The following is a 72,089-nucleotide window of genomic DNA, read 5'->3' as shown; positions in this document are numbered from 1 at the left end:
GGTTCTGCTCATCCTGAGTAAGATGACGAACTTCTTCAGAGGCTTCGTCTATCTGCCTTTGCAGTTCATCTAGCCTGGCCATCTTTTCCTTCTTCCTCTGCACCTGTTGATGAAGCATCTCCATGTCTCTGATTTCTTGGTCTAGCTCATCCTCTGGCGGTGTCGGGCTGACAGCCTTCCTCTTCTGGCTTCGGGCCTCCCGAAGGGAGAGAGTCTCCTAATTGGGGTCTAGCGGTTGCAGAGCTGCAGCCCCAGTTGCTGAAGCTTTCTTCGGCGCCATAGCGAAGGTTTATGATCGCCGAAGGTGTTCAAAACTCAAAGAGTGGAAGTGAGTTCACCGGAGGTGGGCGCCAATGTTGGGGACTTGTTCTCAAATGCTATGAATTAAGAACAAGGCAACACAAGAAATGTTAAACGTTAAAGTCCTTCGTCCTTCGAAGCATTATTTCCCTTAGGACATAATGATTTTCGGACGAAGGTTATGAAGGACATACCTTCATAATATCAACATATAATAATGAAGAAGGAATCATATGAGACACAAAAGATAGCATAAACCATTATGTATTATTATCAATTCATTTCTGTATTATTATTATAGAAAAGTAGAAATAATATCAAATTACTAATGTACCTTCGGCTTGAAAGAAGGCGAAAGTACAAGCGTGACGCAAAAGCAAATGCCAAGTCAGCGTGAGCAGTACGGGGGTACTGTTCACCTATTTATAGGCACGGGACACAACCCATATAAAATTACATCCATGCCCTTTACATTTGGTAGTAATTCTATAGTAATCCACCGAGGCCTGAATAGCCTTTTCATCTTTAAGTCGGTTTCCTTTTCTGCTACCACGCCGAAGCTTTCCTGCTCACATCTTCGGCGCTGTATCAACCTTCGTATTATTTGGGCTTCTCCTACTGTGATATCGACTCGAGTCCGAAGATACCTGTTCACACATTATACTCCAGAAACACTGTTAAATCTTGTTTTTGAGGACCTTCGGAAGCCGAAGGCCCCCAACAGTCCCCTTTTCATCTATCCTGATATCCAGGAGTTGTTCTTTGCTACCCTTTTATGCAAGTCCTGTTATCTCGGTGTCCAAGCACTGAGCTTTGCGAATGAGATCTTCCAGTATCGGTTTAACTTTGATACTGTCATTTTCTCCCAAATAAGCATTCAGTTGTGCCGATTGTTTCTTCCAGCCTTCTAGGAAGTTTGTTGCTTTCTTCCCGAAAGGTTTTCGGCTGAGGGCGTCAGCTACTACGTTAGCCTTTCCTAGGTGGTAGTGGATTTCAATGTCATAATCCTTAATTAGCTCTAGCCATCTTCGCTAACGGAAATTGAGATCTGGTTGGGTGAAGATGTACTTCAGACTTGTGATCTATGAATATGTGACATTTGTTCCCAATTAGGTAGTGTCTCCATATCTTAAGAGCATGCAATATGGCTGCTAATTCCAAATCATCGATTGGATAATTCTGTTCATGAGGTTTGAGTAGGCGAGATGCATAGGCGATGACTTTCTCATTCTGCCTAAGCACGCATCCCAAACCTTGTCTTGAAGCATCCCAGAAGATGACAAAGCTTTCGTGGATGTCTAGCAGTGTCAATACTGGTGCGGTTGTGAGTTTCTTCTTTGTGACTTGGAAACTTTCTTCACACTTTGGGGTCCACACAAATTTGTTGTCTTTCTTGATGAGTTCGGTCATGGGTCATGCAATGCTGGAGAATCCTTTGATAAAACGACGGTAATATCCCGCCATTCCCAAGAAGCTTCGAACTTCACTAACGTTGGATGGCTGCTTCCATTTGGATACTGCTTCTACCTTGGACGGATCCACTTCTATCCCTTCTGCAGTCAAGATATGCCCGAGGAAGGCTATCTTTTCTAACCAAAATTCGCATTTGCTGAGCTTGGCATAGAGTTGATGCGCTCTGAGTCTTCCGAGGACAATCCGGAGGTGATGCTCATGATCCTCACGACTTTTGGAGTAGATAAGGATGTCGCCAATAAAGACTATGACAAACTTATCCAACTCTTCCATAAACACCTTATTCATAAGATTCATGAAGAAGGCAGGTGCGTTGGTTAGTCCAAAGGGCATTACTGTAAACTCGTACTGACCATACCGGGTGACAAATGTTGTCTTCTGAATGTCCGCTTCCTTGATTCTCAACTGATGATATCTTGACCTTAGATCAATCTTGGATAAATACTTGGCCCCTTGAAGTTGGTCAAAAAGGTCATCAATCCGAGGTAGTGGATACTTGTTCTTGATTGTAACTTCATTTAAGGATCGGTAATCAATGCACATTCTCATGCTCCCATCCTTCTTGGTGACAAACAATACTGGTGCTCCCCAAGGGGATGAGCTAGGACGAATATACCCTTTTTGTTGAAGTTCTGCGATTTGAAGCTTCAGTTCTACCAATTCTGTGGGGGCCATGCGGTATGGTCTCTTTGCGATTGGTGCGGTGCCTGGGAGGAGATCAATGTAGAATTCTACCTCTCTTTACGGAGGTATTCCTGGCAACTCTTCTGGAAACACATCCATGAATTCTTCTACCACAGATATACTTTCTACTGCTAGGCTGAACACCACTGGATTTTGGGTCGGTGGATGAGCTTTACACGAAACTGATTTTCCTTTGTGGTCAGTGAGAAGAATAGTCCTATCTGTGCAGCTTATGATACCATTGTGCTGGGTCAACCAATCCATTCCTAGGATCACATCAATTTCGTGGGATGGTAGTACGACTTAGTCTGCCAAGAATACTACCCCACTTAAAAGAATTCTAACTTGGGAGCATTTGAGGTGGCATAGAAGGTCTGACCCTGGGGTTCGAGTGACCAAAGGGATATCTAAAGATGCAGTGGGGATGCTGAAAGGGAAATGTGCCTTTGGGCCATTTCTAAGTATTTTGGTGATTGAGTGCAAACACAAGTGCTTAAATGTGAAAATATGCCCAAGGATGATCAAAGTGCAAATCACAAGTTAAGGTATGTTTCTAAGCCTTAGTACATTGGTTTTGTGTACTAATATATTTGTCTAAGTGTTAGAAACAGATAGAAGAAGAGAAGAGAAGACTTGGCTGTGTACAGCCAAGGGGCTGCTTCGGTCTGGGGCACCGGACTGTCCGGTGGTGCACCGGACAGTGTCCGGTGGTGCACCGGACAGTGTCCGGTGCGCCAGGCTGCCTCGGCCGAAGAGGCCGCTCTCGGGTTTTTCTCCGGCGACTTCGGCTAAAATTCACCGGACTGTCCGGTGTGCACCGGACTGTCCGGTGTGCACCGGACTGTCCGGTGTGCACCGGACTGTCCGGTGAGCCAACGGTCGGCCGCGCGATCGGCGCGCGACACGTGGCCGAGCCAACGGTCGGAAGGAAGCACCGGACTGTCCGGTGTGCATCGGACTGTCCGGTGCGCCAGATCTGCAGTGGTCGGCAACGGTCGGCTGCGCCTGTTAAGGAAAGAAATCGGGCACCGGACAGTGTCCGGTGTGCACCGGACTGTCCGGTGCGCCCGACGACAGAAGGCAAGGATAGCCTTCCAGATGTGCTCTCAACGGCTCCTAGCTGCCTTGGGGCTATAAAAGGGACCCCTAGGCGCATGGAGGAGCATACCAAGCATTCCTACAACTCTTCTAAGCACCAAGACATCAATCTCACGCATTCGTTTCATTGTGATAGCATATAGAGCTCTTGTGGAGTTGTGAACTCTTTGTGTTGCGTTGCGAGCTCTTGTTGCGACTTGTGTGCGTGTTGTTGCTCTGATTTTCGAGTCTTGTGTGCGTTGCTCATTCCCACCTTACTCCGTATTTCTTTGTGAACTCAATTGTAAGGGCGAGAGACTCCAAGTTGTGGAGATTCCTCGCAAACAGGAAAAGATCAAAGGAAAGAAAAACACCGTGGTATTCAAGTTGATCATTGGATCACTTGAGAGGAGTTGAGTGCAACTCTCGTCCGTTGGGACGCCACAACGTGGAGTAGGCAAGTTTTGTACTTGGCCGAACCACGGGATAACCACCGTGTCAACTCTGTGATTGCTTTCTTGTGGTTATCTTGTTTTGAGTTCTCTCTAGCCACTTGGTCATACTTGTGCTAACCCTTAACAAGTTTTTGTGGCTTAAGTTTTGAACTTTTACAGGATCACCTATTCACCCCCCCCTCTAGGTGCTCTCAATTGGTATCGGAGCCGTTCTCTTCAAGAAAGGGACTAACCGCCCGAAGAGATGGATCCTAAGGGGAAGGGAATTGTGATCAACGACAAGGAGAAGGAGTCCTTCGTCAACGAGCCAAGGGATGACAAGTCCAATGACTCGGGCTCGGGCCACAAGCGAAGAGATGGGAAGAAGAAGAAGACAAGACGCATCAAGGAGATCGTCTACTACGACAGCGATGAGTCCTCTTCTTCCCAAAAGGACGACGACCACGACAGACAAAGGAAACCGGTTAATTCTAACTTTTCTTTTGACTACTCTCGTATTCCGCAAAGTTCAAATTCACATTTGCTTTCTATTCCACTCGGCAAGCCCCCACACTTTGATGGGGAGGACTACGGATTTTGGAGCCACAAAATGCGTAGTCACCTATTCTCTCTCCATCCTAGCATATGGGAGATTGTAGATAGTGGAATGCACTTTAATAGTTCGGATAGTCCTATATTCATTAATGAGCAAATCCATAAGAATGCACAAGCTACTACTGTTCTTCTAGCCTCATTGTGCAGGGATGAATATAATAAAGTGAGTGGCTTGGATAACGCCAAGCAAATCTGGGATACCCTCAAGATCTCTCATGAGGGAAATGACGCTACCTTGCTCACCAAAATGGAGTTGGTGGAGGGCGAGCTTGGACGGTTCGCGATGATAAGGGGCGAGGAGCCAACTCAGACATACAACCGGCTCAAGACCCTTATCAACAAAATAAGGAGCTACGGAAGCACGCGATGGACGGACCACGACGTCGTCCGACTAATGCTCAGGTCCTTTACCGTTCTTGATCCTCATCTGGTGAATAATATTCGTGAGAATCCCAGGTACACCAAAATGTCGCCCGAAGAAGTCCTAGGAAAATTCGTCAGCGGGCGAATGATGATCAAGGAGGCAAGGTATGTGGACGACGCCTTGAATGGACCGATCAACGAGCCGCAACCTTTTGCTCTCAAAGCCACAGGGAACAAGGAGGCGCTACCCAGCAAGGTGGCGCAAATTGAGGCGGCCGGTCTTAATGAAGAAGAAATGGCCCTCATTATCAAGAGATTCAAGACGGTGCTAAAGGGTCGCAATGGACAGCCGAGCAAGACTAAGACCAAGGGGAAGCGATCATGCTTCAAATGCGGTAAGCTTGGTCATTTTATTGCTAACTGTCCCGATAATGATAGTGACCAGGAAAAGGGAAACAAGAGGGAAAAGAAGAAGCATTACAAGAAGGCAAAGGGCGAGGCGCATCTAGGCAAGGAGTGGGACTCGGATTGCTCCTCGTCCGACTCCGACAATGAAGGACTCGCCGCCACCGCCTTCAACAAATCAACCCTCTTCCCCAACGAGCGTCACACATGCCTTATGGCAAGGGAGAAGAAGGTATGTACTCGCAACTCTACCTATGCTTCTTCAAGTGAGGACGAATCTAGTGATGAGGATGAAGTAGATTATTCATGTTTGTTCAAGGGCTTAGATAGATCTAAGATAGACAAAATTAATGAATTAATTGATGCCTTGAATGAAAAGAATATACTTTTAGAAAAGCAAGAGGATTTGTTGTATGAAGAGCATGATAAATTTGTTGAGGCACAAAAATCCTATACTTTAGAAGTTAAAAGAAATGAAATGCTTTCTTTTGAACTATCTACTTGTCATGAAACCATTTCTACTTTGAAAGGTGTCAACAATGATTTAAATGCTAAATTAGAAGTAGCAAATAAATCCAATTCTTGTGTAGAACATGTTGAAATTTGTACTAGGTGTAAAGATTTTGACATTGATGCTTGTAGTGAACACCTAGTTTCAATTTCCAAGCTTAATGATGAACTGGCTAGTCTTAATGCTCAACTTAAGACTAGCAAGAATGATTTTGATAAGCTAAAATTTGCAAGGGATGCCTACACAATTGGCAGACACCCCTCAATTAAGGATGGACTTGGCTTCAAGAGAGAAGCTAAGAACTTAACAAGCCATAAGGCTCCCATTCTCGCCAAGGAGAAAGGGAAGGCCCCTATGGTTAGTAATGTGCAAAAGAACCATGCTTTTATGTACTATGATAGGAGATATTCTAGAAATGCTTTTAGAGGTCATGATGTGTTTGATTCACATGCTTATGACTCTTATGCTATGACTGCTTCTAGTTCTCATGTTATGCATGGTAGAAATATGTCTAGGAGAAATGCTATTCATCATGTGCCTAGAAAGAATGTTATTCATGCTCCTAGGAAAGTAGTGAATGAACCTTCTACAATTTATTGTGCTTTGAATACTTCATTTGCAATTTGTAGAAAGGATAGAAAAGTAATTGCTAGGAAGTTAGGGGCAAAATGCAAAGGTGATAAAACTTGCATTTGGGTCCCTAAGGAAATTGTGACTAACCTTGTAGGACCCAACAAGAGTTGGGTACCTAAGTCCCAAGCCTAAATTTGCCTTGCAGGTTTATGCATCCGGGGGTTCAAGCTGGATTATCGACAGCGGATGCACAAACCATATGACGGGGGAGAAGAAGATGTTCACCTCCTACGTCAAGAATAAAGATTCCCAAGATTCAATTATATTCGGTGATGGGAATCAAGGCAAGGTAAAAGGTTTAGGTAAAATTGCAATTTCTAATGAGCACTCCATATCTAATGTGTTTTTAGTTGAGTCTCTTGGATATAATCTGCTATCTGTGAGTCAATTATGTCATATGGGGTATAATTGTCTATTTACAAATGTAGATATGTCTGTCTTTAGAAGAAGTGATGGTTCACTAGCTTTTAAGGGTGTATTAGACGGCAAACTTTATTTAGTTGATTTTGCAAAAGAAGAGGCCGGTCTAGATGCATGCTTAATAGCTAAGACTAGCATGGGCTGGCTGTGGCATCGCCGCTTAGCACATGTGGGGATGAAGAACCTTCAAAAGCTTCTAAAGGGAGAACACGTGATAGGTTTGACTAACGTGCATTTCGAAAAAGATAGACCTTGTGCAGCTTGTCAAGCAGGTAAACAAGTGGGAGGAACGCATCACGGCAAGAACGTGATGACCACTTCAAGACCCCTGGAGCTGCTGCATATGGACCTCTTCGGACCCGTCGCCTATCTAAGCATAGGAGGGAGTAAGTATGGTCTAGTTATTGTTGATGACTTTTCCCGCTTCACTTGGGTGTTCTTTTTGCAGGAAAAGTCCGAAACCCAAGGGACCCTCAAACGCTTCCTCAGGAGAGCTCAAAATGAGTTTGAGCTCAAAGTGAAGAAGATAAGGAGCGACAACGGATCTGAGTTCAAGAACCTTCAAGTGGAGGAGTTCCTTGAAGAAGAAGGGATCAAGCACGAGTTCTCCGCTCCCTACACACCACAGCAAAATGGTGTGGTAGAGAGGAAGAACAGGACGCTCATCGATATGGCGAGGACGATGCTAGGAGAGTTCAAGACCCCCGAGCATTTTTGGTCGGAAGCCGTGAACACGGCTTGCCACGCCATCAACAGGGTCTACCTTCATCGCCTCCTCAAGAAGACGTCGTATGAGCTTCTAACCGGTAACAAACCCAATGTATCGTACTTTCGTGTATTTGGGAGTAAATGCTACATTCTAGTGAAGAAGGGTAGAAATTCTAAGTTTGCTCCCAAAGCTGTAGAAGGGTTTTTATTAGGTTATGACTCAAATACAAAGGCGTATAGAGTCTTCAACAAATCATCGGGTTTGGTTGAAGTCTCTAGAGACGTTGTATTTGATGAGACTAATGGCTCTCCAAGAGAGCAAGTTGTTGATTATGATGATGTAGATGAAGAAGATGTTCCGACAGCCGCTATACGAACCATGGCGATTGGAGAAGTACGGCCACAGGAACAAGATAAACGACATCAACCTTCTTCCTCGACCATGGTGCTACCCCCAACTCAAGACGATGAACAGGTTCATCAACAGGAGGCATGTGATCAAGGGGGAGCACAAGATAATCATGTGATGGAGGAAGAAGTGCAACCGGCACCTCCAACCCAAGTTCGAGCGATGATTCAAAGGGATCATCCCGTCGACCAAATTCTGGGTGACATTAGCAAGGGAGTAACTACTCGATCTCGATTAGTTAATTTTTGTGAGCATTACTCCTTTGTCTCTTCTATTGAGCCTTTCAGGGTAGAAGAGGCCTTGCTAGATCCGGACTGGGTGTTGGCCATGCAAGAGGAGTTAAACAACTTCAAACGCAATGAAGTTTGGACACTGGTGCCTCGTCCGAAGCAAAATGTTGTGGGAACCAAGTGGGTGTTCCGCAACAAACAGGACGAGCACGGGGTGGTGACGAGAAACAAGGCTCGACTTGTGGCAAAAGGTTATGCCCAAGTCGCAGGTTTGGATTTCGAGGAGACTTTTGCTCCTGTGGCTAGGCTAGAGTCAATTCGAATCTTGCTAGCATATGCCGCTCACCATTCTTTCAGGTTGTACCAAATGGATGTGAAGAGCGCTTTTCTCAACGGGCCAATCAAGGAGGAAGTGTACGTGGAGCAACCCCCTGGCTTCGAGGATGAACGGTTCCCCGACCATGTGTGTAAGCTCTCTAAGGCGCTCTATGGACTTAAGCAAGCCCCAAGAGCATGGTATGAATGCCTTAGAGACTTTTTACTTGCTAATGCTTTCAAGGTTGGGAAGGCCGATCCAACTCTTTTTACAAAGACATGTGATGGTGATTTGTTTGTGTGCCAAATTTATGTCGATGACATAATATTTGGTTCTACTAACCAAAAGTCTTGTGAAGAGTTTAGCAGGGTGATGACGCAGAAATTCGAAATGTCAATGATGGGCGAGTTGAACTACTTCCTTGGGTTCCAAGTGAAACAACTCAAGGACGGCACCTTCCTCTCCCAAACGAAGTACACGCAAGATCTGCTAAAGCGGTTTGGGATGAAGGACGCCAAGCCCGCCAAGACTCCGATGGGGACCGACGGACACACCGACCTCAACAAAGGAGGTAAGTCCGTTGATCAAAAAGCATACCGGTCAATGATAGGTTCTTTGCTTTATTTATGTGCTAGTAGACCGGATATTATGCTTAGCGTATGCATGTGTGCTAGATTTCAATCCGATCCTAAGGAGTGTCACTTAGTGGCGGTGAAGCGAATTCTTAGATATTTGGTTGCTACGCCTTGCTTCGGGCTCTGGTATCCAAAAGGGTCTACCTTTGACTTAGTTGGATACTCAGACTCCGACTATGCTGGATGTAAGGTCGATAGGAAGAGTACATCGGGGACGTGCCAATTCTTAGGAAGGTCCCTGGTGTCATGGAACTCTAAGAAACAAACATCCGTTGCCCTATCCACCGCTGAGGCCGAGTATGTTGCCGCAGGACAGTGTTGCGCGCAACTACTTTGGATGAGGCAAACCCTCCGGGACTTTGGCTACAATCTGAGCAAAGTCCCACTCCTATGTGACAATGAGAGTGCTATCCGCATGGCGGAGAATCCTGTTGAGCACAGCCGCACAAAGCACATAGACATCCGGCATCACTTTTTGAGAGACCACCAGCAAAAGGGAGATATCGAAGTGTTTCATGTTAGCACCGAGAACCAGCTAGCCGATATCTTCACTAAGCCTCTAGATGAGAAGACCTTTTGCAGGTTGCGTAGTGAGCTAAATGTCATAGATTCGCGGAACCTGGATTGAATTGTAGCATACATGTACTTATGCTTTTGATCATGTTCCTTTTTGCATTTTGTTGCTTATTATGGTGCTCAAGTTGTACAAACACTCCCTGGACCTCACAAGTCCGTTGCAAAGTGATGCACATGTTTAGGGGGAGATGTGTTACAACTTGACCCTTTGAGACTAACCATTTGCTTGAGTTTGCTTGATTGAGTCTCAAAGGAGGATTGAAAGGGAAAAGGTGGACTTGGACTATGAAAGACTTCCACTGCACTCCGATGAGAGGGTAACTAATTCCAAGTTCATCTCATGAAATCTTATTTGAAGACTTTGGTGAGGCAATGAGATTAAAGAGGCCAAGATTGATCCCGTTTTGGTGCTTGATGCCAAAGGGGGAGAAAATAAAGGCCAAAGCGATAAATGGATCAGCTACCACTTGAGAGATTTTGAAAATAGTAGAATAGAGTTTTTGTTGTGTCAAAAGCTTTTATTGTCTCTCTTGTCAAAAGTTGGCTTCTTGTGGGGAGAAGTATTGATTATGGGAAATAGGGGGAGTTTTTGAAATCTTTGATCAATCTCTTTTGGAATGACTCTCTTTATACTTCAACATGTGTGTTTGACTTAGAGATAGAGATTTGAGTTTGATTTGCAAAAACAAACCAAGTGGTGGCAAAGGATGATCCATATATGCCAAAATTGAATAAAACCAATTTGAGTTTTTATTTAAAGTGATTTTGCACTTGTTCTAGTTGCTTTATATTGTGTTGGCATAAATCACCAAAAAGGGGGAGATTGAAAGGGAAATGTGCCTTTGGGCCATTTCTAAGTATTTTGGTGATTGAGTGCAAACACAAGTGCTTAAATGTGAAAATATGCCCAAGGATGATCAAAGTGCAAATCACAAGTTAAGGTATGTTTCTAAGCCTTAGTACATTGGTTTTGTGTACTAATATATTTGTCTAAGTGTTAGAAACAGATAGAAGAAGAGAAGAGAAGACTTGGCTGTGTACAGCCAAGGGGCTGCTTCGGTCTGGGGCACCGGACTGTCCGGTGGTGCACCGGACAGTGTCCGGTGGTGCACCGGACAGTGTCCGGTGCGCCAGGCTGCCTCGGCCGAAGAGGCCGCTCTCGGGTTTTTCTCCGGCGACTTCGGCTAAAATTCACCGGACTGTCCGGTGTGCACCGGACTGTCCGGTGAGCCAACGGTCGGCCGGGCCAACGGTCGGCCGCGCGATCGGCGCGCGACACGTGGCCGAGCCAACGGTCGGAAGGAAGCACCGGACTGTCCGGTGTGCATCGGACTGTCCGGTGCGCCAGATCTGCAGTGGTCGGCAACGGTCGGCTGCGCCTGTTAAGGAAAGAAATCGGGCACCGGACAGTGTCCGGTGTGCACCGGACTGTCCGGTGCGCCCGACGACAGAAGGCAAGGATAGCCTTCCAGATGTGCTCTCAACGGCTCCTAGCTGCCTTGGGGCTATAAAAGGGACCCCTAGGCGCATGGAGGAGCATACCAAGCATTCCTACAACTCTTCTAAGCACCAAGACATCAATCTCACGCATTCGTTTCATTGTGATAGCATATAGAGCTCTTGTGGAGTTGTGAACTCTTTGTGTTGCGTTGCGAGCTCTTGTTGCGACTTGTGTGCGTGTTGTTGCTCTGATTTTCGAGTCTTGTGTGCGTTGCTCATTCCCACCTTACTCCGTATTTCTTTGTGAACTCAATTGTAAGGGCGAGAGACTCCAAGTTGTGGAGATTCCTCGCAAACGGGAAAAGATCAAAGGAAAGAAAAACACCGTGGTATTCAAGTTGATCATTGGATCACTTGAGAGGAGTTGAGTGCAACTCTCGTCCGTTGGGACGCCACAACGTGGAGTAGGCAAGTTTTGTACTTGGCCGAACCACGGGATAACCACCGTGTCAACTCTGTGATTGCTTTCTTGTGGTTATCTTGTTTTGAGTTCTCTCTAGCCACTTGGTCATACTTGTGCTAACCCTTAACAAGTTTTTGTGGCTTAAGTTTTGAACTTTTACAGGATCACCTATTCACCCCCCCCCCCTCTAGGTGCTCTCAGATGCCATGCTTTTCCACAAAACTAGTGGAGATGAAAGAATGGGATGCTGTAGAATCAAAAAGTACAACAGTGGGGGTAAATTCGACTAGGAACTCACCAAGCACTACTCCAGGGGCTTGCTGAGCTTCTTGGGCGTCGACGTGGTTCACTCGAGCCCTGCCGTGAAACTAGGTCTTGCTTAGCTGGCTGTTGGTGGAGGGTGCTTTGGAGGCGGGTGCTGAAACATTCTTGGGGCCATTCACCAAGTTGGAGTAGGCAGGTACAGATGTCTTCAACTGTGGACAATTATTCTTGAAGTGACTGGGGTCTCCACAGTGCCAACAAGCATTGGTTGGAGGTTGGCTACTTGCAACAGATTGGGTGTGGAAGGAATTTTGACCAGGCTGGTTGAGATGTGACGGAGCGGATCCTACTGGTTTGCTAAAGTTCGACCCTTTGGAAGGGAACCCAAAAGATCGAACCCTCTGGTGCCTGTCCTGCTGCTGAGCTCGGAGAACTTGAAACTTTCTCTTGAGGTGACCTTTTTCTTCTTCTCGTGCTCTTTCCACCTGGATGGCCTTGTTCGAGAGGTGCGAGAAACTGAGGAAGTCTTGGCTGGTGAGGTTGGTCTTGAGTTCTGGTCTTAACCCCTTCAAGAAACGGGCCATCTTCTTGGCTTCCGTGCTGACATCATCAGGTGCATAGCGAGCCAATTCTGTGAATTTGTGGATGTATTCACTGACGGATCGCCCTCCTTGAGTTAACTCCTGAAATTCCTCTTCCTTGAGCTGGACGATTCCCAAAGGCATATGGTGCTCTCAGAAAGCGGCTTCAAATTCTACCCAGGTAGCATCCCTTACGGCAGCGCTAAAAGTATCCCACCAGGATAGGGCCATCCCGGAGAGCTAATGAGCAGCTAGGTGAACACGCTGGTTTTCAGGACATCCAATGGTCTCTAACTTCCTCTTTACTGTGCGCAGCCAGTCATCAGCATCGAGCGGGTTGCTAGATCCGGCGAATGTGAGAGGCTTAAGCCTTAGGAACTCTCTCATTCTGTCCTGATGAGAAAATGAAGAACACAATGACAACAATGGTGGAGGCCCACCGGAGAAGACGAAGTTCGCCGGAGCCGAGGAGAAATCCGTCGATTGACGACGGACCGGAGGTCGGATCGACAAATCGAAAGCACCGGGACGAAGCTCTTGACGAGACACACGTAGCGGTACCCTCAGATTCCGCCAATGACGCATGGATCGAAAGTAATTGCTCGCCGGAGTTAGAATCGTCCCGATCTTCGGTGAGCGATTCCGGGGGTTTCGGATCTAGACTGAGGATGGGGTTTCGATTTTCAGAATGGGCTCGACGAGTCGATTCTAGCCATATATATTGCTAGGTTTGAATATATTTTAGTTTTCGTAATTATCCCATTTTTAAAATTAAAAGTAATTTAGGAAAAAACTGAAATCGTTTTTAATATCCGAAAAATATCTCGAAGGCTCCAAAAATTATAGGAAAATTGCTAGACATGATTTGGCACCCAACGAACTCAAAAACATATTTAGAACTTTTGAAAATATTTTTAAGTATCTCAAATAAATAGGTTTTGAATTTCGAAAATTAGAAAAAATATTCAGGAAAATATGAAATTTCGTGGAAGACTTATACAAGATATATTAACATGATTCAAACACTTCTTGCACTTAGAAACATTATGCAACATTATGAATGCAACAATCATGACACTTCTAGAGTTCATGCCAACATAGAACCAAAATAACTATCTAGTGTTTTGATAAAGGGAAAAGAAAAGTGAATAAAGGAAAGGATAACACCTAAATTATGAGTAAAGAGCAAAGAATTTTTTATACTCAAAATTCAGGGTGTTACACCCTAGTTTGGTTTACCGTACACCTTGCTTACCACTAAACTTTTGGGTATCATTTGCTATTGCTCTATCTGGTTTTGTGTGTTATGATACATATTAATCATGATCATGCTATTTATTGTTATTGAATTATTTATTGTTCATGATAAGGCTATTGTGTTAACTAGAACATGGAGAACCACTCGGGAAAACAGTGCTACCACAAGGGTGGTATGGGACATCGTTGGATGACTAATTAGTAAAGGTAGTGGACTACCTTACCCGAAGGGGCAAGGGCGGTAGGGGATTTGTCGGTATAGGGAGGTTCTCTGGTTGATCATGCTGCGATGGCTTATCAGACGGGGGATTCCTATATCGCTCTCCTCAGAAACCGTAGTGGGTTTTCTAAAGCTAGTGGAACTTTGTAAAGGCCTCGTAGTGCTACCATGCCTCGTCTCCTCGGCAGAGATGAATGGGAAGTCGTGATCCCTTGGCAAATGGGTAACACAACTTGTGGGTAAAGATGTGCAACCTCTGCAGAGTGTAAAACTAGTATATCACCCATGCTCACGGTCATGAGCGGCTCGGACCCTCACATGAGTAACTTGTGAAATTAAACTTAATTTGTCATATGCATTGCATTGTGGGTTTTATTATATTAATGATCTTCTATTTTATTGGGTTGGTATACACTAGTACTTAGTAACTGCTAATAAAACTTGACCAACGTATTAAAAGCAATGCTTTGGCTTAACCATTATTTGTTGATCAGCCTGACACTATACATGAGCCCCCACTGAATGGCGAAGTTATAGCAGATACGCAAAGGATACATCAGAGCCTCGACAAGAATTAGAGCTTCTTCTTAAGGTGATCCCGAAGGTTATACAAGAAACTAGATCAACAGTAAAAAGACCCATTTATCCTTGGTATGTATTAGAACAATGTATAGGCATTAGGATCATAATTGTACTTTTATTTGGGCTGCGTCCCATGCCTATAAATAGATGAACAATACCCCCATATTGTTCACGCTTTCATTGAAAGTCATTCTCACATTCTCCCTCTTTTGTGCAAGCCGAAGGTACCAATGTAATGTAACGCTTGAAATGTTTTATTAGCATGTAATCCAGATTACAACATTACTTTAACATGTCAAATAAAATGAATACTTGATATGATATTACATTGTAATATTATCTTTATGAAAGATGAAGACCCGATCTTCATCACCTTCGTCCAAGAAATATTATCTCTAAAAGAAGATAATGCTTTGAAGGACGAAGGTCCTTAATATTTAATATATGTGTTGTCTTGTTTTTTATTCACATCAATCAAGAACAAGTAACCAACATTGGTGCCCACCTCCGGTGAACTCACTTCCATGACTACAACAATGGCTTCGCTAAGTCATCAAGCTTCGTCATCTGCGGCGACGAAGCTCGTTCTTCCCATCATAGGCGGTTCAAGCTTTGAGCTAACCAACAAGAAGCAGAAGGAGGCCCAAAGAAGGGTACAACATGTTGGAGTACAAGGACACTACATCAAATCCAAATGGTCTCATGTCCCAATCACTTTCTCTCAAGATGATCTTCAGCTCAAGGACTATCCTCATAATGATGCCATACTCATATCTTGTGTCATAAAAGGATTTATGGTACACAATGTTCTAGTGGATACAGGCAGTGCAACAGACATCATCTTTGCAAAGGCTTTCAGGCAAATGCAAGAACAAGAGGATCAAATACATGATGCAACACATCCTCTGTGTGGCTTCGGAGGAAAATAGATAGCAGCACTCGGAAAGATAACAATGCCAATTATCTTCGGCTACATACACAACACCAGAACTGAGCAAGTTGTATTTGATATTGTAGACATAGAGTATCCTTACAATGCAATCATTGGAAAAGGAACATTGAATGCCTTCAAAGCAGTGCTACACCCAGCATACTTGTGCATGAAAATATCATCGAACCAGGTCCTAATTGTTGTGCATGGAAGCCAAGAGGCTGCTAGAAGAGCTTAAGGAAATTGGACAGTCTCCAAAGCTATCCACAATATAGACGAAGGTGAAGCCCACTAGCAACACAAGCATATAAGAGATAAAGCAGCTTTAGCAGACCAGCCAAAGTCTATGCTCTTGTGTGAATATATAGCTGAACAAAAGGTGGTGTTTGGATCCCAGTTAACGGAGGAGCAAGAAAAGACTCTAACAAAATTCTTGTTCAACAACAGAGATGTCTTTGCCTGGTTAGCCAATGATCTGTGGTGTCAATAGAGACATTATTGAACATTCTCTCAATGTAGATCCCACTATCAGACCAAGAAAGCAGAAGCTTCGGAAAATGTCAGATGATAAAGTTGAAGGAGCAAGGAACGAAGTTAAAAGGCTTCAAAGTGCTGGAGTAATCAGAGAAGTAACATACCCAAAATGGTTAGCCAATACTGTAATGGTAAAAAAGGCCAACGGGAGATATAGAATGTGTATTGATTTCACATATCTTAACAAGGCATGCCCGAAGTATGAGTTTCCTTTGCCCAGGATAGACTCCCTTATAGATGCGGCAGCCACTTCAAAACTCATGAGCCTGTTGGATTGCTAATCAGCCTATCATCAGATTTGGATGAAGAAGGAAGATGAACCCAAGACAAGGTTCATAACCCTCAGTGGTACATATTGCTATCTTCGGATGCCTGAGGGGCTCAAGAATGCTGGAGGAAGCTTCAGCAGAATGACGACCAAGGTGCTGAGTACTCAAATTGGCAGAAATGTGTTGACATATGTTGATGACATCATAGTCAAGAGTACGAAGCAAGAAAATCACATTGTGGATTTACAAGAAACATTTGCTAACTTCAGGAAAATAGGCCTCAAATTGAATCTAGAAAAATGTATCTTTGGAGTAAAGAAGGGCAAATTCCCTAGATGTCTGGTGTCAACCAAAGGAATCGAAGCTAACCCGAGTAAAATAGAAGCCATACATCGGATGGAGCCGCCAAAGTCAAGAAAGGGTGCTCAGAGATTGACAGAAAGACTTGCATCATTGAATAGATTCATCTCAAGGTCGGCAGAAAGAAAGCTATCGTTCTTTGAAGTGTTAAAATCAGTCGTAGTCTTCCAATGAGGACCAATTCAGCAGAAAGCTTTCGATGACTTGAAGCAGTACCTTATATAGCTGACAACCTTCCCCACCTTCATTATAAGCTCCATTGTTGTTGTATGTAGCTGCCTCACATTATGCTATCAATGCAGCATAGGTCCAAGAAAAGCAAGATGGACAGACAAAGAAACAAGTCCCAGTTTACTTGGCCTCCAAAGTCTTGAGCCCGTTAAAGAGAAATTATACAGAATTGGAGAAGATACTATATGCCGTGTTGATGGCCTCTAGAAAGCTTCGGTATTATTTCCAGTCTCATCATATAATAGTACCTTCATATCAACCCTTAAAAGATATTATAAGAAATAGATAAGGCACAGGAAGGGTTTGAAATGGGTTGCAGAACTCAATGAGTTCACTATCGACTTTGTCCATCGATCCTTGTAGCATCCTAGTTTTTGGTTTGAAGGTTAGAAGCCTTAAACTCCTAACCCCCCCCCTTTTTATTCTTTCTCTTAAAAGCCTAATCTCATAACCATTTCATTTCTCATACGCATAAACCATGATTGCTAGTAGCAGCTCACACATAGCATTTCATTTTGGCACCTAGAAAGTATAAATGAATATTTGTATAAAGGAGAAAAGGGATTAGGGAAAAGAAAAAAAGAAGGAAAAAGGAAAACCTCCCCTCCCCTCTCGGCTGGGCCGACACCGGCCAATGGCCGTGACCCCGCTCTCTCTCGCGCGCATCCGCGCCCCTCCGCTCTCAGCCCACCTCGGTCCATCTCCCCGAGCGCCCGCGCCCACGCCGCGCTCTCCCCTCCCTCGCTGCCCGCTCGGCCCCACTCATCAGTCGCGCCCTGCTCTCGCTCTCTCGCGCCCGCTCCTCCTCTGGCATGTGGGTCCCACCCGTCAACCCCTTCTTCCTCGCATGTGCTCGGCATCGGCGTGATCCCCGTCGGCCACCATCCTCCCTCTCTCTCTGCCATTACTCCTACGCCACTGAAGTTAGGCACCGCTTCGCCCCCTGTCCACTGTGCTCGGACCCTCACACGGCAGCCCGCCCCGAGCCATCTCGTCCTCGACGTTGTGCGCCAATATCGCCGCCGTTGTACACCTCGCCGGTGTTCGCCAGCCCCGCTCCTCCCCTTCCCCGGGTGCATATAAAAGGGCCACCCTGAGCCCCATGTCTCCTCACACCGACCTCGGCCACTCTCCCTCCCCCCTGGATTCAATCGAGCTCGGGCCGCCGCCTTCCTTCGCTCCGGTGAGCTCTTCCTCCCCTCTCCAGTAGCTTAGAGTCAAATTGAAGTGGTTCACAAACATCACCACTTCACCACGAACAAAGCGCACCATTCTTTTTCCCCTATCGTGCCTCGTGGCCTTGCCGGCGACCTTGCCGCCGCGGAATCCTACCACCTCACTGTGAACCGGCCATCCTAAGCTGCCACCGACCAAATTGGCCCCACCGCCATGGTCGCCTAGCTCTAGCCATGCTAGCCCACCTCCCCGGTCCTTGAGAACCGGAGCCACAGCGAAGAACCATCGTGGAACCTCGTCGGCGGTCGGTTCTCCCTGACCCCGATCGGTTCGCCTCCCACCCCCCCATTAGCCGCCCAACGCCATCCACCCTCCCTCTTTCTCTAGCACGTGGTCCCACGCTCACGGTGTCGTCCCTGCGCTCGCCCGCGCTGTCTCCTCACTCGTGGGTTATCTAGGCCGGCTGCCCGTGTGGCCGTGCGCGCCCGCACCAGGCCAAAATCACCCCCGGCCCGTTTAACCGAGAATCCCTTTTCTTTTTCTTCTCTCCTTTTCTTTTTCCCATTTTCATATATATATATATATATATATATATATATATATATATATATATATATATATATATATATATATGTGTGTGTGTGTGTGTGTGTACACATGTTGATATTTTATGCACCCAAAATAGTCCAAACACTCTCTAAGTCACAAAATAATGATGCTTACAAACTTAACACACGTTATTGACAAACAATGTTTGATGTATTGTTTATTGCCTGTTTTTGCAAGGCGCAGAGGGGTCTGACCCTCCAGAAAACGTAGCTCCGTAAGAAGGGCAGGAGCCTGACCTCCCGGAATTAGAGCTTTCGTGCCAAGAGAGCTTCAATGAAGGCAAGTCCATTCTACCCTTGATGCACTAAATTCCTACTCTTTCTACCACTACCTAAGCTGGCATATGGGATGGGTTCTTGCATTGTAAGTCGAGCGATGGCCTGCATTAAAGAATGCCTTTTTGGTACAAAAAATGTGGGATGGGGCAATGGTTTTTCAAAAGAAGAAATGTTTTTAAAAAGTGTGTGAGGAAGGGTTATTACCCTTATAACCAACTGACTGGGATGATCAGGGACTCCCTGGTTTAGGGGAGGGCCTAAGGTGTTGGCTCAACCGAGTTAGGTGTGAGCATGAAGGATTGTCCCCTCGTTTAAGGACCAGTTTATCATCCTTCACTACCTGTACTCATTAATAGTACAACCACTCGAGACTGTATGGACAGTCACTCAATCTGAACTTGCACGGTCCGAACCCCAGGGTTTTGACGGCTAGGGAGCACCGGGAGGATAAGGAAGGGGAATGTTTTGTCCGGTTTGGGCATGGTGGCGGCCTTGTTCCTTCTGGTATAATCTCTAAGGTAAGGACGTGCAAGGGAAGAAAGAGCTTCGGCGTCGGATCTCATGGCAGTGAGATCGCAGAGCCGGACTAGTGGGTAAAGTGTACCCCTGTGCGCAGAGTTCGAAACCTATTCGAATAGTGAGTGTCCACTGGTATGGACGAGTCTGGTGTGGTATGGCAATTAGTGTATTTGTCTTTACAAAAAGGGAAGTTGTGTGTGGGTATTTTTTGGAAATAAAAGCGATGCCACGGGAGCAGGAAGCTCAGTGGTGGTTGAGTGTGAAAATGTGTTACTCCTCTCTTTTGGGTAAAACATCAAAGTATCGTCTTTCTCTGAAAAGAAATGAGTGACTTCAATTCCACCATATCAAGCATGTACTGCATAGGTCTCTCCCTCTTTACGGGTGGGATGGGCTTGCGGAATACGTAATGTATTCACCTAGATTTATTTATGTTTTTCAACTATGGAAGACTTCCTTTCTGCTATGTTCGACTAGAAGGGGGTTGTGTCTGCACCCAGTCTACCTGTGGCTTGGGCTAGATTTTCTTCCACTGTGCTATACTTACAGCCTCGCTAGAGCTTGCATTTTGGTATTTTAATAATAATTATTAAAGACTCTATACTATTTGAAGAAATGAATGTGTTTACTAGCCTCCTGGGACTAGTAATTGTATCACATTTGAGTCCCAAAGGATCGGGACGCTTCAATCCTCAATTCAATCTCAAGCACTAACAGACTTCATTGCTGACTAGATGCCAGGGGCTCACGACGAAGGGCACTCGATAGATGAAGAAGTTTGGATAGTATTCTGTGATGGATCATGGGGGACCTTCGGCGCAGGTGCCGCAACAGTATTAATTTCACCATAAAAAATAAGAACTTGCTATGCGGCTAGGCTGGAATTCTAGTGTACAAACAACATTGCAGAATACGAAGCAGTGTTACTAGGGCTTCAGAAGCTTAAAGCCATGGGAATAAGAAGGGCGATACTGAAATCCGATTCTCAAGTAATCACAAGGCATGTAGACAAAAGCAACAAGGCAAAAGACCATAAATTGATAAAATGTCTTGATACAGTCCGAAGGATATAGGCCTCTTTCGAGGGATTTTCGGTAAAAAATATCCCAAGAGGGGATAATGAGCAAGCAGACCTGCTAGCTAAATCAGCAGCATAGAGGCTCCCACTTCCCCCAGAGGTCTTCTTCGAAACCCTTAGAGCTCCTTTGGTAGAGCTTATGGAAAAGGTTGTACTCAATATATCACATGTACATAGTGAAGATTGGAGAACAGGATTGTATCCTTCCTCTAGGGCAATTACCCTTCGAACGATGAAGTTTACATAAAAAGAATACAGGCCAGAACAAGACCATATGTGATCATAGAAGGCGAATTGTTTAAACAAGGGGTCTGCTCTCCATTGCTAAAATGTTTATCAAGAGCCGAAGGTCAAGAGTTGATGAGAGAAATCCACTCATGGATATGTGGTGCTCATATTGGGTCAAGGCCACTCTTGGGCAAGGTCTTTAGGCAAGGTTTCTACTAGCCGAAGGCTGCTTCAGATGCAGCAAGCCTGGTGCAGAAATGTGATAATTGTCAAGGGTGTGCCAGGGACCAAAAGCAACCTTCATCTCTAACACAGTTAATTCAGCCTACTTGGCCATTGTAGAGATGGGGATTAGACTTATTGGGACCACTAGCACCAGCCCAAGGAAATCTAAGCTATGTTGTGGTAGCAATTGAATATTTCTTAGAATGGATTGAAGCTAAACCACTAGCTACAATAACATCAGCCACAGTTCAAAAAAATTCTGGCAAAATGTTATCTGTCGGTTTGGAGTGCTAAAGGCTATCATAGTGGACAATGGAGCATAGTTTGACATCGAAGCATTCAAAACCTTATGCGATCTGATTGGAACAAAGATACATTTTGCATCAGTAAGGCATCCAGAATCCAATGGCTTGGTGGAGCGAGCAAATAGAATTATCCTCACAAGAATAATGAGGTCAATCTTTAATCTGCCAAAGGGAAATTGGATAGATGAATTAATAAAAGTGGTGTCGAATCATAACACTACAGTTTCAAGATCAACGAGTTTCACTCCATTTAAACTTTTGTTTGGAGATGAAGCAATAACTCCGGAAGAGGCGAGGACGAGATCAATAAGGACTCTAGCTTCGGTAGAGGATGAAGATACATGCAAAGTATCAAAAGACTCAATAGAAGGGGTCAGGATTCAGGCAATTGATCATATTAATAAATACCAGGCTGAAACAACAAAGTGGCGAGACAAAAAAGTCACACTAAAGGATATCAAGCCAGGGCATTTCGTGCTTCGAAGAATAGCTAATCTAGAAACTGTAGGGAAAAGCTATAACTCAAGTGGGAGGGCCCCTTGGTGGTATCTTCGTCAAGACCAGGATCTTAGAGGCTAAGAGACATAGAAGGAAATGACATTCCAAGATCTTGTAATGCAGATGAGCTTCATAGATATTATGCATAACGTGTAACAACCATGTAATTTTTTCTTTTCCTATGGTTCCCTTTTTTTCCTTTCAAGAGGGGAGGAAGGTTTCTAATGGGGCCATAGGTTGTAATTTTCATTTTCTTTTCACATCCCTATTCAATACAAGGGCAAATTTCCCCCACATGTAAAATGTAAAGATCTGAGATTACACCATCAAGTCTAAAACAAGAAGAAGCTCCAAAGTTGTTCCTAAGGGGATGCAGAGCTAAAATACCACCTAGTAAAGGTGAAGAAGCTCCAATGTCGTTTCTAAGGGGATGCAGAGCTAAAATACCACCTAGTAAAGGTGAAGAAGCTCCAAAGTCGTTCCTAAGGGGATGCAGAGCTAAAATACCCTAGTTAAGGTAAAGAGACTTTAAAGTCATTCCTAAGGGGATGTAGAGTCTGTGTGTGGGTGTGTGAATTTTACTACCTTCGGCATACATTTGCATAATGCATCACATCATACTTTGCATTCATACAAGCATTCATTATACATTTTTAGCTTCATCACACCATGGCACTTCGCATGAGAAACTAACGAGAAGTTTAAAATGCTTCGTTGTAAACGAAAAGAAGGGAAGGTGTTTTTCGCCTTTGGCTCAAAAACAATAAGCGTGGTTTCATCCACAACAAAGCAAGCAACACCAGAAGAAGGTAATATTACAAGGTATTTATATACATTTACAAAAAAAATTTGTTACATCCTTCATCAAACTTTCTACCAAATATAATGTTTTTCTTTACAACGAAGAGCTCTAAGAGCATCTTTCAGGACTATCAGAACAGCTACAGAAGCTTCGAATCATCATTCTTCATCGGCATTGCCCTAGAAACAACATTGTATTAGAAACATGCTATGACAAACACGAAGAAGCAGGAAGAAGATAAGCGAGAAAGAATTTTTATACTTCATCAATTAGCGCTCGAGCTTCCTTCCCATCCACTTCTTGACCACCTTTGGTCTAGATCTAGGTAATAAACCTGTTGTCTATGCTTCTGGCTTCAGCCAGGATGTTGTCCAGGTCAGATGGGGAAATGTCGAAGGTTGGTTTGTTGACAGTTTTCAAGTGATTACACCCAACCTTGGAAAAATAGCAGTTGTCCCACAGGCAGCCACTAATGCACAATAGTCACCGTGACCCACAATAACTTCATCAAGATCGTCAATCTCCTTTTCAATCTAGTCGAGCGCCTTCGGAATATCATCAATAGAGTGATTGGCCGCTTTTGAAGCAGCTCCGACAGAGTTAAAAATACTCCTCAACCGTGAAGAGCACTGGGTTGCAAAGCCGAAGCACTTGTCCTGAAGTCTTTTTAGAGTTTCGGAGAGCTTAAAATTCTTCTCAGCTTCGTCTTTGACCTTTAGATTTAAAACTTCGATTTCAAGGTTGAAGCAGCTCATACTATCTTGCAAGGCTGATTTTGTTTTCTCGAGTTCCTTATTCAACTCTTCAATTCTTTTGTTTTGCTCCAAAATCTGAATATTATGTTTCTCACCTTGAAGGCGATCTTCAACAAGAGAATCTTCAGCAGTATTGAGCAAAAAATATTTCCCCTTCAGCGAATTCTCAAGAGTTTCAACCTTTTTCCTCTAAATCACTAATAATGAACTCATTTTTTCTGTCTTCATTTTCTTGTTGCAACTTCAAAGCTTTGCTCAATAAGAAACTATGTTGCAAAGCCAAAGCTACATAAGGTATTCATTCTCGAAACTTTATAGCTAACAAAATGAAGGGAAAGTATTAAAATCCATAACTTAAAATTTGAGTACACTAAACTGCCAGTAATGTGTTGCTTTCTGTAATCACTAAGATCCCTTTCAAGTTTCGGAAATCTGATGCTTCTTGTCAGGGTATTTACGATCTTCGCTCTAGCATGATCGGGGATATAGCCCAGGATCTCTTTATCTACACCACCGAAGAGAACAGATCCAGACTGATAACCATCAGATATAGCAAATTCTCTTATTTTTGAAATGTCCTCTTCGTAAAGCTGCTGGCCACCCAGGTGTCGTAAGTCGAAGTTTTTACTTTTCGAAGAGACTTCTTCAGTATTCTTCACTTTTGACGCTGAAGTTTCGGCAGCAATCACCTCCTCAGCGTTCCTCTCAGGTACCACACCAGTGATAATCCTATCAATTTCTGTAATGGAAGCAGCAATTCTTTTCTATATTACTAGTGGGGGAGTATCGAGGATGACCATCATTACAGTCATCATACACCATTTCTTCTAGACATTCCCCCCTGGGCGCCAAAGGACCCTTTCCAGTTTCCGCTTCATTGACTTTTCTAGCACTTTTCTCCTTTGGGTGTAATAAGCTGGTCAGCTCGGATCCTAGAGGACTTAGCATAGCGAAAGGAAAAGGTTCAGTTATTACCTCTAGGATTTCTGTTATGCCAATAGAAGATGTCGAAGGGGTTTTGGTGATATGCTTCGGCAGGGCAGACTCTTCTTCCTTGGCACGGCTTGATCCCACGGTCTTCTGCTTCTTGAGTTCCGAAGGCTTCGGTTTCAGCTTAGAAATTTTAGTCCCTCCCGAAACCTTCGGTCTTTTTGGTATTTTTTTCTTTTTATCCTCCTCAATGGATCTCATTGCTTGCCTCTTCAGAATACTTACAAGTCTTTTCTTTTTTGCTCCACTAGCTTCGGCTTCTCCATCAAATCGCTCATAGTCTGGGTAATCGAAGCCTAGGTCATCCATTACCCGATTCAACCTTCGTTTTTCTCGACTTCCAAAAGCAGCAGTTATGAGTTGATCTTCTTTTTAGTATAATACCCTAGGATTTCATTGCACATTGTTTCGATCATCTCTAGCCATTCGACGCAAGGGCCACTAAAGGTATCTTGAAATTTGAAGCGATACAGTAGCCTCACTAGATCTAGCTTGTTACCTTCATCCTTTAGCTTCGGCATCCCCCACCCATGCTGTATTGGCAGAACTTTGTTCGCCAAGTATTCTTGAACCAGATCTCGAGTGCTTATTTATTCTGCCACAACGCTGAATTGCACTTCGGCTATCTGGCATGGGGAGCCTATCTTCATAAAACATAATGGCCTTGTCATACCGAAGCTTAACTTTAATGGACTCATCACCATGTTCATGATTTTTTCTCTCTTTTTCTTGTCAGCTTTCACGTAAAACCATTCGCTAGTCCAGCCAGTAGGCCACTTGGTGCGATACCCAATTACTAGAGCCTTCGTATCTTTCCAATAGGCAAAATTGTAGCATCTGAAGTTCTTGTGCAGACCATCTGCTCTTGCTTTTTGATAGTGAAGTTCATGCACTCTACAGAACCCTTCAGCATTGGCACTCATTCGTTGGCTTCGTAACGCCCAAATATATACGCTAAGCCTGACTATGGCATTCGGAGTCAGCTGATGAAGATAAATTTTAAACTTCTTCAAAACTTCGCCAATCATTTCATATAGAGGGAATCAAAGCCCAGCACGGAAGAAACTCTTGAAAACTATTACTTCATCATTCTTCGGTTCCGGGACTATTTCGCCACATGCGAACCTTATCAACTCATCATCATTCTTTCCAAAATAGTCGAGTTTCTTCATTAAAACCAGGTCTTCTAGCTTCACAGTAGATTTGTCAAATTCAATATGGCTAGGCTTACTCGGGTTCAAGATACCATCATTCTCTTCATCATCACCGATAGCTTCGGCATCAATAGTTTTTGCTTTGGCATCAACGGTATCATTCCTTGGCACAGATTCCTCTCCCTTCTGAATAATCATTCCAAAATTCCTCATAATCTCCGAGATCGAAGCTGTCTCAGTAGCTTCAGTTTCTCGGCCCTCATAATCTCCAGTATGCCTAGCAGTAGACCTAATCCTAACCATTTGAGATCTTAAGACGAAGCTAGCTCACAGTTGTTCTAGCACTTGAGTCAAAGAATAGTTAACAGACGAACAGAGCACAGACACTTTCGATCGCAGTAAAAAATTTCAGCAGCACAACGGTGCAATTGCAAGGAATGCTGTAATAAATTCTTATCTTACCAACCAATATGTTTATATAGTACTGCAGGTGAAGAAGGTGAACCGTCGTACCAGTTACACTAACTGATTGGTGGACCGATACTTGCCGAAACTATTTTATTCATTTTTTTAATAACAAGCTCAGAGAAGGTGTTTTTCGGATTGAGCTCATTATGAAAAACGATTTAGCACCGCGAAGGGGCTACTGTTGGGGGTCTCCTTCTCTGTCGAAGGTCCTCAGAATGATGGAAACCATTTTTGATTCGTCATTAATAGATATGATGAAGGACTAAATGCCGAAGCTATAGCAGATACGCAAAGGATACAACAGAGCTTCGATAAGAATTAAAGCTTCAACTTAAGGTGATCCAGAAGGTTATACAAGAAACCAGATCAACAATAGAAAGACCCATTTATCCTTAGTATCTGTATTAGAACAATGTATAGACATTAGGGTCATAATTGTACTTTTATTTGGACTGTGTCCCATGCCTATAAATAGATCAACAGTACCCTCGTACTGTTCACGCTTTCATTGGAAGTCATTCTCGCATTCTCACTCTTTTGTGCAAGCCGAAGGTACTAATGTAATGTAATGCTTGTAATGTTTTATCAGCATGTAATCCAGATTACAACATTACTTTAACATGTCAAATAAAATGAATACTTGATATGATATTACATTGTAATATTATCTTTATGAAAGATGAAGACTCGTTCTTTATCACCTTCGTCCAAGAAACATTATCTCTAAAAGAAAATAATGTTTCGATGGATGAAGGTCCTTAATATTTAATATTTGTGTTGTCTTGTTTTTGATTCACAGCAATCAAGAACAAGTAACCAACAGGTAGTAGCTTAGATCTATGCTTTTCTGTAATCAATTCAATAGTTTATGTGATCTAGTTCTGGTGAACTTTTTATAGTCAGCAAATCATTGTATGGTTAAGTTGTAGTAAAAGTTTCATCATTATATGGTTAAGTTGTAGTAAAAGTACTCATTGGATCATGTATGAATAACTTATAGATTTATTTATATTTATGCTAGTTAAATAGTTTTTAAATAGTTAAAAGTGTATAGAAATAGAAAATGTGTAAACTTCTTTGTAACTGCATTGTTATGTTCTGTTCATAAGATCTAATATCAACATTACACATATAATACACATTTTTCTATTTTACGCACTTTTAACTATTTAACCAGAGTAAACCAATATAAATATATAACTCAGTCACACATGATATAGTAAACACGAATTTTTTACTATATCTCAAGAATGGAATGATTAGATCACCATAATTGAGCATATAAATTATAGTTATAAATTAATTAAAAAGCATAGAGATTTAAAGCTACAACAAAAACTTCATGTCAAATTATACTATATCATATGTTCACTATATTATCTACTCATGTGGATTTCATCAAAAATAGATTTTATACTTTATATTTTTTGTGATTTGCTATCATTTTTTAAAGATTCAGCCAAAATAAACATAAATGAAAAAACGAACAAAATAGCCACACATATCCAGTTTTAGGAGGCAAGAAAGGAGTTGTATTTGAGGGGGGAAAGGTGACTTTACGGCCGGCACGCCAAGGCAGTGCCTAGCCTAATAATAACTAGTGTATAAGGCGCGCCTTGCGCGCGATATTTTTTACGATCATATTAAAATTTATTGTATATAAAAGGAATGGTATATATGAAGATTATGGTGTAACACAACATTGATTGTTCATTTCTTTACAACAAAATTTATATATCTTTGGTACTGGTTCGAAGTTGTGCGTGTTCGAAAATATAAAGGTTGCAATGATCAGATAGCTTCAACAATCAGGTAGCACAATATGAAGGCTAATTATATATCCATGTACTGTCCCAAGTTACAAAATCCTAACTTATGCTGATGATATATGTAGAGTCTTGATGTCATATCTATTTAGGTCGTCATATGAGGTTAATATAAGCATCAACACAACAGTTGTATGTAACAGGCATGACTGAAGGGTTAAGGTAGGATCGATAACATAAGGTGAGGCTACATTAAGCAAATCCTTTTAGCCGGTAGAATCGTTGATGTGTAGTGATCCTTGTTAAACCCTGTGAAATGGAAAAGTGAAGTTTTATTAATCTGACCGGTCACCTGGCAATGGAGTAGAAACATGTTGTGTATGTAAAAGTATATATAGGAGTAGATAGTGTTTATATTGTTATACGCAAGGACAAAAAGTATTTTTATTATATGGTGCTACAAATGGTATATATATTTGTGTATTAATACTTTTGGTAAGTAAATGGATTAACTGGTGGATAGGGAGTTAATTATAGAAGTTTACCTCTTTGGAGGAGATTGAAGAGGAAGACCGACCTTTTTACCTTTATCTGTGTGGGGTTGAAGCAACCACTGTAAAATAGAATGAGTGTGCTATACATCAATGCACTTGAGAGTTTGTTCGAAATTCCACGGTGATAAGCACTATGCAGAGTCTTGAATCAATTATGTTTTTTTCAACATCATAGAAATGCCAAAGAAAATTAGGACAGATGCTCTCACTTTAATATATAGCTAGGTCATCTTGACAGTGACCTTCGCGTTGACAATATACTGATGCATTATAAGGCAGAATTGTACACTAATACGCATAATATATATAGTAGTAGTCAGGAATATATATCGTATTACAAGGTGCATGATTTGTTTAGGGACCATTCACTTGTCCATGAATGAACCGGGATTCGTCCAGCTCATCAAAACTTATATAAATTAGATAAGTAATCCGGCTAGAAATCATTCCGGAGCTCCAATTCGTGAAAACCGAACAGGGCCTTATACTTGTACAGAAGTATGCATGGTGTATGCATTCCGAAACTTCTACAAAAGTATGCATGTGTATGCATTCTCATTTATCCACCATAACAGTTTCTCATTACATTGGTTGCAACCACACATTGGGTGGCTGTTGGTGTTGCATAGATTCATATTTATATAATAAAGAGGACGAAGTGTATTGAACATGTGACACCCCAGTGTCACCTAGGGTTTCTCTTAAAAAGCCAAACCAAGAACCATTATTTTATGTGAACCAAAGTAAGCATGAGCAACAAAACAATTTAAGTGAGAAAGAATTCACCAAGTATATACTTAAAAGTGTCATGATCAAAGCAATTGAGTCCTTTAAAAGATAAGATTGTGCAACCCTAATTCAAAACCCTAAGTAAACCCCATGAACAAGATTTAAGAAAATATGAAAAAGAGGATGAAAAGTTTAAAATTTTGAGTTGAGCCAAATATATAAGTTAAAGTATATTTATTAAGCAACAAGAAAGATTGAGAAGGCTTAGCCAAAATAACTCAAATAAATCCCCAAATCAGCCCTTGATCAATGAACCCTTAGAGAAATTCAGATTCCTGAATTTCTGAATTTCAGACCTCTTCTCAAAGATCATCTGTGTTCTCTGTTTTTCCAAACTCAAAGCCAGAAGACCCAAATATCAAAGTCGTGCCAAATTACCTTGAACACATTCTGGGAAAGTTTGAACTCAAACCAAATTCATTTGACACGGTTTTGGCGCAGCTTAACCTCGGGACCAGGCATTCTGACACTGGCACCTTGGTGACGCTACAACTCCCTGTCCCTAGCCTAAAACCGCACGTCGTCCATACACAAAAGACAAAGCTTGGTCTGGTGAACAAATCCCTTGCAGTGATCTTGCCCAAATTCGCGAAGATTTGCTCCCAATCGGCGCTTGAACAGGGGCAGAGGCAACGGGAACACGTGTTCGACCGCGGCTGACACCCCTGGTTCACGCCCGTTCGCGCACCGCGCCTTCCCAGTGCACGCCCGCGCGCACTCGCCGGTCCACGACCGCCCGTGCACCGCGCCGTGCCTATAAAGCCCTCCCAGGCGCGGCCCACTTCGCCCCGCACTCACCCTCACCGGCCAGCCCCTTTCCCTTAGCTCCGGCGAGCTCAATTCCGCCCGCCATTGCCGCCAGAGCTTCGGCCATCGTGGCCAGCCCACTCCAGCCATCCTCTGGGCAAGCCAGTGCTTCGGCTAGCTCCGCCAGTAGCCCGTGAAGCTCGCCAAGCCCTCGGACCCGACTGGACTTCACCGGAGGCCCGAGATCGACCTCACCGGACTTCGGTCTTCCGCCGCCGCGCGTGGACCGAGCTATCCAGTGAGTCTCCGCCCGATTCCTTTCGCTCATAGCTTCTCTGGCATCCCGTGGACCTCCCTGACCCATTTGATTGAACTATCTCGCCGTGACCAGGCCGGTCTCCTCGTCGCCGACGAGCATCCCCGCCTGCGCGCGTGGACCGACCGACTCCGGCCATCTCCGACGGCGTTCCGCACACCGTTGTGATCCCCGCGACCTCCCCTTCATCCTCAACCACTTCACCGGAACAGTCTCGCCGCCGGTAAGCCCCTCCGCCCTTTTCTTCGCCGCGGCTACTGTTTAAGGTAGAAGAAGGACCTCGGGTTAGGATCTGTAGAACCCGAGGGGTTTTCTGTAATGTCAATGACTCATGTGAATAGTAACCTAAGGACTTATTCGCGAAGGAAACTTAGAAAACCGCCAGGGACCCCAGTGCAAAGTGGATTTCCATTTAATCAATTCTGTTATTCTTTTTAAAATGACCAGAGAACTTAGAAAATCCATAACTTGATGAAATTATAATAAAAAGTTGTCAAACCAATTTTGCTAGCTCTGGAATATTATGATCTGTCATTTAAAAATAGTGAACCCTATGCTTTCTGTTCTAAATTTTAGAGTTTAAAATTAAAAACAGAAACCCACTAAACCTTGTTTAATTAAGGAAAATTAGTTTTTCTTTTGTGCTGAGCTTAAGAAAATTTGTAGATGTTTATACCTTATTTAGGCACTGTTTAAAAATAGTAGGAACACCAGCATTGAAAAATATGATGTAGTTATTCATTTAAAGCTATTTTGTCCAAAACTTAGAGAAAATCAAAAAGGCATTAGGAATTAATGAACAGTGATTAATAATATTTTTCCTAGTTTACTTATGCAACAGAGAACCTAGGAAAAATACAGAGACCATTAATTTGGACCAGTTTTTAATTAAGATGATTTAATTAACCTTATGTAGACTGAAAATCAATTATTAGAATTGCAAAACTATAACCAAAGTGATTAATAAAAATCCAGCGAACTTATAACCACCAGAGCCCCACTACAAAAATACAGAGCACCCCAGCCCAACTCTTTAAGTAAGGAAATTAAATGCAAAGTGATAATAAGGCATTTTCCAACTAAATCATGAACAACCCCAAATAATGTGATAATGGGCAACCAAAAATTAGCTAAGTCCATGATGAGACAAACCACCAGAGAAAAATGCAAACCCATGAAGAAGAAGTAAACTCATACCTTTTGCTAGTGATTAAAGAGAAAGACCACTTAATTCAAATAATGCAAACCACCCCTTCCCTTAAGCAAAAAGAAGCCAAACCTCAGAATGATTGCTCTTGCACAAAATAATAACCAAGAAAAATAAGAACTCTGTTGTTTGATGTTTTTCAAATATAGTGGTAGTAGAAAGCACCCCTTTGGCTAGAAACCTTAAGAAAACCATAGGAAAAGAATTAAAAGGTATTAATGACTAGAAATTTGTATCAAGTCATGTTATAACACCTAAAAGCCAGCAAAAATGAGTTTTATAGAATTACCCACTGTTAAATAATAGTTGTAGTTCAAAGCACCCCTTCTGCCCTAAAATTTGGTAATTTTGTCCAGAGAAAACCATTCACTTTATGACCCTCAAATTTTGTGACAGAGAATCATACACCAGTAACAAGCCACTGTAATTTGTGCAGAATTTTTGGAATTTTATAAAAGCAACTTGTAGTTCAAACCTACTCCAAAACATTAAAAGAATAAAAGAAAAGGAAAGAAGGAATGAACCTCATCCCAATGAGTCTAACTTGAGAACTTATCAATTCTCCCTAAGACTTAAAAATAATTCAGTAGAAACCCAAAAATAAACCTACCACTTACCTTAGCTAAGTTTAACCCAATTTACCAAGTATACCACCCAAGGGTTTTACATAAGTAAAGTTAACTTGTTTAAACTCAAAAGATCATACCCCTTTAAAGTTGTAATTTCTAAAAGCACATATCATATCATGCATATATCTTACGCATTGCATTCATTAGATTGTAATCTTGCCGACGGAGAGTACGTGCTCATCCCCGAGCAAGGACCTGTCCAAGAGGAGGACCAGGAGCAGGCTTCAGAGGCTGCTATTGAGGATCTCCCCGCAGCCCCAGCAATTGAAGGCAAGCCCCGGTTTTATGCATAACCATGTTATTATATGCTACTTTACTACACTTAATGCTTGTAGGATTGCAATGTGCACTTAAGTGTAGGAGTTGCTTGAAACCTCTAGCTGCATGAACTTAGGATTCCTTTTTGAGATGAATACTAGTATGCTAGGTCGAGTAGCTGCTTGCTAATCAGGATCTCGGTAGAAGTCGAGTGATTTTTCTAGCACTCGCGCGAGGTCAGGAATTGATTGTATTCATCTTGATAATGGGATATATGTTGGTCTATGGACTTGGATCCAGGGAGGATGCCTTGTCCATGAGACGGGAAAAATGAATTAAGGATTAATGTGTGGATACCTGAGTCAAGCTTTTGAACGTACTAAGCACATGCCGGGAAAAATGGTAACCGGTAAACCTAGTACCTGAGTGAAGCCGGGCGCGGACTTTATCCCTCATGCGACCTGAGACTGGGTCTCCCATGCTAGCTATGGTGGGTACAAGTGCGGTCACTGCACGGCGGCAGCCGGGGTCAGTGGAGCATTGTATGCCAAGGCGGTGAGGCCTAGACGCGAACGGGGAATCGATGGGGACGGTTGTCATGTGTGGGGTCGGAGTACCCTGACATGCCGTGTGTTTAGGTTTACCCTGCAAGGTTTAAAACTCGATTCGAATCGTCTGCTTCTTGCAGCTAATGAGACTGCTTGATTCCTTGTACTGCATCGAGTAAGAAGTGAAATGTGGATTATATGAGATAATTTGTTGATTGATCTAACTGATTGTTACCATGAATGCTTAGAAGGAGCAAATCTAGCTAAGTTAATAATGGTAGAATTTGAAAAGCTAAAAATTGATTTTAGAAACAGCTAGTGCTTTTGGCAAACCAAACCCCTCAGCCAAACAGCTGCATAGTCTAGAGGTAGAGGAGTAGACGCCTCACACCGGTTAAGTCTAGCTGAGTATTAGTATACTCAGCCTTGCTTGTGGCACCATTTTTGCAGGTACCATGCAGGATTTGGTTGATGGTGTGACTTGGCCTACCACCCTGCCACCGGGTTGGACGGTCGAGTGGGATGTTGCTCCGGCAGGAGAGGAGCATGAGGAGTAGTGGGCTAGGCCTTGCCCATTTCCTCATTACCGACGACATCGATTATCCGCTGCACTTTAATTTATGAACTTTATTTGCTACTAAAAAACTCCGATTTATGTAATAACTCAGTACTTAATTTGAGGTTTCCTGTTTTATTGTATTTCTTCTGTGACTCACCTTCGAGTGGGATTGTGGAATTTGATCCTGGTTAAGTGGCTCTATCAGACTAGATCTGAGGGACTGACGGGTTATTCCGATTTAAGTGTGTTACGGCCCCTGAGGCGTGACTTAGGCACTTAAGCTGGAATAATTCGGGTGGTTCTGCCACAGAACACATGAGTCCCCTCCAATAATATATTGTCATCAAGTTCAAGTAAGCTCTAAAAATGTTAATTTTTTGCATGGCGAAGAAGTTGTATCATATGTAATCCATATTGCATAATGAAATGACATTATTTAGAATATTTCTAAGCTCTGAGAGGCTAAAAACGGGTAAATGTTTATGTGATTGAAAGGAAAGGAAAAAACATTAGATTTCAAATAGGTACAGTAAAAACGCAAATGTTGATGGTTGGCCAACAGCGGCTTGAGCTTCAGCTTTCGCCTTGTGGGAAATCAATGAGAAAGCCGGCGGGAGTGGATGTTGTTGTGTTGCGTCTGTCTGATCTTCAGTGGCTTTAGCTACAGCTTGCATGTTGTGGGAAAAATAAAGGGAAAAAGCCATCGGGTGGAGCTGGTGAGGTGCGGACAGGGTAGGACGAGAAAGGAGATGATGCTGTTGCGTCTGCGCTCGGATTTAGAGCGATGTTGATTAAAGAAAAAGGAAAAGGGACATCCAATGGGCATTACCTCAAACACATGTTGTGCATCCAGAACAGTCCACTCCCAGATGAAAGGTCCCACAAACAGCCATAAGCCTCTGTCTCCTGAGCAAAACAGCGGCGTCGCTCTTCCCGTTTCCGTCGCCATCGCCGGGATGGTACATGTTCACATCGTCGATGCACGTTTTGGTCCCCACCGTATAGGGATGCTGCGGCATGCAGCGCGTGGTTCACCTCGCCATGGTGTGGAGCCACGCGGGAGACGGACATGGACGAGAACAGGACGTCGTCGCCCGGGGCAGCAACGACTGCAGCTAGACGGGGATAGAGCAGACATGATGACCTAGGAGACAACCAGGTGGATTCGAGTTTGGGGTGCGGAGTAGTAGAACATGGAGCCGCCCTCCATCGCCCAATTTCATTTCCGAAAAGGTGGATTGCGGTTGGGTTTACCTGCTCCGCACGATAGCCAGTAGCCACCCTCGCCTCGCTCCAGTGCCGCCATGGGCCTTCGTCGCAGTGTTCATCTCCCACGCGTGTGAGCAGTCGGAAAAACAGTCGCGACCTTGTCTCCCACGCATCGGGCGGTCGGAGCCTCGCTCGCATGCGGGCCTCTACAGTCGTCGTTGCCTTGCTTGCACGCCAGCATCCGGCCGTCGAAGCGTCCCTTCATCTCGGGACGCGTAGTGCGTGTGGGAGACGCGGCCAACGGGAGCGAACTATCGCCTTGCAACGCTGAGTAGCAGAGTCGTGTCGCTGTATCAGTGAAGGTGCCACTCGCCTCGCGGCGCTAGGAAAAAGAGACGTGTCGTCGTACGTGAGATGGACGCAGGCGTGTGCTCGAGAGAGGCGGCGTCGTTGAGTACGACGAGGAGCTTGGAGCGTAGCCAGATATGGAGTTCTCAAGCTTTCGACTAGTTTTTCGAAAAGGAGGATGAGAAAGAGGGGAACTTGGAGGCGTCTCCGACGTGGGCTAGCTGTGGGAACCGGGAAGGAGAGGAGCCTTATCCAGCCTTATCCATCACCCATGGCTGAAGGACACGAAGCTTCTGGAGGCTGGCTCTCCGTCAAGATTCAATCGTGCGGTTGAAGAAAAAATAGATGACGTGGATACAGCGAGAGCTGTTGTTTTGAACCAGCTTTGTTATATAGTGTAAAAGTAAATATTCAAGATTCAATCATGCGGTGGAAGAAAAAATAGATGACGTGGATATAGCGAGAGCTGTTGTTTTGAACCAGCTTTGTTATATTTCCTTATCTTTAAAGCAGGACAGAAACGGCACATATGAGTGTATCCACGTCGACTGAAAACATTATAGTCGTTGGATCGTCGATCGTTGGTTCATTTTCCCTCGCCTGATTTCTCGTGCCCTCCTCGTTCTCGTCAGCTCTGGAGACTTCCACACGCGGCTTACGCTCCTCGTCAGCCCTCGGCTCTCGTCCTCGGAGAACGCGCGCTCGTCCGACTACGGAGATGGAGCTGCAGCACCTCGTCATGGACCAGAACAACTAAGCCTCGGACAACGCCTCGTGGTCCAACTCCCTCACCGACGCCTTCCTCGGCAAGTCCTCCAAGATGCAGCCTCAAGTAAGCCTCCGTAGCCTCCTCAGTGTCGTCATCAGTTCAGCAGTCTCAAGCCTAGAGGCTTAGCCGATGCCGCGTTGAGTCTCAGTGGTGGTTGTGGATTCACAGAGCTATTGAACTGAACCGGCCCTGTTGTTTACACGCGCTCAAGAGAATTACTGATTTCACACTTGAGTGCATTCCAAGCTTCCAGATTCTAGTTAGTATCAAATTAGAAGTCATTGTCTCCTGTGAAATTCCCTGTAGTTCAGAGTAGCAGTGGGACAAAAAAAGTTTTTTGCTTCATTTGGCACCATGCTTAATTAGTTAATTTCCAACAATTCAGTTGCTCATTGTTTAGCGATCCCAATTGAGAATGACCTGATCGGTACTAATCCTACCATATATGTTTCCGTGATGGAGTGATCTATATATCTCTCAATGGTTGATATTTAAATGCTTTATATGTTGCAGTAAACACCAACGTATATTTCTATAACTACACCTTTTTATTTGTGCTGTCTGCAGTCAATAAAGGGAATTCTTGGTTCTATTATTGTTCCATCTACATCTGACTTGAGTGTGGCCCCTCCCTTGTCAAACATCTCAGGTTCAGAAAATGAGTTCAAAGAAAGCCCAGCAACCTTTTGTGCAGGTAAAGGTTATTCTAAATGTTCCTTTTTTGTTTCCTTCCACACGCTCCTAAGTCCTAACTGTAATTCAGCACCCGCAGGGCCTCGACTTTATTCATGTTGGTCCTGTTAATGATTGGATTGAGTCATTTCGGCCTCAAGGATTCCTGAACTTGGTGGAATAGAAGCAACATTTGCAGATTTTAATCAAATTTATGACAATACAATTTTGAAAATGCAATCGCTGTTGACAAGCGGTGCCCACAATAAAATAGGTATGTTCCTGTTAAATGTTGTCTGCATACAGACATAAAATAAATAATGTTCTTTGTAGTTGACTGATGTCTAAAAATGATGCAGGTCAAAATGTGCATATGGCTGTTTAACCAGTTTGGTACTGAGAATGTAATAACTCGCCTCATTCACCTCTAAAAATGATTACATGGTTATATATGTTCCAAATAAAATTAATGTACATGTAGGTTCGCTATCCTGAACTGTTGTTTACGACTGACTAACTGGTTTTAAAAAATGATGTTTAAAAATAATGCATATATAAATGTGCACACACGCGTTGTTTAACTACCTTTCTACTAATCAAATAATAGTTCACCTCATTCACCTCCAAGGATTACTACGTGAATGCATATGCTTCAAAATCAAATTTGTCGACATGTGGTTTAGCTATCCCATAATGTAACGACCCTTCCAATGATTACATGTGCCTCTGATTTATTGCTTCAACTCCACGTGCCTCTGATCTCGTTTTCCTAGTTATGGGACATAATTGATGTTTATATTTCATTTGAGTTAATGTCTCTGCTCTCATAATTGGCTCGCCACACGCTACACGGCTAGGCGCCTGCTAGCTGCTACAATCGAACGCGATGGAGGCATTATCAGACGGGTGCATCGCTGGATGGTGGGAAGAAATGGAGCCTCGCTGTCGCCGACTTCTTCTCATGCCGAGTTCATCTTTCATCATCCAACGTGCATTCATCATCTGTATCACTCAACTTGAATGCATCCTTTTAAGTTTTTTTTCATCTGCTAACATCACAAATGCAGAGCATGTGTTGTGTTCTTCTCTGCCTTGCTATGAGATATGAGGCTCTGTTGCTTCCAGATGCTAAATACTGCAACGACCTTCACTTGAAAGTGTCCCGTTTGGAGTGGCTAACTTTTACAACGTATTGTCTTGATAATGGTTTCTACACCATTGTCTCCAAGGTAGTTTTACTACATTGATAACCTTTGTTGCAGGTAATTCCCATTCATTGTTCTTATTGATTAACATGCTGACACTTAAGCTAATGTGTTCAGTGTTATGAGGAACATAATCCAATAGAAATCTTCAAGTTTGAAACAGAGATTTACTACAATTTGTTTAACCTGAAGATCTAACAACTCTATCAAAACCTTTGATTCTTACATGCCTACCTGCTTTACATTGTAGCCTCCCCATCCACCCACCCACCCACCAAGAGTGAAAAAAAATCTAATTCCGTCATTTTTATAAAAAATGTTATACTTTTAGTGCTTCCTTTGTTAAGCACCTGAAGTGACATCTTTATTTCTTCCAAAAAAATTGTTGTGTTATACTCGTAGGCCCCTGTTCCTCTATCCATGTTTTGAACATACTTCATTTCCCGGTTATACAAAAAAATCTTTCAATGCATTTTTTGGTGAACACGAACATATTTACAGAAATTTGTTTTAATGAGTGTTGTCTTATGTTATTTCCATGTGGCATTGCTATATTGTAAATATCAAGTAATTGTGTGCTTCTTCTATATGAATATGCGCATCAATTCTTGCAATAGTTAAATCTACATGTACATTTTTACATATCTATATATGCATTCATCTGCCAAACGTTATGCGTAAAGCTATTTTACAATTTATTAACCACAATTCATACCACATGCAGGACATTTTTTCCAACCACTATATGCTCCTGTATTCTTTTGAAATATTGACGTGGTATGCAAATAATGAAAATTCCGATCAACATAAATATGTTTAGTAGTGTGTGCTTACTGTTATGTTACTTTCTCTTTAAAAAGTATATTAAAGGTCTATAAGATATTGATCATTGATGTCCATTGTTTGTAGGAGGCTACATAACCCAAATGTGTATTGATCATGGCCAAATCGTGTGTACTGTTTTGTTCTACCAAACTGAGGATATTGTACACCTCTTACAGATCTTACAGAAACAGTCTTAGTAGTTGTCCTCTAGTTGTTTCAATTATCGACGTCTCAAGCAAAGGATGATGGTGACTTACCTAGCAGAAAAGAGATAAAAAGCAGGTAAGTTCTTTACTAAAAGAATAGTTTTTAGTTAGTTAGATTCTTTTCTGCTAAGATATGTACGTCTATGTTAATGTTTCGTCTTATTTAGCTTTTTTTAGAAAAAATAGCTCGACTACAAATGATCGAGTAAATCAAATGAGATACCTCCTTTATGAAAAATGTAATACTTCAGTTTTTCTCTTTATGTACAGTGTTTACAACTATAGATTTGTCAAGTATTGCCCTAATTAAGTTACATTTTAAGATATTATAATCCCATTAAACTGTCTAGGTTTCTCTTACCAATTTAATAGTTAAAGAAATTTTATGATGCATTGTATTTGTAGAAGTAAATGTCCGTATGCTATTCTTTTAATAGCCAATAAAATTTATGCAATTAACTTTAATAGTCAAGAAAAATGTTATGTTCCATTCTATCTATAGAATTAACTATATACTGAATGTTTAAAATCAACAAAATCTATCTAGCATATATTCAAATGTTTTTCCATCAAAATCTGAAATGTTAGTGTTACCTAGATCTAGCTTAGCAATTGGTTTAGCACTCTAATTATATACCTTTTTCTGTCGTAGATATATATCTTCTTCAACGATGTTATTCACTACGGGTCCACTTCTAGAAGGTATGTATCTGAGAAATATTTTCCCCATCGTAAGGTAAATAATAGTTATACCCTCTACCAAGTTTCAGATGTAGTCTTATTCTTTTTTTAGTTTTTATCGTTAATTTTTATTGCACTAATGATGTGTTACCTCTTAAGATATTTGTCAAACCAATAATTTTGAATGACATTTATCTTGGTACTTTGTCAAATCTACAAACTTGGGAGTTAGGATCACATCTGTTCCTATAAACCAAGTTCGAAGATTGTTATTTTATTTTGAAGATCACAACTCACTGTAATTGTTCATGATAATTATTTGTAAACTGAAAATCCAATTATCTCGTTATCAAACACCTTCAAAGAAATAAATTATCGCGCGTTAGCTACTAGTAGTAAATATCAAGCTGTTCTATTTTTCAGGCCCGTGTCATGACAGGCCGGTCGGCCAATTTGGCCATCTAGGCTGAATGTACAGTACACAGGAGGCACTCATGACACACGGTCAGAGGCGCTCGTTACGTGCAATCAGGGGTGTCGCACGTTGTCATAGAGGCTACCGGAGCAACCGGTGACGGGTTAACCACATCCTATTTGTTAGTTTATGATAATAACACCATATATTCCTGTGAATACGTTATGCACACTTTAAATAAAACCAGACTTCCTGGCCATGTAAATATACAATAACCTGAGAAGATGGAATTTATATCCTCAAGAACATTCCATCCAGATACAGCAGATGCTACTGTATAGAAATGACAGGTACCAAAAACATTAGCAGCCTTTCATCTTTTCCTCCACCAACTCGATGCAGCGGTATAGCACCAGTTGAACAAGATTTAACATGCACACTATTTGTTTTGTAATCTCATCAGCATCCTTTTCATTTTCCAACTGAATTTGCTCCGCGATTGGTCTTAATGGGGTCAGCCACTCCGAGTGCACCTTGTGCAATGTCTCTTTCCGAAACAATTTTGCAGATCTTTGTCCTGAACAAAAGGGAAAGATAAAAGGTGATGAAACACACAATTCACATATGTTCCATCTTCCATTGTGGCACATGCAAATTCTAATCAATTAATCAGGTGATGAAGCAAAATTGAGGAATCCTACCTACATTCTGCTGGTTTACAAGAATTGGAAATTTTGGGGGGAAATGCAAATCATATCGGTTCCATTACCCATTTCGAACTGGGACGTATGTCCATTGCACAGTACTCCAACGCCTCGTTGTCTCGTTCGGTGTCATGGCACTGCTCTCTAACACCCCAGGTGTTCGTCACGAGCTAAACCACGATTGTGAACCTAAGTGAGTAAGTTCGTGTGGATCCGATCTCTTATCGCACATCCATCTCCGTTTATTCCGATTATATTAAGGAATTCACGAAGTTTGGAATTAATTTGCGGTAGGAAATAACAAGTTTGGAGTGACTGAGGGGGTGTTTTCAGGTTCAGATTTTTTATGGTTTCTAAACCTTTGTAAGTTTCTTTCTTCCGTAACACAATGACATGCAGCTCTCCTACGTCAATAAAAAAATAAGGACATGTATGTGCATGACTTAAAAATTGGGAATAAGAACCTATGTCAGACCACTAGTGTTAATTTCAACTTTTTGTAAGAATGTTTTAAAGATCCAACAATTTTCCTAACAAAGATCATTGGATTTGATACAAATTAGAATGTATAATATTAGTTTGCTTAATTATTCCCACAAAATAAGAGATCTACATTGACGGGAAAAAACTGGAAAATTTTGAAGCATATTTCAAATGGTTGTTAAAAAATTGCAAGAGTTCAAATGTTGTGGATGCAAATACAAGCATAGCATGAATTGAAAGAACAAGGGTCCCATAATGATTGTGACAAATTATCAATACAAAAGAGCAGACCTAGTGATGAAGACTCCCACATGAGTCAGGTCTAGGGAAGGGATAAACCGATACAAGCCTTCCATACGGAGAGGCTACTTCAACCCCTAGCCTAGTGACTTAGACAATTGTCACCTGTCATGGGCATCATAGGAGCGGTCACTCATGTGGGGCCGCACCTATGCGCGCCAAAAGCGAGAGGCCGCAGGGGGCGCTGGCAGCAGCGCGCGCAAGGAAGGCACGGGCGCTGGCAGCAGCACGCGCAAGGAAGGCATGGCAAAGGAAAGCACGCGCAAGGAAGGCATGGCAAAGGAAAGCGCGCGCAAGGAAGGCATGGCAAAGGAAAGTGATTGATTTGGTGGCTATATTGATAGACCTAAATTGTAGGGGAGATAATTCCAATTAGTCACTTGCCTAATTAGTGGTTGCCTAGTTGGTCAACCGGTGGCCTATATATAGGCCTGTACGCAGGAGACAAAGGGGAAGGAATATATTATCAAACCAATCTCTCTCTCTTGCAATGACTCTTAAGCGCCTAGGGCTGCTACCCTAGAACCAAGCCTGCGGCAGAGGGGTATAACCTCGCCGGAGAAGACAGCTATCCCCATGGACCGAAGGTCCATGACACCTGGTATCAGCTCCAGGTTATCCTCACCACCACAAGCCGCCCATCCCTCACCACCACCAGTCGCCGTGCCATCAGCCGCCGCAACGCCCTCCCACCCGCCCTCTCCAACTCCAGATGCATTCACTCGGCTCGAAGAGAGTTTTGGTCGTTTCGCAGAGCAGTGGGATCAGTTCGTTGTGATGTTCCACCGCTACAAGGAGAAGACAGAGAAGGAACTCCAAGCAGCGGTGCAGCTTCAGACGGCAGCGCGAGGGTTCTTGGCACGCCGCCAGGTACAGTCCCTTCGTGGGGAGAAGCACCTTGCTGTGGCCTCCAGGGCCACCCCATGGCCGTCATCACATGAGCAGGTCGTGGCGCGCCTGCAAGCCGCAGTGCGCGGCTTCCTTGTTAGGCGGGCGGTGCGGAAGCTGCACTTGCTGATCAGCTCATCGCTGCACCAACTCGCAGCCTGCGCGCCCAACCACTAGGTCTTGTTTATACTTTTTGAACCCCCTGCAGAAGTCGAGATCTGGGTATGCAGCCCCCCTGCATGGCCAAAGAGGGTCGTCTCCTTCATTCGGGCACCTGCCTTGGTGCTGGATAGACCCAACATAAGAACGGGCTGGTTCCTCCTCCACCTTTCATCCAACGTGAAGGCCGCAGTTCAGCTCTTTCCTTGGGATCCAGGAGGACAGGAGGATATAGCTGCAGTTCAAATTTATATTTTAGTTCCACAATTATTTTGTATTTTTGTCTTAAATAATAAAGGTAAGCCGAGATGTAAAAGGCTCAACCTTAAGTCGTGTCAGTTAAGTCTATGGCAGCTCGAGGACGAGCTGGTCCTCAAGGGAGGGGGAGATGTCATGGGCATCATAGGGAGCGGTCACTCATGTGGGGCCGCACCTATGCGCGCCAAAAGCGAGAGGCCGCAGGGGGCGTTGGCAGCAGCGCGCGCAAGGAAGGCACGGGCGCTGGCAGCAGCACGCGCAAGGAAGGCATGGCAAAGGAAAGCGCGCGCAAGGAAGGCATGGCAAAGGAAAGCGCGCGCAAGGAAGGCATGGCAAAGGAAGGTGATTGATTTGGTGGCTAAATTGATAGACCTAAATTGTAGGGGAGATAATTCCAATTAGTCACTTGCCCAATTAGTGGTTGCCTAGTTGGTCAACCGGTGGCCTATATATAGGCCTGTACGCAGGAGACAAAGGGGAAGGAATATATTATCAAACCAATCTCTCTCTCTTGCAATGACTCTCAAGCGCCTAGGGCTGCTACCCTAGAACCAAGCCTGCGGCAGAGGGGTATAACCTCGCCGGAGAAGACAGCTATCCCCATGGACCGAAGGTCCATGACATCACCACTACACCAGATCTGCCCTTGTGACAAATTATGAATATCTGAAGATAAATTGTTAGTGTTAAGTTTTGGGTGTTACCTCTTGAATCTATTATCAGAATAAATCTTAGCAAGTTTAGAGCTGATATTACCTGCATAGAAATAGGGAAAACGTGAAATAATATCGGAAAATATTTCTAGACAAAAACTGCACAAGGTTGTGAAAACTGATAGCCCAATTGGTAGGGCAGACAAGTAAAATTTACAATAACAAAGCACCTTAAATATAAAGAAATGAAGCAACAACCCATTCATCAAAGAGTAGCAAACAGATAGCACCAGAAGAGCACCTTGCTTGACCACATGGAAGGAAAAAGGGTTACTGGAGGTAAACAGAAGGCAATACCAAGGTGTGATGGTTGTGGCGGGTGAGGTGCTGGATGTAGAGGAACCTAGACTACGCCAGCCTAAGAGGCCACAGACAGTTCCACCAGCGAACATGAGACAGGGAGCATAGACAAGAGAGGGAGAAAGATCGATAACTTCCTTGATTAAAGATAATATTTACAACCTCAAATATCTAGAGTTCAAAGCTAGGTTTACTGCCTAACTAACTGTTCCTGAAATAAAGGGAAACTGATACATCTATGCTAGGGCACCATGGTGTGGGCGTTGTGCACACGACTCCTAGCCAACATGTGTCGCGATAGTTGCCCTGTGATCTTTGTTGTCGCACTTGCTATACTTGCACCCGTGGATGACATTTTTTTCTCGAACGCGCAGGAGAAATGTTATTAAGAAGGAAAAGAGATCCCAAGAGGGACCAAACAAAACAAAGAAGGTCACCTTACGGCGGCCAAAAACAAGAGTACAAAAAAGGATCCATAAAAACTACTTTAGAAACCTCCTATGGGAGCCCAGGAATTAGGGATGTTAGCAATTGAAGGTCTTTGGCCCGCGGATGACATCTCTCCCCGCCCGCACAAACAGCTCGTCCTCGAGCTGGAACTTGGGGAAGAGCTGCTGGAATTCAGACAGCGGCATCCACGTCATGCTTGAAGTTTCTTGTCATTTCCAGTTTCCACTACACTAGTACTTGCCAAACTCCCCTTCCCAAACGACCTTTGAGCACTGACTGCGGCTCAGCGCACACAGCCATGGCTGATTGGTGGCAGCTATGGTGGTGTGACCAGAGGTGTACCCTTGAATGGTTTCAACAACCCGACATGGAAGATGTTGTGTAGCTTTGCTCCAGCCGGTAGTTCAACGCGATAGACCATCTCCCCAATCTTTTTCAGGACCTTGAAAGGACCATAAAAGCCAGGCCCAAGCTTGTTGTGCCCTATGATGTCCATAGAGGGCAAAGAACAATGTAATAGGTGCAACCAGACCAATTCCCTACCGGTACAGGCGCACCACGATAGGGGTCGTGTCGGGCAGAAGGTGAATGTGGTGGTCGTACGGCCGCGCCGGTGGGAGGCCCTGCGGCTCCTCGAAGATGGCGCCATGCTGCTGGAGGAGGCGGTCCAGCAGGGGCTGCTGCTCCGTGATCGCCATCAAGGCCGTGGTCGGCTGCGCCCTGCTTGCGGCCTCTGCCCCCTGGACGTCGTGCCACACGACGCGGCGCTCGTCATGGCCGTCAGGTCCCAAGTGATGGGGCCCAATGTCCGAAGGAAGTCGACGTTGAGGATGAAATCGAAGCAGCTCAAGTCGATGCTGACGCAGGTGATGTCGTACTCGTCGCTGGCAATGGAGATGGGCACGTGGCAAGCAATCCCGGCGCAACGAAGGCGGTCACCGTTGGCCACCGTGACACAAAGTTGCTTGTCGCCGAAAGGTGCCAAACCGAGAGAGACAATGTGGCCCCCTACAGGAAATTATAGGTGGAGCCGGTGTCGAGCAGGGCCAAGAAGCGTGTCCACTTGAGCACCACGGGCATGACCATCGTGTTGTCCGTCCGAATGCCCGCAAGTGCATGGAGGGAGACCACCAACGTGTTTGTCGCCACGGCATCCTACGTCGACTGGTCTGCCTACAGGGTGGCCTCTGTTATGGCGTCCTCCACGACTTCGTCCGCAAACTCGAAGTCGCCTAACTCCAAGTCGAAGAGTTGCTTGCACTGATGGCCACAGACGAATGGCTCATTCACAGTTGAAGCACAGCCCTTGACGGCGGCGCTCCTGCTGCTCCCGCCGGCGTGAGGTGACAGAACTGTCGAATCGGCGGCAGAGCAGTCACAGGCGGCTGTGCAACGCCTCCAAGTGCGGTCGTGGGCTGGAGAGGCAACGGGCGCGGCTGCTGCCACGCCGGTCGTTGGGGGATGAACGGGAGCATCACGATGATGCTGTTGTAGCGCAGCTCGAATGCCCGAGCCAAGTTTGCGGTCTCGAATGTCTGCGGCGCGCCCCGAAGGTGATAGGACGCGAGCCAAGTCCGGTCAGAGGCCAACGTCTTCTGGCCACGGAAGAACTGCTCGGTGATTGAGCCAGTTCATGGGTTCCACCGAGCCGTCGTACGTCGTGAACGGCCTGGCTCGGAGCCGGACTGGTCCTGGAACGCCTCGTGTGTGGACCGACCGGAGGAGGCGCCCAGCGGAGAGGGGAGTAGGGTCCCATCCACCCCCTGTACAAGAGGCCTGGGGCCGACACGCCTCCAAAAGGCTCCAGTGTAGTAGTGCTCGCCGGCGGCTACGGTACTGTCGTGGTGATTGGCGTCGTGGAGTATACCAACGGCGGTGCGGATCCCAGCGCACATGCTGGAACTTGCGACGACGACCGCAGGAAGGTCACCTGGTGGATCGGCACATCTGCCGAATGTGAGGCTGCCGGGGTGCACATGAGGGCCAGTAGCGATGGCGTCGTCAAAGCCGCGACGGTCGTGGTTGACGATGGCAGAGGCGGCTGCGGCTGGGAGCCCAACATGATGGCTTTCATCGCGGCCACGTCGGACTGCAACGCGAACATGTCGGACTGCATGGTGTTCATGCCGGATTGCATGGTGGTCACTTGGGCTTGCAAGGCTCCCAAGTTGTTGAAGTGGACGAGGGACGCCGTCAGCTGCTCGTTGGTCATCATGGGAAGGGCGGTGGTCACGCCAGAGGTGGGCTGAATGGGCGCGATGGTGGTGATGATGGGCAGCACGGTGGTGGAGGCGAGTGGCAACGATGACGGCAGGGAAGAGGGCAAGGAGGCAGGTGGGGCTGCTGGTGGGTTACCCACGATGGCCGGAGGAACAGAGGCCTCGGATACTAGGTTGTTAGGAACCCTAGCCCTACCTAGGATTGACCGTTGGTTGTAGGGGTGAGAGATTTGTGAACGGGGTTTAGGGCTCCTGTGGCGGCGGCATGGGCGTCGTGGCTACTGCTGCGCGCGAGAGGAGAGGCTGCTAGGGCAAAGGTCGGCTCCCTGAAGAAGTCGGAAACAATATCCACGTGACTGGTTACCAGGGTGCTAGACGCCCGCGTCGCGCCGGCCTGGCCCGCTGGAAATGCGGAGGAAATGTGTTTCTACGCATGCAAGCGAGTGAGCACAAAAAATCCTACACTGCATGAGCGGGTACACGCTGTCGTCCTGCTCTGCAGCCAACCAAACATATGCCAAAGCACGGTCAACGGGATGAGGCCGGCCTGGGCGCAGTAGTCTGAGCAACCAATCACGCGGTATAAGTTTTTGTTTGCTTCCATTAGATGACCACTTACAAGTATTTATGTCCCAGTTGATGCTTATATGATCTAAGGATAAGAGATGTGAGATCTCTTCTAATCCCTATCCAACTAACCAGAGATAATCTCTCCTTTATCTATTTATTAGCTAGGCCTTATCTAATCTATTTGGCCGATCTCAACCACCTGGCCGAGCCTGCGCCTGGTATAGGAGATGCCGGTCATAACACAGGGATAGAGATAGATCGGATTCAATCAAACAGGGATAGAGATGGGATTCATCAATCAAGGAGATCTCATGGTATTGTTTCCATAAACCTGAGATCTCCCTATCTACCCTACAAGGTGCTCTGAGGAGACTATCTTGGATGTCCAGCATATGTTGCCATGTGATATTGCCTCCTTCCCCTGCAAATATCTGGGACTCCCTCTATCCCTTCATAGATTATCCAACCAACTTTGGCCCCTGGTGGATAAGATTGCTGATAGATTACCTAACTGGAAGGCGGACTTATTAAATAGGGCAGGGAGAAGAATTCTAGTGCAACATGTTCTCACTGGGATGTGTGTTTATACTGCTATGGCTATTGATTTCCCTATGTGGGTCATTAAGGAAATTGACAAGATAAGGAAAGGTTTCTTATGGAGAGGCAGAAGAGAGGTTAAAGGAGGGCATTGCATGGTGGCTTGGGGAAAAGTGTGTAGACCCTTGAACTTTGGAGGTTTGGGAATTTCCAGCCTCCTTGAGCTCTGCTGGGCACTTAGGATGAGATGGCTATGGCTGCAAAGGACCGACCCTACCCGTCCCTGGAATAATCTTCCGGTTCATGTCCCAAGCAAAGCTAAAGCCTTCTTCTCTTCTGTGCTTGTCACCGAAATTGGTGATGGTGCTAACACTTACTTTTGGAGTGACAAGTGGATTAATGCCAGAAGTGTATCTGATATTGCTCCAAGGCTCCTCTTGACTGTTCCAAAAAGAATTGTTTCTAAAAGAACTGTTCGCGAGGCCCTAACTAATAGAAGATGGGTCTCTGATATTAAAGGTGCCTTGACCTGGGGAGCTCTGGTAGATTACCTACATCTCTGGAATGCCATAACTGATGTTGTGATGCAATCTAATTCTGAGGATAAGCATATCTTTTCAATTGCTTCTAATGGGCAGTATTATGCAAGCTCGGCTTATAAGGGTTTCTTCACTGGCTCTGTTGGTTTTGAGCATTACAAAATGGTCTAGAAATCTTGGGCACCTCCTAAGTGTCGGTTCTTCCTTTGGCTGGTGGCTCATAATAGGTGTTGGACTGCAGACAGACTGGAAAAAAGAGGACCGAATCATCCTCCTAGATGCCCTCTTTGTGACCAAGAGCCTGAAACCATCAACCATCTCTTGGTTTCTTGTACCTTTTCTAGATTATATTTGTACTGTGACTAACCTGGATTAGGCGAGATGATAGCCCCCTCGGGTACTGTAGCATATATATAGGCAGACAATAATATATGGGCCTTAACACCCCCTGTCAAACTCAAGGCGGAAGTGGAGGATTTGAAGCATTGAGTTTGATTAGATGAAACTGATGTTGTGCCCTAGTTTGTGCTTTTGTGAAGAAATCTGCAAGCTGTAATTATGAGGGCACATATTGAAGATCAATGGTCTTTTGATGACAATGAGATCTAGTGAATGAGACATCAACACCAATGTGTTTTGTGAGTTCACGCTTCACTGGATCATGACAAATTTGTATAGCTCCAATCTTGTCACGGCGAAGAAGTGTAGGCGAGTCACAAGAAACGCCTAGATCAGCCAAGAGCCAACAAATCCAGATAATCTCAGCAGTAGTAGTAGCCAGTGCTCGAAGTTCTACTTCAGTACTAGATCTAGATACAGCAGCTTGCTTCTTGGATTTCCAAGCAACAGGAGATGATCCAAGAAGAATACAGTAACCAGTGATGGAGCGACGATCTGTAGGATCACTGACCCAGGTAGCATCAGAGTAATCATGAAGCTGAAGTGGGGAATTTGAGTCATAAAATAAACATTGTGTTTTTGTCCCCCCATAAATATCTAAGCACACGAAGTAAGTGCCCATAATGAACTGATGTAGGAGCAGAGACAAACTGACTCAAGATCTGAACCACATGAGCAATATCTGGCCTGGTGACAGTAAGGTAAACTAAGCTACCAACAAGATGTCTATATCGAGATGGATCCTCCAAAGGTGTCCCATCAGTCGGACGAAGAGATAAGTGAAGATCCATAGGCGTGGCAACACTGCGAGTATCACTAAGACCAGAACGATCAAGAAGGTATTGTATGTACTTGGCCTGAGAAAGATAAATACCATTTTGAGTCTGCAAAACCTCAATGCCCAAAAAATAACTGAGTGTCCCCAAGTCAGACATTTGAAATTCCTTACTCAGATACGCCTTCACATGAGCAATATGGTCTGGATCATCGCCTGTAATCAACATGTCATCAACATATAGTAATAGCAACGTGCGTCCTCGTGAAGAAACATGAATGAACAATGTTGGATCATGATCACTAGAATAGAAACCACAAGCCGATGACAGAAACAAATCTCTCAAACCAAGCACGAGGAGCTTGTTTGAGACCATACAAGGCTCGACGGAGACGACATACATGCCCTGAGGGAACCTCTATCCCAGGAGGTGGATGCATATAGACTTCCTCATATAGATCACCATGAAGAAAAGCATTTTTGACATCCATCTGAGAGATAGTCCAAGAAGATGAGGCTGCAACAGCAAGTAAAGCTCGGACAGTAATCAGATGGGCCACATGAGCAAAAGTCTCATCATAGTCAATACCCTGAGTCTGTTGAAAACCTCTGGCCACAAGACGAGCTTTATATCGCTCAATAGACCCATCAGATTTGGTTTTAACTTTGAAGACCCATTTGCACGTGATAGGTACAGCACCAGCAGATAACGGAACAACATCCCATGTACTTGTGCGATGAAGGGCATTTAATTCATCAGTCATAGCAAGCTGCCACTCAGGTATACCAGAAGCCTCTTTATAAGATGATGGTTCAGCAATGACTGCACAGGCACGGGAAAACCCATAACGTTCTGGAGCTGCAATAGTGCCACGGTCACGAAGATGATACCCATGATTAAAAACAACATGAGAGTCATCATTGTTAGTACAAGTATCAGCAACAGGATCATCATCAGGACTGGCCGTGGGAGTAGAACGAGGACGACGAATGTAAGTCTGAGTAACAGGTGGTTTGGAAGAGTAAGGCTGAGATGTTGTGGAAGTGGAAGGTGGTGTGATGGGAATAAGAACATCTGGGGTAGAAACAGTAGGTGGTGATACTGATGAAGTTTCAGAAATGGGAGGAAGGCTCATGAAGGAGGTAGACTCTGTGGAATGAAAAGAAGAATGAGTGGAAGAGTTGTAAAAGAAGGGTCGGTTTTCATTAAAGCTCACATCTCGAGAAATACGCATGCGACGAGAAGATGAATCATAACACCGATAGCCTTTATGTTCAGGCCTGTATCCAAGAAAAACACACTCAACAGATTGAGCAGTCAATTTAGTAAGTTCACGAGGTGATAATAGTACATAACACGTACATCCAAAAACTCGAAGGTGGTCATATCGTGGAGGAGTTCCGAAAAGAACTTCACCAGGTGTTTTGCCAGAGAGTTTAGATGACGGTTGTCTATTGATGACGTAAACCGCAGTAGAAACTGCTTCACCCCAAAAATGTGAAGGGACAAAAGAAGAGATCAACAAAGTGCGAGCAGTTTCTATAATGTGACGGTGTTTGCGTTCAGCTACACCGTTCTGTGCATGAGCACCAGGACAAGAAAGCTGAGCAAGAGTACCCTTTGAAGTCAAAAACTGGCGAAAATTATCAGATAAATATTCACCACCAGAATCAGAACGAAAGGTTTTAATGAGTGGAAAATTGAGTGTGAATCATGCGAGCAAAGGTTTTATAAATAGAAATCAGCTCAGAGCGGCGTTTCATGAAATAAATCCAAGTGTAGCGAGAATGATCATCAATAAAAATGGCATAGTATTTATATCCACCTTTTGACACAAAAGGTGCAGGACCCCAAATATCAGAGTGAACCAGCTCAAAGGGTTCAACAGAATAAGAATCACTAGTAAAATATGGAAGTTGTATTTGTTTTCCAAGATGACAACCCTTACAACAAAAATCAGACTCAACCGAAGTATGACCTAAGCAACGTGACTTTATTAGAGTAGACAATCTAGAGCCACACAAATGACCTAGACGATGATGTCACTGGGCAAAAGACGCAACAGAAGAAAGGGTTGCTGAAAGCACATGCGCTGGAGATGTAGCCAAGGAAGGAAGCCGGAAAGAGTCCAAGATGTAGAGGCGAGGAGCGGCTCTACGGCGACGGCCAGTCCCAATCACTTCCCCTGTGCGAAGGTCCTGTACAAAACAAGATGAGTCATCAAATCCGACAAAGCAATTATGATCCGTAATTTGACCTACTGAAAGAAGATCCATAGATAGCTCAGGGACAAAGAAAATATTAGGTACTATAAAGTGAGGATCAGAAAGAGAACCCTTATGAGTAATGTGGCATACAGTACCATCAGCTGTCTGCACTGAAGCACCATCTGTGACAGGTGTAGTAGAAGCCAACTTTGACTGATCAGATGTGACATGAAAGGAGGCTCCTGAATCAAGTACCCAGGCCGACTCTGAAGTACAAGCGAACGAAGTGGCAGCAACAGCAACTGAGCCTCTAGTAGATGGTCCTGGACCACGACCACGAGCAGCACGTCGTGCACGAAAATCAGTCAACTTCTCAGGAAACTTGACAAAGCAAAGCTCAGATCGATGATTGGTCTTGCCACAATGATCACAAGGCTTAAAAATATTCTTAGGTTTCTAGGCAGTAGCCAACACACTGTGAGGATTACCACCAGTACAGGAAAGAAAATTAAGACGAGTCTCTTCAGCAAGTAAATCAGACAACGCCTTAGCCATTGTGAGAGTGTCAGAACCCTGAAGTAAACGAGCACTAAGAGAATCAAACTCGGCCCGAACACTCATGACAAATCTGTAAGTGAAGAACTTCTCAATAAACTTATGAGCCGGACATGGATCAGCAGTACAAGCAGGCACCATGGATGTCAAAGCACTCATCAGGCGATCAAAGGCTGAGTAGTACACATCAATACTCATATCATTTTGCTCAATAACATGTGTCTGCTGCATGAGGGTGTGTAATAGAGCACCACTGTCCTGAACAAAACGCTCCTTCAAATGAGACCAGATGGCTTTAGCAGTTTTAAATTTAGACAAACTCATAATAATAGATGGTTTGACGCTGTTCACCATAGCAGCCATGACTTTACCATCATTAAGCTGCCATGTTTTGATATCAGCAGCATTGCGACGATCATCAGCAAGAACGGGTGCCTCATCAGTCAAATGGAAGAGTAATTCATGTCCCCTGAGTGCAGTCTCAACACAGAAAGCCCACTCCGAATAATTTTGACTATCAAGAGTGATATTGACTACAATAGCATTTGTCGCCATATTGAAGGACAAGAGAACACTGAAGAAAGCAGAGAATACCAAAATTCCGGGCAGGTAGTCGGAGGTGCAGAGGACAGCAGGCCGACGGCAGACGACGGATCTGCGCAGGGACAGCAGGGGAATCTGCGCAGGGGAAGGATCTGCGCAGAGACAGCAGGCCGACGTCTGCGCAGGGACAGCAGGGGAATCTGCGCAGGGGAAGGATCTGCGCAGAGACAGCAGGCTGAGCGAGATTCGCGTTGCCGCAGCCCACAGTCCCTTGCGCGCAGCACCACTTCGCACCGCCGCACGTGAGCGCGCGGCAGACAGGGGAACCGCGACAGCTCAGGCGAGCGCGCGGCGCAGGGACAGCAGATCCGCGACAGCTCAGGCGAGCGCGCGGCGCAGGGACAGCAGATCCGCGACGGCGCCGGTGGTCCTCGCGTCGAAGTAGGGTGGCTGCGACGGCGGACAGAAGCGCGAGCGCGCGGCGCAGGGACAGCAGATCCGCGACGGCGGACAGGAGATCCGCGACGGCGGACAGCAGATCCGCGACGGCGCCGGTGGTCCTCGCATCAAAGTAGGGCGGCTGCGACGGCGGACAGAAGCACAGGGAGCGACGGCCGGCGGATCCGCGACGGCGGCCAGCCGCAATGGCGACCAGGAGCCGTGACGGCGCCGGGAGAGGGATGAGGTCCGCGACGGAAAGGGACCGCGACGGCCCGCGACGGCGGCAGAGGATAGCTAGCGCGACGGCGCCAAAAATTTGGATCAGGGTCGGGTTTAGACGTAAACCCTAACCCTAACCTGCTCTGTTACCATGTGACTAACCTGGATTAGGCGAGATGATAGCCCCCTCGGGTATTGTAGCATATATATAGGCAGACAATAATATATGGGCCTTAACATGTACATCACTCTTCAGAAATTTCGGCTCCACATTCTTGCCCCTCTCCAGGGTGACACAAACTTCCTACAGTGGTGGAAACGTATTGCTGATATTGTGTCAGATATGACCAAGAAGGGGGTAAATTCACTTTTGATTCTGGGAGCCTGGATGATCTGGAAGTTCAGAAACAGAGTGGTGTTTGACGGCCCACCCCCCATATCACTACAATCTTAGAGGCCACTGCTGAGGAAAGGGAGAAATGGATGGTTGCAGGAGCTAAGGGTCTTTCCTTTTTAGCTGCTCCCAGTACCAATGTCTGAGATAAGTTGTAATCTTTAGTTGTGTATGGATTGTTTCCTTTATGCTTGTTTCTGGTCTCCATAAGGAGGCCCTGTATTCGGGTCCTTTCCGACCCTTTTTTCTTCTTACTTAATAAAATTAGGCGCAGTTCTCCTGCGATTTTCGAGAAAAAAATCTCCCTCCCTCCCTCCCTGTACCTATTTATCCCTCCCTCCCTGTACCTATTTATATGAGCCTATGATCCTCCTCTCATAACATTCAATATACAGCAGTCCACCTGCTCTCAATGAAGAACCAGGCAAAACTAGAGTGGAGGTGGATGGAAGGATCGAGTACCAGAACTAGCTAATACCAGATGTTATGGCTGTGGTGGGTGAGGTGTTGGTGATGTAGAGGAACCTAGGCTACGCCGGCCTGATCTCTTGGCCGCAGGGAGTTCCACCAGCAACATGGATTTTGTGCACCTAGAGGTCTGCTATACAATGTACTGTGGCATAAATGGAGTAAAATACAGAATGCATATGCACTTCATGCTGTCTTTTGCTCCACTTTGCTAGCAGAGAAATTTAAGAAAAAATCCCCCTAACAATTTAGAATGTGCAATCATAAGACTAAGCAAAATTTCTGATTCGGAACCCCAACTACTCAAGCATGGCCAATCAAAGAGGCCAACCAATCATAGCCGCACAGAATTTGATTGTCGAACCAGATCACATTCTATTAAATTAAAAAGGCCGTTTAATTAAAAAGGGATTTCCTAATCCTTTGTGTATACACAAGTAATCATTATTTTTAAGCGCAATAAGATCATTAGAAGTAAATATACCTGTTCACTGTGATCAGGAAGGCAAGGAGGACCACCTTCTGGAGGCCTCAAAATCAGCTCAACTAACTCAAGTGCATGAGATGCCCAGCGCGGTAACCCATTACCTCGAAATCCTTCGTCTTCAATACAATCATTGTCAGCTTGGCGACTCTCTCTCGAAACTTCCTGCCTCACTAGATCAAGGAGAATTGCAGTCTACAATAACCACAAGTCAGAAATTTATTGATGACGTTAAAAAAGAAGCTCAAAATTTAACGTCCATGTTTGTCATTCTAAGCATATTGTGCCTTAGAAGATTAAGGGCAGTAACATTCATATTACTTTTATCCTCCAATAGACTATGAGCATGAATAAGATTGAGTTACCAAAACATAAAGAATGACTACTTGAACATAGTGTTAGAGGAAAAGTGTCCTACCAAAGCTGGAGATGTACTATTGTTTACAAGACCATGTAAGATGTCAAATCTCTGGGATGATGGCACCATTGAAATAACCTGACAATGTAGTGTCATAAATAAGTGCAATATTAAAAAAAAGGCAATGTTACAGTACATAGGACGTAGAGATGCCATCCAAAATCAAGCTATCATCATGGGAATCATGGCAATTATCATTTTCACACTTGTTGCAAAAATATGCACCAAAAGTGAGGAGCAAACTAAAAAATACGTTAACTAGATTCATGCCATTGAGTTCAAGAAAAAAATAGAACTGTGCCATTATAATTCAGTTGTATTTAAAGTGTGCCACTACTCCTCACCTAATAGGGTAGGTGCCATTATAATTCAAGGTACTCCTCACCTAATAGGCTGAATTATAGTGACATGGATCTAATTAACCCTTACGCATAGAAAAAAGGAATTCAAGGTACTTGCCTTTTTCAAAGCAGCAAATGCTTTTTTCCGCACCAATGCCATAGGGGCAGCAATCATAACGCTTTCAATGGCCTATAAATGTCACTAAAATATTTATGCAGTAGAATACAAAAATTACCACGTTTTTTATAAAAACAAAGAGTGATACCTTGAGTGTTTCAAAAATGCGATGAGCAAAGCATGTGAAATCTACATGATTATTGATCTCTTCAACATGATCTTCACCGGATAGAATCAGCATTAAGTTTAAACTGTGGGATTTGATTATCCATGGGTAATGAATTGAGGATAGGACATATTTAAGCATGTTAATTGCTTCCCATTTTTCCATATGGTTGCCCTGAACTTCCTTTACTGCTAATTCCAACTCTTCTCCAGCATACTTTGACATATCTTTATCATCATGCATAAGTGTCCACACAACTGTAGAACAGGTGACGCATGTAACCAATGAGCATATAAATGATACACTAAAGAAATTGGTGCAGTAGAAACTATCACCACCTGAAAGTGCTGCACCATCCATAGCAAAGGAAAAATGCTCCATAAAATCAGCATCTTCCTCTGCATCACTTTGCAAATAAAGTTAACAGATGAAACTAAAGCAAACCAAATGTGAAAAAACGAACAGAAAATAAATTGGATGAGTTAGACACCTTTGGAAAGTTCAACCGTTGCAGCTGTGACATCACTGCCAGTTAGTAGGCCACGATAGGTGAATCCACTAGTTTTAAGAAATCTGAAACTCTGAAAAACAACTGAACCACAAGCAGAGAGAATATCCTGCTGTCTGCTTCGTGATACAAGAGCCTGAAAGTAAGATGGCATGCATTGCACCATTATAGAACTTATTAGGTAAAAGGAAGAAAATGAACTGTAAGGAAAAGCATCATCTCATCTACTCACTATATTCTGAAGGGAGTATAAACCAAGAATTGCACAGAGATCTTTGTTTTTGTTGAACTTTCAGTAGACAGAACAATAATGCAAAATCAATCAGAACATAGAAATGATAAACAAAATGGTAAAATAAGTTTCAACATTAAACAGCTCACATAGTTACTTAGATTAACAAACCATTGATATGCACATTTCTTGAATGGCCTTGCCAACACCATGTGCTGCATTGAAAAGATCAACAGCAGCACTTCCATGTTCCTCAACACATTCTGATACAGTAGCATGCATAACTTTAAGTACAACGGGCAGTGCCACCTTTACTTGCTCGATATGTCGCCTCTGAATTAAAGTAAACACTGGCCAACAAATAATTAGTTGACGAACATTGAATAACATGGATACTAGTCTTTTAGAAGCAGGCGAGCAACATATCTGTAGAGTTTATCTACAGTATGCAGTGCTATCCTAAACGATAACAGTTGTGTTTAACATTTAAACCGTTTAGACAGAGTTTGAATGGTGTTAAACATTTTTTACTGTATCACCAAAATATACATACTTACTCATGAAACAAAATCTAGAATTCTAGCAGGTATATGGTATGGGCCGCGTTCCGGCTGACCGATCTGAGATTGTAGTGGTGAGAGATCGGTGGGTGAAGGGTTAATCACGAGGGACGGCGGCCCGATGCCGTGGTTGAGGGCGCAGCACAGTAGGAGGCGGCTAGGGTTGGTTTCTCCCGACTCCCTAAAGGAAGTCGGAAACAATCTTGTTTCTGCTTGCCTTTATTCAAGTGTTTACAGATCTATATATAGAGCTTTCTCAAGTCTATCTAATAGCTTTGGATAAGTCTAACTATCTAGATAAGCCTCTCAGCTAACTATGGGCCTTGGCCCACCCTGCCCGACCGGCTATCAGCCCCTAATGGGCTGCCAGCGCCTAACATATGCCTTGCCGTACATAACATCTCTCCCCGCCTTCGCAAACAGCTCGTCCTCGAGCTGTAGGTCGGGGTAGGTAGCGCGAAATTCGTCAAGGTCCTCCCATGTCGTGTCGTCTTCAGCAAGGCCGCGCCAGTGGATAAGCACCTGCCATGTGCCACGTCGCAGTTGGGCTCGAATCACCTTGGCCGGCACTGGGAGCAGCCGACCATCCATCACAAGCTCCAGCGTACCCGGGGCTACAGGGGGATCTCCACGGTGAGGTTTTAGCAAGCTCACGTGGAAGACATCATGGATGCGAGCGCCCTCGGGCAGCTGAAGGCGGTAGGCCACCGACCCAATTTTTTCCTGAACACTGAAAGGCCCGGCGTAGCGAGGTCCCAACTTGCCTTTGGCGCCGACGTGGAGAGACTGAGTAGTGCGGTGCAGCAGCCGCAGCCATACCTAGTTGCCGACCTGGAACTCCACCTCACGATGTCCGGCGTCGTAGTATTTCTAGGCTAGCTGCTGGGCATGTAAGAGACACTGACGAGCCTCGGCCAAAATCTCATCCCTGGAGCGAAGCATGGCATCTGCAGCTTCGGTGCGGGCTGTCCCAGGCGTGTAAGCTAGCATGGGCAGGGGAGGCCGCCCGTAGACCACCTCAAAGGGAGTGGCGCGTAGGGCAGTGTGGTAGGAGGTATTATAGCAATATTCCGCCCATGACAGCCAGTCCACTCAAGCACGTGGTCGGTCGCCAGTCACACACCGTAGGTACATCACGATGATTTTGTTGACCACCTCCGACTGACCATCTGTCTGAGGGTGGAAAGCGGTACTCATCGTGTCACCCCCGCCATCTTAAAGAGGTCCCTCCAGACATGGTCGGTGAAGACAGGGTCCCGGTCACTGACAATGGACAACAAAAGCCTGTGTAGACGCACGATGCCGTCGAAGAATGCCCGTGCGACAGACGAGGCGGTGTAGGGGTGGCCAAGGGCGATGAAGTGGGCGTACTTGGAGAAGCGGTCCACCACCGTGAGGATGACGGACTTGCCCGCCACCTTGGGCAGCCCTTCGATGAAGTCAATGGAGATGTCGGACCACACCTGGGACGGCACCTCAAGGGGTTGCAGGAGACCACCCGGCTGTTGTGCCAGTGTCTTGTTCCGTTGGCACGTGGTACAAGTGTGCACCCAATCATGTACGAGGGCGCGATCACGGGGAATGTAGAAGTCTACGCGCAGTCGGTGGAGGGTCTTCTGGACGCCCTCGTGTCCGGCGGAGTGTGCCAATAGTAGCACCGGATGACGTAGGTCGCCGTGGTCTGGCACGAAGACGCGAGTCCCATGCAGCAGCAGGCCGTCAGAGAGGCGCCACGGGTCGACCAGCTGGTCGTTTCGCAACTGCTGGAGAAGGTGCTGCACGTCCGGCGCGGCAGCTGTCGCCCGCCTGATGTCGTCTAATAGGGCCAACGTGGGCCCCGAGATGGTCTGGGACGCCACACCCGCCCCCTCCAAAGGTGCCGACGTCGCCTCCTCAGCATCGCGGCGGGAGAGGGCGTCTGCTACGGTGTTCAGGCGCCCCGGCCTGTACTCCACCGAGAAGTCAAAGCCAAAGAGTTTGTTGATCCACTGGTGCTGAGGTACGGTCGACAGGCGCTGATCAAGCAAAAACTTAAGGTTGTAATGGTCAGTGTGAACAGCAAAGTGACGCCCCCACAGGTAAGGGCGCCAGTGACGGACGGCCTGCACGAGGCCGATAAGCTCCCTCTCATAAGACGCTAGCTTGAGATGGCGGGCGACAAACGGCTTGCTGAAGTAAGCGAGGGGTCCGGCGCCTTCATGAAGGACCGCACCAAACCCCGCTCCCGACGCGTAGCAGTCGACGATGAAGAGTTTGGAGAAATCCGACATCTGGAGCACTAGCCCTGTCGACAAGGCGTGCTTAAGTGCGTCGAAGGCGGTTGTCGCGTCGTTTTCCCAAGCAAACGCGTCTCGCCGCAAGAGACGCGTGAGTGGGGCGACGATGAGGTCGAAGTCCTTGATGAACTTGCGGTAGTATCCCGCAAGCCCCAGAAAACCCCGGAGTCCTCGTGCAGACCGTGGGAGCGGCCAGGAGGCCACAACCGCGACCTTGTCGGCGTCCAAGGTAGGCCACCGACGGGGCGCAGAAGGAACACTTAGAGCGCTTCAGGTGGAGGTGGTGTGCTCGAAGGGTGTTGAGGACGATGCTCACATGCTGCAGATGCTCCGCCCACGACGAGTTGTAAATCAGAATGTCGTCGAAGAAAACAAGCACAAACCTCCGAAGGTATGGCCGTAGCATGTCATTCATCAGGGCCTAGAAGGTCGCGGGTGCGTTCGAGAGACCGAACGGCATGACCTGGAACTCGTAGTGGCCATGGTGAGTGCAGAAGGCCGTTTTGTCGATGTCCTCGGTGTGCATCCGCACCTGCTGGTACCCCGAGCGGAGGTCGAGCTTGGAGAAGAAACGAGCCCCATGGAGCTCGTCGAGTAGCTCGTCCGCCACCGGGATCGGGAACTTGTCCTTCGATGTCCGGGCGTTAAGTGCACGGTAGTCAATGCAGAAACGCCAGGATCGATCGGCCTTGCGAACTAGCAGCACCGGAGCCGAAAACAGGGACGTGCTGGCTCGTATGATGCCTTGGGCGAGCATGGCCTCGCATTGTCGCTCCAGTTCATCCTTCTGTAGCTGCGCGTACCGGTATGGTCGAACTGCTACCGGACCGGTACCGGGCAGCAGGTGTATGCGGTGGTCGTACGGGCGCGCCAGGGGCAGCCCTGTAGGCTCGTCGAAGATAGCGCCGTGCTGCCAAAGGAGGACGTCCATGAGGGGCTGCTAAGCGGCGTCGGAGACGGCCACATCAAGCTGCTGAGGGCCAGGCGACCGCGAGGCACGCACGCCCTGCCAGCATATACGTCGGCCTTGGTGCAGGAACGACAGGGTCAACTCCCAGAAGTTCCACTGAATGGTTCCCAACGTCTCCAAGAAGTCCACGCCTAGGATGAAGTCGAAGCAGTCGAGGTGCATCCCGACACATGTGATGGAGAAGGCCTCGGAGCCGATGATGATGGGAACGTCACGGGCTATTCCTGCGCATGGTAGGCGGTCACCATTTGCTACCGTAACCCGGAGGTGTTCACTACCCTCCATAGGTAGCCCGAGGCGACGCATCGTGTCCCCATTGAGGAAATTGTGGGTTGCCGCTCTCCTTTGGTTATGACGGACAGTAGCAGGGTCTTGTCTATGCGGATGCCCGCGAGGGCGTGCAGCGAGACCACCAGCGTGTTGGCCCCGGCAGTGTCAGCGACCACCGGTGCCTCCAGGAAGCCGACGTTCTGCTCCACTGCACCCTCCCCGACCGCGTCGTCGATGAAGTCGTCCACCTCGAGGTAGAAGAGCCGCTGGCACATGTGCCCCGGGACATAGGGCTCATCACAGTTGAAGCAGAGCCCTTGCCGGCGCCGTTCCTGCTGCTCGGCCGGGGTGAGGCGGCGGAATTGGCGCATCGGGGGATTGCCCTCTCCGGCGACTGCAGCATTGGCTAGTGATGCAGCGGGCGCTGCGGGCAGGGCGCGTCTAGGAGGTTGAGACCGTTGCGGTGGCCGCGCCCCGCGTGGCTGCGGTGGTGGCATGGCTGTCGCGCGGCGCTCGAATGCACGCGCCAGGTACATGGCTGTCTGCAAATCTTGTGGTGCTCGCATTTCAACGTCTACCCGGAGATGTTCGAGAAGGCCGCCCACGTACAGCTCCGTCTTTTGGAGAGGGGAGATGTCGCGCGCTCGACACAGCAACGCTAGGAAGCGGTCCGAGTACTCTTGGACCGTAGACAAGAAGGGTAGGCGCCCCAGCTCGGCGATGCGTGAACCTCGCACTGGTGGTCCGAAGCGGAGACGACACAATTTAGCGAAGCGGTCCCAAGGAGGCATGCCCTCATCGTGCTCCAGGGCGTAGTACCACGTCTGTGCAGGCCCCTTGAGGTGGTATGACGCCAGCCATGTGCGATCGGAGGCCGGAGTGCGCTGTCCCCTAAAGAATTGCTCACAGTGATTGAGCCAATTCAATGGGTCTTCGGATCCGTCATACGTGGCGAACTCCAACTTATAAAAACGTGGGGAGGGACGAGCGTCGACGCCCTCGTAAGCCGTAGCCTCCATGCCAGCATCATGGCCCATGGGTGTGCGCATGGTAGGGCGACCACGCGGTTGCTGCGGCGGAAACGTGGGGTAGTAGGCTGCTGCGCTCTTGGGAGAGCAGTCCATCTACCCCGTTGTACAGCGGGTTACTGGCTGTGGGACCGCCATGCCCTCCAGTGGCGCTGCCCGGCATGGAGGAGGTGATCGTCGGCCGAGGCGAGATCGACGAGTAGACGGGGGCGGCCACCGCGGCAGTGCCATAGGCCCATGATGGAATTGGTGAAGGCGACGGTGGAAACTAGATGTGGTGGATTGGGGTGGAAGATTGCAGCGGCGCTGTGGATGACGGGGTCGGCTCTATGGGCATGCCGTAGGGGTAGGAGATGGGGTGTAGTGGTGCAGATTGCAGCGGTGCGGATGGATGAGTGAGGGTAGGCCGATCCACGGATGATAGCGGCGCGGATAGGTTTGGCTGTGGTGGCTGGGCATTTGGGGGAGCAGGGATGCTGATCTGGCCCGACAGCAGCGTGCCCAAGGTGTCCTGGACGTTGCGCATGCAGTGGCTCAAGTTGACCAACGTCGCAGCGATCTCTGCGGACGTGAGGGCCTCCGCCGGCGGCTGGACCAGCGGTGCGCCCGATCCTGGAATAGTGGAGGCCAGAGCGCCTGTGCTGGCGAGCATCATGGCGCTGGTCGCTGCAGGGGGCGCGACCAGCGCACCGGACGTCGCTGGAGGTGTGCTGGCCACCGGCGGCAGCTGCTGCCTGGGGACAGCGGAGGAGCTCATGATCGTCGAGAGCTCTGATACCAGATTGGTATGGGCCGCGTTCCGGCTGACCGATCTGAGATTGTAGTGGTGAGAGATCGGTGGGCGAGGGGTTAATCGCGAGGGACGGCGGCCCGACGCCGTGGTTGAGGGCGCAGCACAGTAGGAGGCGGCTAGGGTTGGTTTCTCCCGACTCCCTAAAGGAAGTCGGAAACAATCTTGTTTCTGCTTGCCTTTATTCAAGTGTTTACAGATCTATATATAGAGCTTTCTCAAGTCTATCTAATAGCTTTGGATAAGTCTAACTATCTAGATAAGCCTCTCATCTAACTATGGGCCTTGGCCCACCCTGACCAACCGGCTATCAGCCCCTAATGGGCTGCCGGCGCCTAACATATGCCTTGTCGTACATAACATATACATATTTATGCATTGACATCTGAACGACAAAAGGGAATATACTATGTCTTCCACTAGCGCATTGACAGTTTATTGTTCAACATGAAGTAAACTCAAGTTAACTAATTCATAGTTCTAATAGGCATTTCATGAACCTGATTCACTTCAGCAAATTAATCATGTTTACTCCGTATTTCAATGCTTTTACCGCTTTTACCGTATTTCAATGCCTAAACAACATGGACTTTGTTTACTGTTTACATGCTGTTCAAATGGCAGTTTATGTCATTTAGGTGAAAACTGACTGTACACATGTCAGATTATCGGATTTTTGTGGAACAAATTAAGGTGGATATTAAGATAATAGGTTCAAGTTTCAGATAAGATGCAGTTATCCACATGCACAAAAAATTTACAAATATCAAACACAGAAATGAGGAGACAATTGTAGAAGTCTTCACAACACAAAAGTGCACATACCTTTAGCAAGTGCATCGAGTAGAAGAACAAAACTGGATAAGCCATTTGGTAGCTCCATTGGTGCATCTAATGCCTGCATTAACCAAATATGAGAGGTTAAGAAAAAGAGATCAGAATACTTAAAGGAGCTGAGAATCAGTTGTAGAGTTAAAAAAAATACAAGATCATAATTTCGAAATGAATCAATGAGGAACCACTTGCAAGAGACACCTGGCAAAACCTTGGTCCATGGAAAATTGGAAATCATAGTAACTATGGCATGGTGCATTTGGAAGTGCAGAAACAGTTGGATTTTTGAAGATATCACACCAACAATATCTATGTGCAAAAGCATGTTCATGAAAGAGTTGTTCCTCAACTCCTACAGAATGGAAAAATCGCTAGCCAATACTGTTAGAATTTGGATACAAACGTTGTAAATGCTTCCGCTCCCCCATTGTAATCTATATATATCTTCACTTTTTTGTTAAAAAATATATATTGTAGGAAACCCCTACAGAACATTAAGATCAAAAAAATGAGGAACCACTTGCATTACACAAGTCTAGGCTAAGACACGAAAGGGCCTCTATCTAAGTTGATTAGGTGGCTCGAGTAGCATGGTTTAATTCCATGTGGAGTGAATTTTAGTCTAGGGTTAAAAAAATCATTTCGTCTGTCCTACACCAAAGCGCATATCTAAGTCCAGCCCCAGTCGTGAAAATTCTCACATGGGCTTACCGTTGTGTATGAGTGCAGGGGGTTGGGGTCTTAACCCCTGCAGGTTGAGTTTTTTCTTAGTATGGCCAAAAGATAACATCAACTACAAGTAAAGATTGTAAAGATTAATCCAGATCTGTTAGATGAGAAGAAACCATATCAACCATCTCAGATCCCAAATGACCATCAGTCATGAGCCTTTGGACATATACAATTACTTCTGGGTGAGAAAGGAGCCAAGATCCTCCTTGCAAAATGTAGTCACAATTTGCAAACAGCATTCTAAGTCCCCTTTGGAACAATGAAATTCTTCATGTATCCTGTGTTTTTCCTATGAACATGAACTGATTCCTAGGGGGCCTAAGTGTTGAGAAATTTCCTATCAGCAAATGTACACACAACTTGCAAGCATTAACACGCTCAAATTCCCAAGAACAGAGAAATGTTCTATCGTCATTGCGAAACGACAGTTATGCAACCAAGAACGAGAAGTCAAGAAATTAATATATCTAGAGAATTTGTCTATGCAACACTCTAGTGTTTTGGGCTCTTCCGTCGTCCGGTTTTTTCTTCGTATCTTAGCTGGCTTGCCTTGGTTTATCCCTTCCTGAGTCCTCAGTCACTTAGAGCCTTTCTGCCTCTTTTCCTCCTCCTAACATGCCCCACAGCCAACCAGCCTGCGGGCGCAGTAGGGTTTCGCTAGAGCTCTACGGCTACGGCCGCAGCCGTGAAGCTCCAATGAGACCCTACCTCGCTGCAGCAACCTCCTCCTTCCCCTCCCCCAGAAGACCTCTTGATGATGGTTGCCCCGCCCCCAACCTGGCCTAACCGCCGCCTGCTCAAGTGGCATTACCGTGCCTCCACCTCGCCGCCATCTCTCCTATCCCCACTCCCTGGCCTGCCTGCCTCCCCAAAAAATTCTTCTAAGCCTGCCAGATATGGAGGACAGAGAGAGAGAGAAAGAGCATTGTATAGCATTTCTCTGTATAAATCGAAGTATAACAAACCTCACAGAGGATGGAGAGCATGTCCCTCGGATTGCAATTCGTCACGAAGAACTTTAGGATAGCTGCGGCAACATCCCGGCATCTCCCCATTCGAGCCCCTAGCTTCGCCACGGGTTTGGGAAGCACAAGCGAGAGCGCGTCAAGGGCCATCTGTTGTCAGGACATAACAACGAAATCAGTACGCCAAACACCCATCGTTATCCGTTCTCCCAAGCACATCAAAAAAATCGCAAGACACGTCAATTCGAGAGGAACGCGTTCCGACCTGGTTCGAGATCGATGACGGGCGAGAGAGGAACTCGAGCACCTCGCGAAGCAGCACTTCGGAGGCCCCTGACCTCGACGCGTCTTGGCTGTCGTCGCTCCCGTCATCGAGCTCGCCACTTACGCCGGCTGCGGTGTCAAGAATGTCGGAGATGGTGAAGGAGGCGGTTTCGGAAGCATTGAAGTTGCCGGACTCGCAAGCCTGTGGTGGAACGGAGATGGTGAGAGTTTAAAAGGGCTCCGGGAGACCGGGACCGGAAAGAAGCAATTGGTTCGAGAGATTAAGGTGTACTAAGATCGGGTTAATGGGTTACCTCGGAAAGGGCGGTAAGTGCTTCGCGGAGGCGGCCAGGGTACGGGGCTGCGGAGGCGGCCGGAGTAATGGGGTCTTCGGCGATGGCGGCGGCGGAGGGTTCGACGGCGTTCATGGCGCTGCTGCGGTGCCGCAGCCCGCACTATTGCCGATTATGTAGGGGGGAAAGTTTAGCATGTGACATTTTCAATGTAGATATTTCGTAGGTCTATAAACTTTTAAAGACCGTGCATTGCGACGGCTCACAACAATACACACGTAAATTATTCACTAAAAAATTTTAAGATTTTTTTGTTGATTGTCTCCGCACTTCGCATAATATTGTTTATAAACGCACAGGTACCATAGGCAGTAAATCAGAGACCCCATCACTCGACTCCCCCACTTTCAAGGTTTCGTAGAGCAAGAGGGGAAGTGAAGAGGCGGACATACATGTTCATGCCGAAGAAAGACACGACGAAGATATGTGCATCTGGAGGCAACATAGGTAGTATAATGCTAGATATATAGGGAGAGAGCACGCAATCGGAGAAAGAAGCCCAGCCGGAGCAGCTCCAACCCGAGAGGCACACGCACTAGACGGTCAATCCGAGAAGGGCGAGAGAATGTGAGTGTCTTCCCAGCCCTGGACCCGCCGAAGCGACACAACGCTATCACCAACTCCGTAGCATATGCCGACTACTGCCACGCTACGGGCCTTGGTTGTCCAATATCTCAGACCTGGACTCATCATCACCAAGATAATCTAAGCGTGTCAGGCGCCACCATGTCCTCCTCGACGGCACGCACGGAGAAAGGCCAGGAGTTTTGACCGACTCGCCTCGTACCCGTGTTGACGAGCGCCGGTCGGCTCACGGCTGCGACCGTGGGCGGGGGCAGCAAGTTGGGGAGGAAGAATAGGGCGAAGGCCGGGAAGACGAACGGGACGTCCGACGACAGCGAAAACGATGGTGCGCGCATGATGTGAAACGTCCTCGTGGACGTGCAATAGACACTGCGCGAGTCGGTGTTGGGCTGGTGTTAGACGAATACGAGGAGTAGGCACATGCTCCTACGCCCTGTGCCGAGAATGGGGTGGCGCGAAGGTGGAGGCATGAGGAGAGAGAGAGAGAGAAAAGAAGTAGAATGGCGAACGAGGTGGTGGCAACTGAGGCAAGGATCATCATTATCGTGGGGAGGTATAGATGGCCAAATGAGTCGTGTCTGGCGAGCCGGTTCGAGGCACGACCCATTTAATAGTGCCTGGGCCAACCCGGCACGAGCGTCGTGCGGTGCTTGGGTTGTAGCCTCGGCCCGTAGTGCTGGCCCGGCCCGACACAATTATTTTTTTGTTTTACAAAAAAATCATATATACATATGTACAATTTATATTCAATATTATAAACACCTAAGCATGATGTTCTACTGGTTAGTTAGCTTCGCCCAGTGTCTCCCAACCTTCTTCCATAAGGGTGTGGGTTCAAACCCCACCTCCTGTACTGCTTTTTAACATTTTACACTGAGTTGATTTGGAAGAAATGTAGGGACTTTTTGTAAAAAGATGACGCAGGACGACCGTTGAGGGACTTTTTTGTAAAAAGATGATGCGGGACGACTGTTGAAACTGGTGCTTTAAGTATAGTAGAGATTTATTAAGGTCTTAATCTCTATTCAAGTGAATTAAAACACGACCGAAACATGTCTTCTTTTTGTTAAGAACCCCTTCCTACCGAGTGTAGTCCAAGGGCTCATTAACTGAATAATAATAGAACACAAGGAGACAAGAGTATAGAGAGGGACTGATTCTTTATTATGTGGTGTTGTTGTCCAAGGGGTACAAGTTATGGAGACCTCCTCTATATTTATAGACAAAATCTAGGGTTTTAGGCATATGGGCCACATGGGCCTTCTTGGCCCAAAAGGGTTTCTTAACACTCCCCCTTGGTCCAATGCCGCGAGATGCATATGTCCCAAAAACTCCATAAAACCCAAGTGGGAAAATTGGAGAAAGAGTACATAGCTCACGCTTAGTGTGTCATACGAATTGCCTCATTAAAAACCTTTAGTGAGAAACTTCCTTGAAAACTCACGTAATGAAAAAGTGTACAATTCACCCAATGCATAACTAATATTCGAGACTATATTGGGTACTTAAATTTCACATTTAAGATTTATTTGGGTGTGTGTGAAGTTTCTCCCCCTGAGATTTGCAATTCTCTAAGTCTCATCATTCCAAGACCTCGGACGCACCTTTGAAATGATGATGTCGGGAAGGACTTTGTGAACATATCTGCAAGATTCTCACATGACTTAGTATGCAATATTTTAATCTCATTCATCTTGTGCAACTCATGTGCATAGAAGAATTTGGGGTTTATATGCTTCCTAAGGTTGCTTTTCACATAGCCCATTTGAACTTGTGCAACACAAGCTGCATTATCTTCATAAATGATCGTAGGTGTTTCCTCAATGTTCAACCCACATGCAGACTGGATATGATTGATCATTCTTCGAAGCCATGCACATTCACGTGAGACCTCATATAGTGCAATAATTCCTGAGTGATTCGTTGAAGTCGAGACCAAAGTTTGTTTCGGTGACTTCCATGAAATTGCAATTCCTCCACAAAGAAACACATCATGTTTGTGATTTACCTGAATGCGGATTAGATAGGTATCCAGCGTCAGCATAGCCGACAAGGTTCAAATCTTGATTTTTACGATAGAACAGGCCAAGATCCTTGCTTCCTTGGAGGTAAAAGAAGACGTCCTTGATCCCTTTCCAATGCCTTTTGGTGGGCTCCGCATTGTATCTTGCTAGCAAGTTCACAGCAAATGCAATATCTGGTCTCGTGTTATTTGCTAGATACATCAATGCTCCAATTGCGCTTAGGTACGGATATTCAGCTCCAAGAACTTCCTCCCCCTCTTCCCTAGGTCGGTATGGGTCTTAGTCTACCTGTAATGACCTTCCAATCATAGGGGTTTTGGCAGGATATGCCTTCTCAAAACTAAATCTTTCTAATAGTTTTTGAGTGTAAGTTGATTGGTGGATTAATATGCCACCTTCAAAATGTTGAAGCTGCAGGCCTAAACAAAATTTGGTTTTACCCAAATTTTCATCTCAAATTCAGACTTCAAGTATGAGCTTGCTTCTTCAATTTCTTTATGTGTTCCTATGATGGTCAAGTCATCAACATATGCTGATATAATACAGAATCCATTTGAGGATTGCTGTATAAATACACATGGGCAATCATCGTTGTTTATGTAGCCTTTCTTGCTTAGAAAGTCACTCAAGCGATTATACCACATTCTTCCCGATTGTTTCAATCCATACAATGATTTCTTAAGTTTAACACTGTATAATGCTCTATTTTTCTCATCTCGATTTGGGACTGAGATACCTTCTGGTATTTTCATATAGATGTCTGTATTGAGGTTTCCATAGAGATAAGCTGTCACAACATCCATTAGTTTCATTTTTAAATTCAAGTTCACTACCAATGACTTCAAGTATCTAAAGGTAATTCAAGTTCACTGCCAATGAGATCAAGTGTCTAAAGGTAATTCCATTCTTCCCAATCCGGTCTTTTCTTGCACTCTACGAGAGATGTCGGTTTCGGGTCATGATCAATGATTGAGGCAACTTTCTTTGCGAAATATATGTTGTTGGGGGGCCTTCGGCTTCCGAAGGTCCTCAAAAACATGATCTAACAATGTTTCTAGAGTATGATGCATGAACAGGTACTTTCGGACTAAGGACAAAACCATAGTGTGAAGAAGCACAAAGAATACGAAGGATGGCGCAGAACCGAAGCTATGCGCATGGGAGCTTCGGCATGATAGCAGAAAAGGAAACCGACTTAAGGAGGAAAAGGCTATTTAGACCCCGATGGATTACCATAGAGTTATTAGCAAATGTAAAGGGCATGAATGTAATTTTACATGGGTTGTGTCCCGTGCCTATAAATAGATGAACAGTGCTCCCGTACTGTTCACGCGGACCCTGCATTTGCTTGTGCATCACACTTGTACTTTTGCCTTCTTTCGAGCCGAAGGTACATTTGTAATTTGTTATCATTTCTATTTTTCAATAAAGATAAGATAGAAATGAGGTAATAATAATATTCAAATGCTTATGTTATTTCTCATACCTTATATGAATCTTTTTTCATTATTTGTTATACTTACAAAGGTATGCCCTTCATAACCTTCGTCCGAAAGTCATTATACCCCAAGGGAAATAATGCTTCGAAGGACGAAGGACTTTAACGTTTAACAATTTCTGTGTTGCCTTGTTCTTAATTCATAGCATTTAAGGACAAGTCCCCAACATTGGCGCCCACCTCCGGTGAACTCTTATCGACCACCTTCGGAAAGCATTGACCTTCGTCATGCCACCGAAGAAAGCTTCGGCGACAGGGGCTGCCGCTCTGCAGCCACTGGATCCAAACCAGGAGACCCTTTCTCTTCGAGAGGCCCGGAGCCAGAAGGGGAAAGCCACCAGTCCAACACCACAAGAGGATGAGTTGGACCAAGAGATCAGGAATATGGAGATGCTTCATCAACAAGTGCAAAAAAAGAAGGAGAAGATGGCTCGACTAGCTGACCTTCAAAGGCAGATTGACGAAGCCACTGAAGAAGTACGCCATCTTGCTCAAGATGAGCAAGAACGAAGGCCCCAGCACAGGGAGATTCATCAAGAAGGATTGTTTGATGATGATGGATGGTATGATGATTCCCATCACGGAAACTTTGCTTTTGATGATGCTTCTCCTCTGTCAACAGAACTGCAGGCTACACCTTGGCCTCCATCTTACAAACCACCTCAGCTTCCCATGTACGACGAGCACTCAGATCCGAAGCAGTTTCTAATGAACTACGAAGCCACCATATCTTCATATGGAGGCAATACTGCAGTCATGGCGAAATCTTTTGTCATGGCAGTCAAGAATGTTGCACAAACCTGGTACTCCTCTCTTTGGCTAGGAACAATCACATCATGGCAGAAGCTGAAGGACATACTGATCACCAGTTTCCAAGGGTTTCAGACGAAGCCGGTTACTGCTCAAGCTTTGTTCCAGTGCACACAGGATCAAGAGGAATATCTTCAGGCGTATGTCCGAAGGTTCTTGCGTCTGAGGGCACAAGCGCCAACAGTGCCGAATGAAATTGTCATTGAGGCCATGATCAAGGGGCTTCGGCCAGGACCTTTGGCCCAATACTTCGCCAGGAAACCCCCTCAAACCTTGGAGAAACTGCTTCAGAAGATGGATGAATACATCCGCGCTGATAATGACTTTCGTCAAAGAAGGGAGGAAGCTTACAGATTCTCCGAGATGACCAGGGGCTTCGGAGGGAGGATTCACTCAAGGCACGTCAGATCAATCCACTCTACTCAGAATGACGACAGAGGAGGTCAGCAGCAGAGGCCACAATATTCCTCCTAGGCTTCGGGGCAGCAACAAAGCTATCCTTGGCCTCCAGCTCCAAGGGGCAGAGGCGTCAGGGGCTTCGGTGGAAGGTTTGGGGATCAGCCTAGAAAAATTTATTGCCTATTCTGCGGTGAGGACAAGGGCCATACTACAAGGATGTGTCATGTCACCATCCAGAAACAGAAGGAGATAGCACAAGCTGCAGCCCAACAGAACCAGCCGAAGCAAGTCATGCATACTGCTTCGTATCATTTACCGTACATACCAGAGTACGTGGGTAACCATCCTGCAGTTTCTGTTGCTTCGGCAAGCCAACCTCAGGCATCTTGGCAACAGCCTCCACCTCCACCACCAATGCAACCCGCATATCCCCAAGGCCAGCAGCCAGAAGGGAGCCAGCACACTCACCAGCAGCGAGACTTCAGGGAGCACTCCGAAGCTCGCACAGTCAACAGTACTGTGCCAGAATCGAAGCACATCTACTAAGACATATCCTATCTCTGAAACAGTTTTTACATTCGTCATCACTTTCCTTTTCAATAAAAAACAATCATTGAAAGCCTAGTTCTTCTGTGGTTTTCAATTTCTTGTAATAGCTTTGTCATTGTCATGATATAATATACCTTCTTCACAGACTCACGAAGTTCCAAGAGTTAGTAAAATATGAAATTTGTTCTCAAGAGAACGCTGGGTTCATAATTTTATTACAAGTTTTGCCGAAGCAACAAAAAGTCGTTCTAAGGAACGCAGTGTAAGCTTTGCTGAAACAGACAAAAAGTCGTTCTAAGGAACGCAGTGTAAGTTTGTCGAAACAAACAAAAAGTCGTTCCTAAGGGAGCGCAGCGTAAGTTTTCTGCTCAAAAGTCGTTCCAAAGGGAATGCAGAGCTTACAGCGAAAAATAAACGCTGATTCCGCCGAAGTATAAGGCGAAGCGCGAAAAGTCAACGCGAATACCGCCAAATTAAAAGGCGAAGAAGCTCCTAAGGGAGGCTTACAACGAAAAGTCAGCGCTGATACACCGAAAAATAAGCGGTGAAGCCGAAAAATAAACGACAAAGAGATTGTGTGTTCTACTGTGGGAATGTGTATGTATCTTCGGCACAAACATCATTCGCATAACATGACATCATACATCATATTGCATCAATGGCACAAGAAGGGGATACAATGTTGATCTTCGGAAATTATTTCGAGGAAGTTGTGCCAAGGCACAAAATAAGTTTTGAAGAAGTACAACTTTAAGATCAAAGGAGATCTATTGCTTACGAAGCATAATATTTTCACGGAATATGGATATTCTTCACGAAGCATGAAAAGAAGGGAAGGTGTTTTTTCGCCGAAGGCTCAAAAACGGTACGTACGCAAAGTTTCATGCATCGTAAAGAACTAAATTACGAACAACTTATATATTACATTCAAAATTATAAAATATTACACACTTTGTTCAACAAATATTACATCAATATTCCGAATGTTCTTATAACAACAGCTATTCTTCTTTTAAAACTGCTTCCGCAGCTTCGTTTAATAGTTGATTCACAGCTTTGTCCATAATAGCTTCGACCATCTTAG

At 45.4% G+C, this 72,089-nt stretch overlaps 2 protein-coding genes across 9 annotated transcripts; both read right to left on the bottom strand.

Annotated features, from left to right (window-relative positions):
- Positions 1-33,681: 33,681 nt before the first annotated feature.
- LOC118476057 (uncharacterized) lies at positions 33,682-35,168 on the bottom strand. The gene is made up of 2 exons (XM_035964108.1): positions 34,634-35,168; positions 33,682-34,494 (listed from the first exon to the last, which is right to left on the bottom strand). Exons 1-2 carry the CDS (start codon positions 34,683-34,685, stop codon positions 34,205-34,207), a joined length of 342 nt encoding a protein of 113 aa, XP_035820001.1. The 5' UTR covers positions 34,686-35,168; the 3' UTR covers positions 33,682-34,204.
- Positions 35,169-39,866: 4,698 nt separating this feature from the next.
- LOC100191395 (aberrant lateral root formation 4) lies at positions 39,867-65,293 on the bottom strand. 8 transcript variants are annotated; one of them, XM_008666696.4, is made up of 16 exons: positions 65,102-65,293; positions 64,789-64,989; positions 64,524-64,673; positions 62,818-62,890; positions 56,270-56,448; positions 56,099-56,155; positions 55,849-56,002; positions 55,697-55,756; positions 55,341-55,615; positions 55,193-55,264; positions 54,734-54,811; positions 54,316-54,510; positions 51,367-51,534; positions 51,092-51,202; positions 43,206-43,257; positions 39,867-40,286 (listed from the first exon to the last, which is right to left on the bottom strand). In XM_008666696.4, exons 1-16 carry the CDS (start codon positions 65,213-65,215, stop codon positions 40,072-40,074), a joined length of 2,154 nt encoding a protein of 717 aa, XP_008664918.1. In that variant the 5' UTR covers positions 65,216-65,293; the 3' UTR covers positions 39,867-40,071. The 8 variants fall into 8 exon arrangements, with proteins under 8 accessions (XP_008664918.1, XP_035820472.1, XP_008664966.1 ...); XM_035964579.1 differs by having other exon boundaries at positions 56,248-56,431; positions 65,102-65,282; XM_008666744.4 differs by lacking the exon at positions 51,367-51,534.
- Positions 65,294-72,089: the final 6,796 nt, after the last annotated feature.

Source organism: Zea mays, chromosome 1 (genome assembly GCF_902167145.1).
Source record: "Zea mays cultivar B73 chromosome 1, Zm-B73-REFERENCE-NAM-5.0, whole genome shotgun sequence".
Classification (NCBI taxonomy): Eukaryota; Viridiplantae; Streptophyta; class Magnoliopsida; order Poales; family Poaceae; genus Zea; species Zea mays.
Note: the sequence above shows the minus strand (reverse complement) of the source record. Positions and strands in the feature narration are given on the sequence as shown.

Excerpts from the sequence above, each read along its gene's own strand:
- LOC118476057 (XM_035964108.1), bottom strand. The coding sequence starts at position 34,685 with ATGGCGGCACTGGAGCGAGGCGAGGGTGGCTACTGGCTATCGTGCGGA. Across the intron at positions 34,495-34,633 it reads CTGGCTATCGTGCGGAGCAG|CTGCAGTCGTTGCTGCCCCG; the intron begins GTAAACCCAACC and ends ATCCCCGTCTAG.
- LOC100191395 (XM_008666696.4), bottom strand. The coding sequence starts at position 65,215 with ATGAACGCCGTCGAACCCTCCGCCGCCGCCATCGCCGAAGACCCCATT. Across the intron at positions 62,891-64,523 it reads TGCTCTCCATCCTCTGTGAG|GCATTAGATGCACCAATGGA; the intron begins GTTTGTTATACT and ends TGGTTAATGCAG. Across the intron at positions 51,535-54,315 it reads TTCCTGATCACAGTGAACAG|GACCATCTACTAGAGGCTCA; the intron begins GTATATTTACTT and ends GTCGTGGTCCAG.